The sequence below is a fragment of the Bos grunniens genome, chromosome 1, assembly GCF_055505025.1.
Source record: "Bos grunniens cultivar Pamir isolate PY7600 chromosome 1, Bosgru_T2T1.0, whole genome shotgun sequence".
NCBI lineage: Eukaryota > Metazoa > Chordata > Mammalia > Artiodactyla > Bovidae > Bos > Bos grunniens.
Window position 1 is genome coordinate 77,929,711 of NC_141165.1, and position 72,089 is coordinate 78,001,799.

Consider the following 72,089-nt stretch of genomic DNA (forward strand, 5'->3'; position numbering starts at 1 on the left):
CATAAGAAGCCACAGAAGAATGCCCTGGATCCCGCACTGCCTAAACCATCCAAACCTCACTTGTTCTCTGTAAAACAAGCCCCTAGTGCCTAGATTTGAGGAAGGTTAAAGACAAGGGAGCCCTAGAATCATTTCATCAACTTTCTCTCCTATGAAAAGAAGACACTGAGAAGAAGGTCCCACAGTTAGTGGCAGAGATGGCCACACAGGTCTCCTCTCACAAGCCCATGGTACCCCTCCAAGCTGCTCTTGCACATGACAATCAGATCAGATGCAAAGGACAACAACGTGTTTTGCCCCATTGTATTGGTAGTTGTTATAATTATAATTAATAACAATTTGTGCCCCACATACCTCTCTAGGGCTGAAAAGTCCCATCAGTAACTATATCTTCAAGGGCCTGGTGAAATGTGACGATTTTACCAGGGTAAAACACACGAATACCTAAGTGCACATCAGCAGGTGTGTTCATCACAGTAGCTAAGGATAAATGTCACCTAGTGGGGGACAAAATCCTGAAGGCCCCAGAACACAGGACAGGCAAGTTGTGATGGACAGAAGGTGGCTGGGAAGGAGGGGGCCTGATATGTTCCCTTTGCAGGAAGAAAAGCTCAGGTGAAGTCTTATGAGGCCGAAGGCTTAGTCCAAACCTCAATTGGCTAGAGGAGGAATTGGATAGAGGATGCAAGCCCAGCCCAGAGAGGCTGAAGGGCCTGCCAAGGCCTCCCCGAGGGCTGGCAGAACCAGGTTCCACTCTCAAGGTGATTCATTAGCAGCCAGACCCTATGGGGTAGACATGTCCATGTGTGGAGTCCTCAATGAAGAGTTTGTTCATTACAACGGGATCCATTGCTACACTGCGGCTTTCTATCTGAAAGCTCAAATCTCACCTCTTCATGAGTTAAGATCTTTAGCTTTCAGACTGCCTGGATCCCTCACATTCCACTGAGCTGGCTCTGTTCTGCTTCTCCCACACTTCCCATTCCTCAGCTGCTCCTTTGTTCAGCCAGGGTTGGTAACTCATCCCTACCTTCATTCAACAAATACCACTGAGCACCTCCTATGGATCAGGCACATTGTTTATCACTAGGGGTGCAGTGGTGGAGCCCTATGCACCCAGAGCTGATGGTCCAGGGGAGGTTGATGGAATCTTCCAAACTCCATAGAAACAAAGTCATGAACAAAGATGGGCTTGGTCCAGAATCGGAAGCTGAGCAAAGCCATCTACTGCTCCTGGAAGGTGGCCTTCATCACAAGTTATCTTAAATAAGACTGTATGTAGTCCATCCAGAGAGCCCACCCCTCTCTATAAAGACAAGGGCAGTACAGCGTTATGTCTCAAAATGTGAGAGGTAGCTAGATACCTGGGTTCCCAGGTAGCTCAGCTGGTAAAGAATCAACCTGCAATGCAGGAGACCCTGGTTTGATTCCTAATGGAGAAGTTCCCCTGGAGAAGGGATAGGCTACCCACTCCAGTATTCCTGGGCTTCCCTAGTAGCTCAGACAGTAAAGAATCTGCCTGCAATGTGGGAGACCTGGGTTTGATCCCTGGGTTGTGAAGATTTCCCTGAAGGAGGGCATGGCAACCCACTGTTGTATTCTTGCTCAGAGAATGCTGGACAGAGGAGGGCTACAGTCCATGGGGTCTCAAAGAGTCGGACATGACAGAGCAACTAAGCACACAGCTAGATGCCCTAGGAGCAATTTCCAGCTCACTTCTTAGTGTATGACCCTGGATGAGTTCCTTCACCTCTCTGAGTCTCTTCTTCCTTCTTTGGCTTATAAAAGCAATTATAGTGTGTCACTCATGGCAACACTATAAGAATTAGAAAGAGGAACACATGTCGAGCTCTGAGAACAGTTCTCAGCATGCCAAGGACTCAAGAAATTCTATCTGTTTGCTTGTTTTTGAAATATTTATATATTGATTTTAATTTGGGGAGTGGGTCTTAGTTGTGTCACTCGGGATCTTTCATAGCCCATGGAGGGCTTAGTTGCCCCTCCGCACATGGGCTTATTTCTTTAACCAGGGATCAAACCCGCATCCCCTGCTTTGGAAGGCAGATTCTTAACCCTTGGACCTCCGGGGAAGTCCCTACTCGCTGAGAGTTTTTATAGGTAAACTGAGGCTAAGATGGGATGTGACTCATCTATGGCCTCTCACCTAGCTAGGGGCAGATGCAGGGCTGGAACTCAGATGTCTCAACACCAGGCCAGTGCTCTTTCCATTCTACCTAGTACCTCCCCACGGGAATATCCACAATGTGAATTTCGTGATAATCCCATTTGAATGTTTAAACAAACTGGGAAATTGAGATTGTATTACCATACAGAAGCTTTCTCATTTGGGCCACTAGAAAGGTCATATTTCTTCCACTCAAGTAACCCCGTGGCCAGCAACCAATAACCTGCCTTATTAAACCGAAGCCTCTGGTCTACCTCCCTGGCGAGCACTCAGGGCCAAGTGTTTCCTTCCGGCCTTATCTCACTGAATCACTGTACCCCTGCAGCCCTAATCTCTAGTTACTTCCTCATCGCACTTATTTGCCTAGATTGAGTGCTGTTTTCACAATTCCATTGGCTAGAGCTTTGCGAAGAGGTGCAGAATCTCTGAGTCCCTGACGTGAAGATTTGGGGCCCTGCAATAGGCCAGCCGATCCACTGAGCACAGCCGGGGTGGTGGCCAGCCAATGGCCAGAACTCGGTGAAATGCACACATGGGTATTTGTGTCACACCAAAGCATATTTAACAGCTCACTGAAAACTCACAGCCTGAGCCCTAACCACTTACTGATTCCACTGAATCACAAAGTGTTAGAGCTCGGTGCAACTTTAGAAATGATTTGCTCTGATCTCCCTCTTTTGTAGGAGTGCTAGAGGCTGAGTGGAAATCAGAATAAAGAGCAACAGAGTTCAGGGCTTCAGAGTTCAGACCCTGTAGTTGTTGGAACTGCTCGGGCTCAATCCTGACTTTGTGAATTACTGTGAGGCCCTGGTCAAGTTGCTTCGTGTCTCTGCACCTCACTTTCTTCATCAGTCAGACAGGGTAGAGGTTCGTAACTTATGGAATGTTATGAGAACTGAGTAAGTTAATAACTCATGACGTGCTTAGAACAGTGCCTGCCACATCAGCAACGCAGGTCTGTAAAACAAACTGGGAAGACAGGTGACTGAGTGACAGTGAGTCACAGGCCACTCTGGGCACACATAGGTTGGATTAACTTACGTCTGCTTGCCTGTATGCTAAGTCGCTTCAGTCGTGTCTGACTCTCTGTGACAGCATGAACTATAGTCCACTCGGCTCCTCTGTCCAAGGGATTCTCCAGGCAAGAATATTGGAGAGGGTTGCCACGCCCTCCTCCCGACCCAGGGATCAAACTCGAATCTCTTACATCTCTTGCACTGGCGAGTAGGTTCTTTACCATTAGCGCCACCTGGGAAGCCCCATTTGTGTCTAGTTCCCCTGTCTCTCATTGTCATGTCAACTGCTTTCCTTACTGGGATGATGAGGCCTGGAAATCCCACTCCGAGCTGCTGTTTGAGATTCCACAGCAGCTGTTTGGAAGGAAGAGCATGACCACCAGTGGCCACATTGGCCTGGCTGAGGCAAAACACTCTGCAGCTTTCATTCTCATATTGACCTGGGTCAAGCCATTGCAGGAGGCTCCTTGGAGTGAAATGGAGTCTGCGCTCTGGCTTCTGTTAGAAGATGCAGGAACCTCCCCTTCTTCCTACCTCCCCCCTCCCCCGACCCTGTTACTCTCTGATCCACCTCCACTTTGATCTCTTGAAACTGGCTGAGGACTCACAGAACACACTCTTTTGTTCCACCCAGGTGTTCTCTTTTGGACCCTGATTCTATCAAAAGAGCCCTGTGATTCATTTGGTTCTGCTGCTTGGGGTTTTGAGAGTGGGGAGAAGAGAGTGAGGGAAAAGGTATTATATATACAAATTGAATGTGTACATGCGTGTGTGCTCAGTCACTTCAGCCGTGTCCAATTCTTTGTGACCCCATGGACTGTAGCCCTCCAGGCTCCTCTGTCCATGGGATTTTTAAGGCAAGAATACTGGAGTGGGTTGCCATGCCCTCATCCAGGAGATCTTCCTGACCCACGCATCCAACCCGCATCTCCTGCATTGCAAATGGATTCTTTTACTGCTGAGCCACGGGGGAAGCCCTTGAACTTGTACAAAAGGTTATAATTCAGGGGAGGCACGGCTCACTGAAGATGAGGAAAGAGGACCAGCCACCTCACTGGTGCCTGACGTAAGACTTGAGTGACAGGAAGGCGCCCCAGACTCCTGTGGATCCTCAGCAGAGTAAGCTGTCCCCATATCCTTCTCTGGGTGCTGTGCCATTGATGCTGAGAGCAGGGGGATGGGTGGAGAGGAGCTCAGGCTCAGGTTGCTCCTCTCCTCACCCCTCACCCCCTTCTCTGATCTCCACCACCCTAACTCAATCCCTCATCACTCTCTTCCCTCAGCTCAGCCCCCTCTTCTCCAGTCCTACTGCTGCCTCCCCTGCTGCTGCTGCTGCTGCTAAGTCGCTTCAGTCGTGTCCGACTCTGTGCGACCCCATAGACGGCAGCCCAGCAGGCCCTGCCGTCCCTGGGATTCTCCAGGCAAGAACACTGGAGTGGGTTGCCATTTCCTCCCTGCTAAATTGCAGCCAGCTTCTCTTTAAACCATGTCCTGCTGAAACACCCCCGGCCTCCCGGCAGCTGCTAGAACAAAGTAGACTCACTCCTCACTGACCCTCAAGTCCCACTGATCTTAACTCCCACAGCTCCCCATCAAATTATGCTCTGCTTTTCCACCCCAAGCAGTCATTCTTTATCCTCCACTAGGAAGACCTCATCACTATACCTCCGTGGAAACCATGGGCTCCAATCATTTACCTGCAACGGTGGCCTTGGGAAGTTACTTAACCTCTCTGAACCTCATGTTCTTCATTTACAAAGTGATGCTAAGAGCGAAGGGCTTTCATGAAGAGGAACTAAAATAATACTTAGCACAGTGCCTAGAACACAGGAAGAATAGAATAAAAGTTAACTATAATCATAGCCATGGTCATAATGATGTTAATGATTGGTCTATCTTAAGTCATTTCTGCCACACAGCCTTCTATGATTTCCTAACTGAGTACTAGTTCTTTTTCTTTTGAAATGTCCCTGTCTGATGGCTGTCCCGATGTTCTACATAGTTTTACAGAGATTTTTCCAATTATACTGTTTCCCTCCTTGAAAGCAGAAACTGATCTTCTTCTGAATTCTTGGTTTCATCTAAAAATGGATTCTAGCCTTTCATAGGTGTTCAGTAAAGTTTCTGTTATTTGAATCTTCCTCTGGACCCTAGATGCAAGGCCAGAGGAAGTTAATGGTGATTCCGAGCTGCTTGGGAGCAATGGGTCCCTCTTTAGAAATGAGAGAGAGCCACTCACCGTGGGACTCTGCCTGCAGGGACATGCAGCACAGCCTGGGCAACCAAAGGGACCAGCAGGTCAGCTTGGTGAACTCTGCCCTCATGCCCCAACATCCTACTTCCCAAAGCCTGGACCAGCGTTGTTCCTGGTTACCAGAAAGAACTGGGGAAGCGTGGATGCGAGAGAAATTGCTGCATTTGTCCCTGAGACACTGCTTGGGAAATGGGAGAAAGAGGTCCTATTTTCTAAGACTTGGGGAAGGAGAATGCTAGTGGTGGGGGTGGGGGTGGGGGGAATGACCTATGTCTTATGCTCTTCTTCCAAGCTCAAAGGGAAGATGCTGTCCTTGTATATGGAATTGGCTAGGAAAATTTTCCTAGTTACAAGGAGCTCCTCAGCTCACTGTGGGTGAATGCGGAGGGGTCCCAGCTTTCTGGTTCATTGGAATTGCAAGCCTTAACTGGCAAGCACAGTTACCTCTGCCCCAAGCTGACCTCATTTGAAATTCCCCGTATTGACGTCATGGCCAGAGCTAAAACCTGATCACAGAGCTCAGCGGCTCTGGGCTGTAGGTCATTTCACTCTCAGTAGCTGTTTCTTCTGAATCCCAGTGTGCAGAGACAGGCTGACTGTCCCCCACCCACTTGGAGTCTAGACTTGGAGGGCACCCCAGGGATCATGATACCTCGTCTAACTCTAGCCCCTAGAGGAAGGCTCATCCCACCGGACAGTGATGGAGCCAAGAATGGAATGCAGAGCTCTGGCCCTGAGTCCAGGGCACTTTCCACTCACCCGAAAAGCCCCCAAAGACTGTTCAATCCGAGGACATAACCCGCAGAGAAAGGAGGAGATTGTGAAATGCTTCCACTAGAAGCCCAGGGCTGGCTGAGAGCCTAGAAAGTTCTCCAACCCTCCTAACCTAGTCACAATTCAGCAGTTTTCATCCCACTCGTCCATGTTAACTCTCTCTTCTAAGAGGGCAAGGCCTGCCTTCCAACAAGCAGCTCTGAAAACAGCCATGCTGACTTCTGCTTGTATCTTCCCGGACACCTCTGCAGGCAAGACCTTTCCATTGAGCAACCACCTTGTGCAAACCAGCTCTTCTTTGCCCTCCATGATTACTCGGCAACTCTGCACAACAGTAACCCAAATGTTTGTTTTTATTTCAAACTTAAGATTGAAAGGCTAGCTGTGTGTTTTCTTTCTTTCCCTTGAGGAAGTTACCAGGGACCTGGGGGACTTCTCATCTTCAGCTCTTGATTGCTAGCTCCACACATCCCCATCTTTTGCTGACCCCCAGTCTGTGCCAGGTGATCCAGGACATGCCATGGAGGAAAAGATATCTCTCCAGAGGGAAGATGTTCCCCCCAAATGGAGCCTCTCACTCAACCTCCCCCTAACCTCCCAACTCCAGGGTCACCAACCAACTCTTGTCTCTACTGCCTCCTGCCAGCCTGGATCATTACCCCCCAGTTTTCTAGTTTAACAAAGCATTTTAACCTCTTGGTATATGATGTCCAAGGCCTCCCTGACATTGGGGCAGTATTTCACATTTGAGAGAAGACAGTCCCATGCAATTATGCATATATCTGGACGTGATCTGTCCAAGTTTACATAGACAGCAACATCATCAGCCTCCTGATTCTAAGTCCAGTGTTCCTTATGATCTCTCTTCTCCCAGCTACTCCCTTATTATACATCTTGCATATTTGGCTAAAAGGAGTTTTCTAGATTACCATTGTTCTCTGACTACTCTCACATTCACAAAGCTTCAGAGATTCCTCCTGCCTCCAGGATAAAATTCCAGTGATTTGGCTGATCTTTCAAAGCCCTCCACAGTGTGACTTCAGAGTGTTTCCTCAACATTATTTCCATTGCTTCTGCTGGGTGGGTCTAATTGAATTTTCAATACTATCTTCTGCACTTTTTAAACATTTGGACCTTTGTCCTGTGCCTTCTTCAGACTTCCTCCCCATACTTCACCCCAGATCTAGCCTTCCAAATGCTGTTTCCTTCAGGGCTACCTCCTGCTAGAAGTCTCCTCGGGTGGCCTCAGCCCACAGTGAACTCTCCCCTGTGGCACTCCCCAGCCTTCATCAGCCACCATATCAGCAGCAGCCCATATCTCTCCATAATAGATGTGAATGTGCTTTGTGAGTTTAAATGCTAAATCTGTATTCTGCTGCTGCTGCTGCTGCTAAGTCGCTTCAGTTGTGTCCGACTCTGTGCGACCCCATAAATGGCAGCCCACCAGGCTCCCCTGTCCCTGGGATTCTCCAGGCAAGAACACTGGAGTGGGTTGCCATTTCCCTCTCCAATGCATGAAAGTGAAAAGTGAAAGTGAAGTCGCTCAGTCGTGTCCAAGGGATGGTTAATTTCCAAAGCTTGGGCCACCCACTCCTGCCCAGTGTCTTTCCTCTCTTAAAATCCATGAGGCCATTTGGATCAACAGAGAAGCGAATGCTCCCTTTTTTACCTATGCTGTTGACCAGTGGCCTTTGATGCTGGAAAAGTCCCATGATCCTTGAGCTATTATTAGGGATGGTTACATTGGCAGAGGGAGGCTATAAACAGCCAGCAGGGCCATCATTAACCTTTGGGTTTCCCATTTCAGGAACCAGTTTCAAAATAAACCATTCCTCTGAAGAGAGCGCGTGTCTGCAGTTGCTCATGACCCACTGAAAGGAAAGGGAATTGCACTTTGAGAGATTGGGGAATTTGTCTTCCATGCGTTCGCTCAGCTCAGCCCGTAATCATGAAACGTGGCTCCAAACTGCGGACTTGAATCTTGAAGTTCAGCCAAGTTGGGTGGACTTCCGAGTGCCTCCATGGCTGGCTCCTCTGAGCCTCAGTGCCCTGCTCCAAGAAAACGGCCACGACACACAGTGAGGGGACAGAATCTCAGGGGAGAGTAAGGGGGTCAGGAAGGGAGGAGTCTGGGGCTGAGGGTTTCTGCAGTTCTTGCTCCCAAGTCCATGCCTGCCTCGGAGCTCCCCATGGGGATTTAGACCTCCCACATTTTCATTTGAAGTGCCCCTGGGGGTTCCAGGTTCCCATGACCCAGCAGGCTACAGTGAACTATCCCCTCATCGCCCCCTTCCCCTACCACCATTGGTAACCTCGCTTCATTTACCACCCCCCACCACCTCTAAAGCAGCCAAGATATTTTAAAAACCCTTGTTTTGATCTCCTTTGCATATCAGTTACACTATTTCTGAGCGTGTTTATTTTTATTTTTTTTTTCCGGTGGTGAGCCCGTTGCTTTGAGCCGTCTGCTCGCACGTTTCCACTTCCCCTCGCTTTCCTGTGCACTGCTGTGGCCTCTAGGCATGTGGCTCAGGCTACAGTGAATGGTTCTCATGGGTCTGTGGCCTTTGAAGGAGCACGGAGGCAGGTTCTTCTGCCAGTGGTGCTCCACTGCTCCTGGCATCTGCAGAGGAGAGATGAAATTTCAGTTATGTTTCCTCTGCCTCATCTCCCAACAAAACCAATTCTGTTGCTCAGGCTAAGAGATGGGGCTCAGATTGGGAAAGGGCTCTGGATTGGGCATGAGAGAGACCAGAGTGTTCATTCCAACTTTGACACTGACCTTGAAAAAATCTTCTACCTTCTTTGGGTTGGCCTTAAATTTTCTAAACTTCCTTCTGGCTCTAAATTCTAGGATTCTAACCAATATGGGGATGCTACCCTGTCACCGAGCAAGATAGTTTCTAGTCTGAGGATCAGCTTCGGAGATGGTTCTGAGATGGACGTGTTGGAGATGCAGAAATGACTGTGATACTCCCATCTGAGGGAGTAAATTTGTGGGACAGAACATCTCTTGCTGATACAATCTTGTAAAATGTATGTGCGATGACTTGTGAAATGTCCAAGCTAAAGCTTTCAAGTGAGTCATGATGTATGTCTAAATCGACATGCTTTCCAACATTTTCCATATTATGGCATCCTTAGAAAGTGATAGTATTAATACTTATACAGCATAGTAGGCAAACGAATAATTGTGTACTTGTTATGTTGGCAACCAACCCACTGATTCTGATTACTCCAAGGACTAAGGAGACAATATTTGGGTCCACGGGGGCCCAGATTGGGAAGCTTTGGTTGAGAGGATTAAGACAACTCCAGAAAAACAACAGTGTTCAGGCCAATGAAAAAACAAAATGCTGGAGAATGTAGAATAGGTAAGAAAGAGAATCCTGAACACAGACCATGGGGTTCAGATAGAGAATCCACCATTTGCCAACTCTCAGGAAACACTGAAGTTCAGCTTCTCCTGTCCTGGAAATAGTCTTGTCACCACTGTAGGACTAAATAAGGTATTGCACCTCAGCACATTCTAAGCTCTCAATCAATGTTAGCTATTATTGTTATGGCTAGTGTAAGACAGGAAATTAAATGTCATTTTGTTCAATCCTCCCATATGAGAGAAAAGGAAACTGACTTAATCAAAGTTGCATAGCTAGTTAGTTGCTGAGATGGGATTGAAACACAAGTCTTCTGACATCAGTTCTATGTTTTCATATAATTAAAAAAATGGTAGCTCATCCTGTACTGAAAACCATCCAAATACCTAAGTACTGGGGGTGGGTTCTCCTTCCCTGAAGATGTTTGGAAGATGGGACGATTCATATTTGTTTTAAGCTGGTTTATCAGTGACTCTGCCTCAGGTACAGGCAGGAATGAAATCACCTCCTGACATCTGCCTTATATTCCAAGTAGGTAGCCATGGGCCAGCTTCCAGGTTCCAGAAAGCGTGGGAATAGGCGCAGGGGCTACACATCTGGCATCTCAAATGCCAAAAGCACCAAGCCATCATTCTAGAAACCCCATTTTACATCTGAACATACTGAATAGCTGGCTCATTTGGAGTCACAGTTCCTGTTCAACTCCAAAACAAAGGTTAGAATCTGGAGCTCAGACTTACTGCTAGAGCCTTTCCACAGAGCTGTGCAAAAAGAGGGAGAATTTTAGACTCATTGTCTGCATTTGCTGACCATGTCGCCTAAGGCTAAAAACATACTAAAGCACGCATGTTCAATCGTGTCCAACTCTTTGCAACGCCATGAACTGTAGCCTGCCAGGCTCCTCTCTCCACGTGATCTTCAATTACTCATTTAAATGTGTGTGTGTGTGTGTGTTTTAACCAGCCACAAATGATTAATGAAATATTAATGAAATATAATAACCAATAATAAAGTGTGCATTAAAATAAATTCTAATGTCTTGGAGATAAACCATAGAATACCCAGGCCCATGTGGTCCGATGGCACATGTGAAGTGAAAGTGTTAGTCGCTCAGTTGTGTCCAACTCTTTGTGACCCCATGGACAGTGGTCTGCCAGGTTCTTCCGTCCATGGAATTCTCCAGACAAGAATATTGGAGTGGGTTGCCATTCCCTTCTCCAGGGAATCTTCCTGACCCAGGGATTGAACTTGGGTCTCCCAAGCTTCAGGCAGATTCTTTACTGTCTGAGTCACCAGGGAAGTCCAATGGCACATGCTGCTGCTGCTGCTGCTGCTAAGTCACTTCAGTCGTGTCCGACTCTGTGCGACCTCAGAGACGGCAGCCCACCAGGCTCCCCCGTCCCTGGGATTCTCCAGGCAAGAACACTGGAGTGGGTTGCCATTTCCTTCTGCAATGCATGAAAGTGAAAAGTGAAAATGAAGTCGCTCAGTCGTGTCCAACACTTAGCGACCCCACGGACTGCAGCCCACCAGGCTCCTCCATCCATGGGATTTTCCAGGCAAGAGGACTGGAGTGGGTTGCCACTGCCTTCTCCACCAATGGCACATATATCTATTTAAATTTGAATTAATTAAAACTAAATATAATAAAAAAGTATCTAGCCTCCCAGGGCCACTAGCCACCTTTCAAGTGCCCAATGACTCCATGTAGCTGATGGCTACTTATTAGACATTGCAGATGTGGAATATTTCCATGATTGTAGAAAGTTCTATTGAATGCTGCTGTCTACACAGGTAACCAGGTCCTATAGTTCTACACATTTGTAATAATTCAGCCAAGATTGTGGCTCTGAGCTTTGTGTTAGCAAAGCCAAAAAAAAAAAAAAAGGCAAGTCAGTGTCCCATTACCAGTTCCTCAGGAGAAACAGACTTTTTAGCCCTTAGGCCTAAAAGAATTCGTCTGATGGGCCTTCATAGAAAGATCACTGAGTGACACGCTTAAATCATGTTTTTTAAACCACAAGGGATAGAGTAGGCACAAATTTCAATATTAATTTTTATACTGACTCACTTATAATAGTTGAGGGTGTAATTCACCCAGATTCAACCTAAATGAAAACACTTGTTTAGGGGTGGGGAAGTGGGGAGGAAACTTATTTTCTTGGTCCTGGAGGGGACCACCTTAGCAACACGGCTCAGGTGAATTGGCTCCCAGGGAATGACAAGATTTGTGCTGAGGCCTGAATGATAAGTTGAAGCAGTCACTGAAAGTGGGCAAGAAGAGCATCTAGCAGAAGGGGAAAGCAAGTGCAAAGGTCCTCAGGTCGGGAAGCGTTGGCAAGTCTGAGGGAGAAAAAACACCGTGAACATTGTGGATAAGGCTGAGATTGAAAGGAGATGATGCTAAATGTAATTTTGTTGACAAAGGTCCATCCAGTCAAAGCTATGGTTCTTCCAGTAGTCATGTACAGGTGTGAAAGCTGGACCGTAAAGAAGGCTGAGAGCTGAAGAACTAATGCTTTTGAACTCCGGTGCTGGAGAAGACTGTTGGGAGTCCCTTGGACAACAATGAGATCAAACCCGTCAATCCTAAAGAAAACCAACCCTGAATATTCATTGGAAGGACCAAGGCCGAAGCTGAAGCTCCAATACTTTGGCCACCTGAGGCAAAGAGCCAACTTACTGGAAAACACCCTGATGCTAGGAAAGATTGAGGGCAAAAGGAGAAGGGAGCAACAGAGAATGAGACAGCTGGATAGCATCACTGACTCAACTGGACATGAGTTTGAGCAAACTCAGGGAAACAGTGAAGGACAGGGAAGCCTGCAGCTCATGGGGTCACAGAGAGTTCGACACAAATTGGCAACTGAACAATAAGACAGAAGTCAGGGGCTGGACCTGTATGGTTTTACAGGTCATAGTAAGAGGAGTTGGCAGAGAGGTGACATAATTTGTGATTCTCGAAACATCATTCTTGTGACTGCACAGAAAATTACTAGGGGCACAAGAGTCTAGGGAAAGAATATGATGGTAGTTGGAATAAGATTGTTGCTGTGGAGATAATGAAAAATAGTCTGAGTTGACACCTATTTTAGACGTAAAGGTCAATGTAACTTGCTAATGGATTAAACATGGGGTTTGAAGGAAGTCAGGAAAATGACTAGAATGATTCAAGAATTTACCCTGAAAAAATAGCAGCTAGAAGGCTCAAACCACTTCCCATGACAGGGAAGACTTGAGAAGGAGGAATAGGAGGAGGAGAGAGGGATAAATCAATTGTTTGGTTTGGGTCATGGTTTGTGTGAAACACCTATTAGATATACAATTAGAGTTATCAAGTCTGGAACTCAAGGGAGTAGTCAGGTGGAGAGAGAAACTTGAAGTCATCTGCATATAGATAGTATATTAAGGCTTTGGGGCTCATGGAGCTTATCTAGGATGAGTAGAGAGAGAATTGAAACAAGAACCTCTGAGCACTCCAAAATTTGATACAGAGGAGAAAGAGCCAGACAAGGAGACAAAAAGGTAAGGGCAAATGAGATGAGTGTGGAATCCCAGAAAGCTAGAGAAGAAAACGTTCAAAATCAGAAGGATCAACCATGCTGCATTCTATCGAATAATCCAGTTAGTTGAATATATTTTGGCTTTGGGTGCATCCCATCGGTGACCTTGATAAGGGCTGTTAAGTATAGGGTCAGAAGAAATTTGGAGCATTGTTGAGGAAAGAATGGGAGCTCATCAGAGGAGATAGGAAATACAGATTTTACTTTTTTTAAGTTTTTTTGTGAAGGCATCAGAGAAACGGGATGGCAGCTATGGGGATATGTAGGGTCAAGGGAGAGTTGCAGTTTTTTAATTGTTGTTATGAAAACATATTTGTTTGCTAATAGAATGGATGTAACAAAATAAGAGAAAATAATGTTCAGGAAAGAAGTACATGAAAGGAGATAACATCCAGAGGACACATGGAAGAAGTGAACTTAAGAGGCTGTGACACTCCCTCCTCTTAATAAGAAGGAGACAGTGTATGTGGGTCCAGATGCAGGTGAATTAAGCAGTTGGTAGTGGAAAGATACAGTGATTTCCTCTGATAGCAAAGCAGGAATGTCATCATCCTGAGGTCCAGAGAGGGTGCAGCCCAGTGGAGATTTCAGAGGGAGATAAAGGTATGAAAAAATCAATCCAGAGCCTGATAAAGTAAATTTGCTAAAAGTGTTAGAGGGCACACTGGCAGGATCCACTGAGGGTTGTGGTCATAAATTTAAAGTGACCACATGATCCGCAGTGTTCTTAACAGCATCTGTTGCTTAGTTGCAAGCAAAGGAGGACCAAGAAGATAATCACATTTCACCAGGATGGGGGTTTTGCCCAATGAAGGGGAAAGCAGCAAGGGAATTTAGGGTGTTGGAAAGAGAGCGGTCATGATACAGAGCAGAGGGAGTTACAGTTGGAATAGGGGTGAAGGCTACTCAATAAACACATCAGTGAACTCTACATGTATCCAGACCATCTGCCTGGACCTCTCAGTATGTCAAGAAATTTCCTTCCCCAGGAAAAGGGAGTTCATTACTGGCTTCCTTTGGTTTTTGCCACATCTAGAATCCCCCCTTCAAGGTTATGCAACCAATTAGAAACTGAGTGTTGGGTATCAAACTAGGAGATGGAGGGAAGAGTCAAACCTGAGCACAGAAGGGGATGTTTTTCCTAGTAACTCACAGTCTGCAGCCAAGTCTCACCACTTGGCTTAGACCTAGATGAAGGCATGGGGCAGGAAAACATCCCACACATGCAGAGAAAAGACTTGGATTTCCATCGGTGTCTGTTGCACTCACAAGGTGAAAAAGTTCCTTCACACCCTGAGCCTTTGTTCCCTTAAACCTCTGGCCCTACCTAAGTTACAGATCATTACACAGACCTGATGAAATGATGAGTATAAAATCATCTCAGTTGCCAGAAAGTGCAGAGATGTGTGATTATAGTCATGCCTCTGTACATGGGTCTGCAAATATAGGTCACCATGGCTAGTAAGCCACTTGCCTTAAAATTGGAAACTGATGAAATGCTAACAATGAAAGGCAAGTACATTTCAAAACAGAAGCAATGGGAAGCAACTGTCTCTCTTTTTTGTGCAACATCCTATGAACTCGTGGCTCTCACAGCCCAGGATGTTGCTGCAGTTGTCAGCCCAGCGTGCTTCGAACAGCACAAGACTAATCCCTGAGTCACCCCGTAATCCTTAGTAACTTTATCTTTCAATACCTCAGTCATCTTCTCTGTAAAGTGGGAAGACTCGTACCAGCTCCTACTCAACTTCTAGGGACTCCAGAAGGATTCGACTTTTTTTTTTTTTTTAAGAAAAATTAATAACTGGAAAGTACTCCGAGTTGCTTTGAAAACAGGTTGGGACAAATGTGAAGTGTCACTATCATTAAGTGTGAGGCAATACTTCCCACCCCCACCATGTCCCAGGGTGACAATGTGAGCTGTGTGACAGGCTATTTTTAAATTATCATCTCTGGAAGCATATGGTCCTGCTCAGTGCCAGAAAGAGAACTGACCTGCTTCTGTTTGTTTACTTGTTGGTTTTGATCTGATGGAGCATTTTCTATGTTCTGTTAAGATGATCCTTTATACCCTAAACTTTTCAGCAAATACTGGTTTTTCTGCAACATAGCCTACAAGAGACCATGTCAATATAACTTGCTTAGACAACAGTAAAGGCCATAAGAGAACAGTAGTGTGTTTATACAAATCTTCCTTCTGTGTCAGTGAAGACATTTGAGGGTTTGCCTGGTTGATGTTGGTGATGATGGTGGCAATGGTGATGGTAATGATTTATTTTGTTTTATGTTTTATTAATTAAAAACTGCTACTGACTAAAGCTGTTTTCTGCTCCAAATATACAGCCCTGGTGGCTCAGATGGTAAAGAAATATACAGCAGCAGCTTTTTAAAAGCTTCCTGTTTGCTGCCCCCTCTAATTGACCTGACTTCACCCTCTACTTGGCAGGACTCCTGAATTGAGTTAAACTTCTTGGATTTGATTTCTGATACTAAATCCCTGGAAAGATATCCAGCCACTCAGGTGAAAAAGCAAAGAGATGAAAACACCTATTTTGTGGGACCTGACTTTTGTACAAGGCAGATAAAACACCCCAGTCGAAGTAAGGAAAGAAGGATAAGAAGGATCCTAATTTTCTCTTTCTTTTTTTATTTATTTATTTTTTCTGTAAAGTCCAGAGTCAAAGTCTCTTTTCTTGGGGTCAAGTGATAACCAAAAATAGAAGTAATGAGATTTTGTGGCACTTCAATTATTTAATTTAAAAGGTAATTTATAAGTGTTAGAGACAAGGAAAACTTAGAAGGTAGGCCCTGCTTCTGCAATTAAATGACTGAATCAAGAAGATGTGAAAGGAATGTAAAAAGTTCTGGATGCCTCTGGGGACAAATAAGAGAATCAATTATGGAAATCCACAAAAGTTCAAGGTTTAAAAATTGTGAAGCACAGATACAACTAACTACAGGTCTTCCTCAAGCACTAGTGAATGCTCTTCACTAGAGAAGTTTAAGAAGAGAACGGATGCGTATTTCCTGGAGATATTGGAGCAGAAGTTCTGAAATTGGCCACAGGTGTGAACAGGTGAACTTTATGATTTTGGCCATCTCCTAAATCTATGTTTCTTTGGATCAGCCAGTAACTTCAAATCCTATTTTTATGCAGAGAGAAATAGACACTGTGAGACCAATTTGGGTTTTCTGGAATCTTCCAGTGTTCACATAGAGATGCTCCCTATTTCTTGCTCCTCCTTGACCAATTTAACTCAAAACACAAAGTTGAGACACGAACAAAGGAGGAAAGTTTAATAAGGTGACTTTGTTCTCCTGTTACAAGCAGAACTCTTTCACTTACATGTAATTCCTGCTCTTACCGTTTCCGTTGGTCTGGTCCAAACCACAGCATCCTGAGTCTGGACTCCCCCACCATCCCCTTTCTCTCCTGTATCTCCCCACAAGTCCATCTTTCATATGTGAGTCCTCCTATATCATTATCATGGCTTATTATTGACCTAAAAACTGTCCTGACTTTCTCTTTCCAATAACTCTCTCAAATCCTTAAATCCATAACTGAAGCTTGATGGTAACTCTAATGCCAAGTGGATTGATCTATCAAGAAAGTCCTCCACTACTTGACTCCATTATGCCACACCCTGATGTAGAGATTTTCTGTCTTCTTTGTCTACTTCATCACCCAACTCAAGCCTTACCTCCTCCAGGAATCATTCCCAACATCTTCAGCCTGGCTGATGATCTCAGCTTCTCTGAGCTCCTACAAATCTTAGAGTCTTTACCCATCATTTAAGCAGTTAATAAAGCCTTGAGGCGTTTTGCATATTTCATTTGGATACCCAAATGAATTGTCTTGTTTCCTAATACAGGGTTATAGGTTCCTGGAGTGTAGGGATCATCTCTTACGTTTCTCTTGTTATCCTCCTGGTGCCTAGCACATTGTTGGACACAGAGTAGTAGCAACAATCCTTTACTCTCACAGCAGCCTTTAGGGTTGAAACAGCACTTCCATGTGTCATTCAAATGATTCCTGGAACAACTAGCAAGGTCCACAAGGCAGACAATGAGTAGCACCCTACAAGTGAGGAAACTGAGGTCCAGCAAGCCGCACATCCCATGGGGATTCTAACCCTATGCTCTCCCAATAATAGCTATTAGGAGAGTAAACAAATGAACAGACCTTGCAGCTCAAATATTTGTAGGTAGCCAAAGGGAAGTGACCATGTGTTTGACCACTGCCTGTTCTGTTGATGTAGGGTGACCTCCATAGTAGGCTAAAGAATCCACTTTGTATGGGCAGACTCTGAGAGACAGATGGCCCCTGCCCCTCTGACTTCATCTGGTAATGAGAAGAGATTCCATGGAGAAGCCCGAGTCTTTGGAATGTGTTTGTGTGGGAGCCTAGATGGAAATCAGTAACCTCAGGGCAAACCTCTGAACCTGCCCATCCTGAGGCTGCTAGGACTCTGACCAAGGCAGGTAGAAGGGACCAGTCTGGAAGAGGCCTTAGGCACCAAACGGTCCTCAGTGGCCTTCACTTCATTAATTGGTAAATTCATCCTCTCACATTTAAAGACATTTTAAAAGCCTTTGGAAATGTGTTCCTGTTCCTACAGAAATTACCTGTGAATTTTCTAGTGAAAAGTCTGCCAGCTTTGTTCAGCCAAGTTTCTTTCCCCCTCTTTTCTTTGACCGTGAAATCAGCTTTGGTGCCAGCGCTCAGATCTAGCAGGTGTTTGACGCATCATGTGCTGTGATAAGAGTTTGTTACAGAAGTTCATTCAAGCTAGTCACCATAGCTTTTGAGGCATCATTGCCACTGATCATAAAACTATCCTTGAAAACCAGAAGCCCAAGATATCCAACCAGAATGTATTCTTTTCTTTCTACTTTCATGTTCTCTGTGTCCTCTCCACATCTGGTGTAATAGAGAGAGGAGTAGGAGAAGTCAGGGGATGGGGACTTGAATCCTGATGCTGCCCCAGCTAGCCATGTGACCCTGGTGAAGTCATTTCTCAGCTCTGAGCCTTGTGGCTCTTTTTTACAATGAAGAGGTGAGAGCGGGAGACTGCCAAGTTCTCTGTAAGTCCTGATATGTCCTGAAGAGAAGACAAAGACATGCTTGCCTTTCCTCACCCAGAATGTACTTTACATAAGTGAATTTACTTCCTTTTTTTACTGGTTTGTTCCTCTAGTCAGGGATGAGGGGAGCGATGCTGCCCACATGAGCTTGGAGAGGGAGGGGGCTATGTGGGTGTATGGGTGGGGAGGGGCTATGCTGGTAAGTAAAGGAGGTGCTGCTGCTGCTGCTGCTAAGTCGCTTCAGTAGTGTCCGACTCTATGCGACCCCATAGACGGCAGCCCACCAGGCTCTCCTGTCCCTGGGATTCTCCAGGCAAGAACAATGGAATGGGTTGCCATTTCCTTCTCCAGTGCATGAAAGTGAAAAGTGAAAGTGTAGTTGCTCAGTCATGTCCGACTCTTAGCGACCCCATGGACTGCAGCCCACCAGGCTCCTCCGTCTGTGGGATTTTCCATGCAAGAGTACTGCAGTGCAAACACCACTAATTACTTCAACTACAAAACACTTACTTCTGTGATGATATTAAAGGACCTTCCAGGTATTTAGAGTATGAACACCTACAGGAGAATGATGAAGAAATTTTCAGTTCCATAATTGTTCCTGAAAAGGCATTCAGAAATTCTAATTCTGCAAATTAGATTACTTTAGGGGGAAAAAGGTGAGAAAAAATTTTCATATCAAGAAGAAAAAATATCCCCTTGCTATTCTTTGCCCCCAAACCTCTAAACCAGCCCATGGAGAATCAGACTGTAGGTCTTTTATGCATTAGAGTTTGTACCCAAAAAGTTTGCATACACTTTATCACTTGATCTTTGAAACAACCCTCTGAAAGGAGGCCTTTGTCATTGTCTTCATTTCACAGGTGAGGAAACTAAAGCTCTAACAGGTTTAGCAACTTGTTAGTGTACGCAAACCATAGGTGGCCAAGTTGAGAGTGAACCAGCTGGTCTGGAACTCTCGGTGCTAGGTGCTCTTCCACAGTATCCCAAGAGGAGTTCTTATTGGCCTCAAACAAAGAGGTGAATGGGCTTCCCTGGTGGTTCAGCTGGTAAAGAATCTGCCTGCAATACAAGAGACCAGGATTTGAGCCCTGGGTCGGGAAGATCCCCTGGAGAAGGGAAAGACTACCCGCTCCAGTATTTTTACCTGAAAAAAAGGCTGTGGACAATAGTCCATGGGCTTCCAAGGTTGCGCTAGTGGTAAAGAACCCGCCTGCCAGTGCAGGAGACATGAGACATAGGTTCGATGTGAGACACAGGTCAGGAAGCTCCCCTGGAGGAGGGCATGGCAACCCACTCCAGTATTTTTGCCTGGAGAATCCCACGGACAGAGCAGCCTGGCGGGCTACAGTCCATGGGGTCGCAAAGAATAGGACATGACTGAAGCGACTTAGCACACACACAGCAGTCCATAGGGTCACAAGAGAGTCAGACACAACTGAGCGACTAACAATGTTCACTTTTTCAAGGAGATGAACAGTTATCTACAAGACTGGATCCGGGGTTATCTCTCTACAGGTCTAAAGGACCCCTGTACAATCACAGACTGAGAGAGAAGTATAGTCCCACCTACCCCCACCACACCCTCCTCCTCCATATATCACCCTGGCCTTTTTCTTCAGCTGAGTACTTCCCTGGTACTCTGACCTACTGGGATAAGTTGGTGGCAAAATCAGTCCTGAAATCCTTCAATTTCATCTTATATTCTTCAAGATACCTGGTATTAAAAATCAAGTGATTCCACAGAACACACACTAAAGAGAAGACCAAGACTTATTTTTTTTTCAGCCACTAAATAGTCCTGCTGGCCAGAGTTGGACAGAGTTGACTTTTATCTCAGTTTCTCCCTGGTCTTATATTCACCAACCTCACTAATATAACGTAGAAGGGCCACGGCAGACAGAAATGTGACTGCCCGTGAGTCATTAATTCTTGACCTTCAGCATGTTTTGAAAATGTGTTGTGAAATGCTTACCAATCAATAATTCCATCACTGGGCAGTCGAGAAGCTGGGAGTTGTGCAAGAGGGGAAGTGGGGCATTAATGCTGGTCACTCAGGAGGCTCCAAATTTCTGCTGAGAGCAGGACCTAAAGACACAAAGTCTCCAGAATAGTTTTTAAAGGAATCAAAGAGAGGATCAAGGCTAAGGGGGAGGGAAAGTAGACTTCTGCCCTTGCATGAGACCAGTAAAGTGGGGCAAGCTGTTATTTGCAGAAACTCCCAAGCTAGCCTGTTTGTCCTTTTCTGCCAAAGGCTAAGAGACATGTTACACCCCAGACTGCATCTAGGCAAACCTTCTCCATGACCAAGACCACAGCCTGAGCTACAGGTATTGCAAGTGTCCTGGATGAAGGAGGGCGCCTGGTACCAGGGGAAGGAGCACAGAACAAGGATTCAAGCCCCTGTCTGCACTCATTAGGCCTGTGACATTGCGAGTGGTCACATCCTTTGTGGGATCTTCAGGACCTTCCTTTCTACTGAAAGGAGAAGGCATCTGCCCCACAGATCGCAGAAAGCTCTGAGGTAACGAGGGGGTATGCAAACAATCTGCAAACTGTACAAATATGAAGGACTATTGGTAGAAGCCCATACACCTTGGTTTTGCAAGCTCAGCTGAAAAGAATCTCATGTTTAAGGAATGGCATAGTCCATGAATGGGGTACGACTTGTGGTTAGAATGGAAAACTGAAGATTGTCCCACACAGACGACAGAGAAGAATTTTCAAATTCTTAGTGTGTGCCAGTCACTGTTAGCTGGAAACAGTGGTGTGATGGTAAATGTTTAACAACTGGTTCTCTGGGATGACAAAGCCCAGAATTGTAGCATTTGCTGATTTCCGTGGGGTAAATTCTAGCGCCAGGCTGATTTCAAGCTACCGATGTGATATTACTAAACCATGAAGTGAGGAAAAGATGCCCACAACTGGCGCTCCCTACTGAATGCAAGCCAGTTCCATCATACTACAGAAACTTTGCTCAATGCTGAGGTTGGTATAATGGACTTCGGAACACTTCTTAATACACAAGGTTCAAGTTTTAATATCTAGTCACAGTGTCTGTTCCTCCAGTAATTCAAAGATGAACATTTTTATTTAAATTTGTACTTAGCATTTTTATAGAAAATCTCAATTGTGGATTTCTTTATGGACATTGATGAGCCCTAAAATACCGTTCTATCATCCTAAGTAATGTTCCTCTTCTTCAACTTGCAAATCTGATAATAGATCAGTAAGCAAGGTAAAACAGAACACAGCATCAAGATGGAGTCAGGAAACTTGAGACCAAGGGTTAGCAATCCCATCTGTGTGAACTTTTATAAGTCACCTGCCTTCTCTGAGTCTCAGTTTCTACATCTGTAAAATGGGAACAGCCCTGGTTTACTTGCCTCATAGGGCTACCGTGAGATCAAAGGCAATCACACCAGTGCGAGTGTTTTGAGAACAGCAAAATCCTACTGGGCTTTGAGTGATTATGATTAACTTCCAAAAATGGATTACTGGTCATGGCTATTCGTAAGAATTATCAACCAACACCACACTGGAAAAGCCCTGCACAGGAGCTCAAATCCCTTCCCTGGAGTAGAGCTCCTCCCAGGCGGGATCGGTGTGACATGAAGAGAGCAGCCCCCAGGACTGTGGGGTGGTTAAGCTCTGCTGTGCTGGGCCCAGGGACATTGGAAATTACTTGTGCCCACAGACCTTCACACCAAATGACCCATGGAGGTTAAAAACAAGATTGAGCCCAGGCTCTGTCAGTCTAGAGCTGGGACAGGGTCAGCGAGGAGCTAGGCAATGGAGCTTACTTGATAGATTTCCCCAGCCAACCTGGAGACCATCTCTGAGGGGATGAGGGGGCCTGGGGAAATCTGCATTTTATACAAGTGCCCCTGTTAATACAGATGCATATGACAAAAATGGTACATGATGCAAAACTCAATGGAGTGGAGCAAGGAAAGGGCTCAATCCATGCTGTGCCAGGGCATAGATGGAAAGTAATACTTCTTGAGGGAAACCCAGGAAGACACCATCATAATCCATGACCTGGCCAAGGCTTCTTTCTTCTCTTAATAGAATAGTATTAATAGTACCCATCCACCCACATATAGGATGATCAAGACGTATAGATTTGTCTGGTTGGCACACAGGATATCAGTCACCGAGGTCTCTGCAAACAAGACCATTCATTGTCAGCCACCAGCTGCTACCAAAGGCTGGCACAGAAAGATGCCTTCAAGGGAGGTTTCCCTAAAGCACTCTCTCTCTACCCACTCCTCTAGATATCTTAAAGAAAAAGTTCTGTGGATCCCTGTATTGCTAGTGAACACATCCTAAACTTGACCTCACTGGGGCATGTCAAACAGTGTTCTATCTTTTCTTCCACCCATTTGGTCAACAAATACTTATCAGGCTCCAATTATGTCAGACACACATATAGAGCTGGAGACTAAGGATGAATGAGATTCCATTTCTGTCTTTTGTTGTTTTTCAGTTGTTAAGTCATGTAGACTCTTTTCAATCCCATGGACAGTAGCACACCAGGCTTTCTGTCCTTCACTATCTCTTGTCCTTTTAGTCGGTGATGCTATCCAACCGTCTCATCCTCTATTGCCTTCAATCTTTTGCCCATCTCTTGCCTTTAATCTTTCCTAGCATCAGGGTCTTTTTCAATGATTCAGGTCTTTGCATCAGGTAGCCAAAGGATTGGAGCTTCAACTTAAGCATCTTATGGTCTAATTTTTACATCTGTACACGACTACTGGAAAAACCATAGCTTTAACTATATGGACCTTTGTCAGCAAACTGAAAGTGAAAGGCACTCAGTCGCATCTGACTCTTAGTGACCCCATGGACTATATAGTTCATGGAATTCTCCAGGCCAGAATTCTGGAGTGGGTAGTCTTTCCCTTCTCCAGGGGATCTTCCCAACCCAGGGATTGAACCCAGGTTTCCTGCATTGCAGGCAGATTCTTTACCAGCTGAGCCACAATGGAAGCCCAAGAATACTGGAGTGGGTAGCCTATCCCTCCTCCAGCGGATCTTCCCAACCCTGGAATCGAACAGAGGTCTCCAGCCCTGCAGGAGGATTCTTTACCAACTGAGCTATCAGGGAAGCCCCAGTAAAGTGATGTCTCTGCTTTTTAACACATTGTCTAGGTTTGTCATAGCTTTCCTTCCAAGGAGTGATATCTTTTAATTTCATGGTTCCCATCACCATCTGTAGTGATTTTGGAGCCCAAGAAAACAAACTCCACCACTGTTGCTCCAAAAAGAGTTAATGTTCTTGGAGAACTCAGAAACAAAGCCAATGGTTACAGCACCATGTGTTAAGTATAACTGAGATATGCTAGGTCCTGGGGTCTCCAGAGCAGTGAGCACCTAACTATGGTGGGGGTTGAGAGGGGATGAGAAGTGCTTTCCAGAATGGAGGATGCCAGGTTTGCAAAATAGGAGGGATCTCTAGGCAGAAGGAATAGGTGGTGCAAAGCACAGAGTCAGGAGCGTGATGTATGCTAAGGGAACAAGTAGACTGTGATAGAGAATTTGTAAGAGGTGTGCTGGCAGATGAGGCTGGAAACTCTCACCTGCCAAGCATGGAGTATAGATCTCATGGTGAAGGCCATGCATAGCCTTTGGAAAACCTGCAGAAGGATTCAGTTTGTACTTTTATAGATCCATTTCTAGAGAAGCAGTGTTCAAAACAGGTTGAAATCATAAGAAAGCAAATTAAAAAGCCATTGCAGTAGCCCAGGTGAGACCTAAACTAGTGGTGATGGATTTAAACAAATCCAGAGGGTGGATTTAAACGAAATCAAGAGAGAGTCTCTAGGATGGATCGGGTGCAGGCTGGAGGTTAGGGTTAGAGTCATCTAAACAAATGATAGGAGTGATGGGAACCATGAAATTAAAAGATGCTTGCTCCTTGGAAGGAAAGCTATGATAGACCTAGGCAGCATGTTAAGAAGCAGAGACATCACTTTGCAGACAAAGGTCCATATAGTTAAAGCTATGGTTTTTCCAGTAGTCATGTACGGATGTAAGAATTAGGCCATAAGATGCTTAAGCTGAAGCTCCAATCCTTAGATTTCTATGGCAAGGACAGCTTGTGTATGTGCTGCTTTAACTGAATTAATGAACCCAGGAGAATGAACTAATTTCAGAAAGAAGTTCAGTTTGGTATATGTTCAGTTTGAGGTGACTTTGGAATATCTAGGGGAAGAAATTTAGGCATAGTTAATATGAGTCTCTGAACTCAAAAGGGGGAACAAGAGGGAGATATAAGAACTTTCCTGCATTAGACGTAAAACTCTTGCTAAAGAGATTCATTACCTTTGAGGATTACTCGGTATGAAATTTGGTTTCAACATTAGTACCAGAAAAAAATTCAAACAATCAAGACACTCCCTTCAATCAGAAAAAGAACATAACGTAAGTCATCTTGTTTACTTTTTGCCTGGCTTGCCAGGAAGCTCAGAGATATATTTAACGTTCAATTGCAGTAATGTACTGAGAAAGCCTTATAATTAACATATTTGTCTTCTTGCTATTTTTATGGCTTTGATTTTTTATTTACAATTTAATATCTTCAGTGCATATCCCATATCATAAGGTGCCTCTACCTCTCTTAGGAAATAAAAAGCATGTATGCTTTCCTTTGATATTATTAAGATAAGTTTGCACCCTACTCACTTCAAGTGTTTTTTAGGTTCCCAAGGAGTTTTCCTTCACAATTTATAAGAATAACTATTTTTCCCCCAGGTAAAAGAAAGGAAACAAACAAACCCTCTTCTGAAAGGAATTAGTCCTCAGGGATCAGTTAGCGCTAAAGGGACCAGAGCCTATAGGTTGTTATAGAAAGCTAGAGCCATTGACTCAGAAAGAGCATACAAAAGGTATGTGAGAAATAAAATCTGAGCAGAGGAGTTCCAGCCCAGCCCATCTCGTTACTTCTCAGCCAAGTGAAACTAGTCCCAGGATGAGGCAGGGCTACAACATAAATAGCACCACAGAGGGTTTGGGTAAATTCCATCCAGGTTATTAAGAACTACCTTTTAACCTTTGAGGAACAAGAATGTCATAACAATAGCAGTTGTTACCATTTTAAAATGCCCTTACATCATTACCTAACTTAATCCTCTCCAGTGTTCTGACAAGAACTGTGGTTATTCATACTTTATGTTATGTATTCTCTTGCATAATGCATCTTGCAACCACTTTTAGGAAAAGAACACTGGTCTGAGCGCCCATCCCTCCAGTAAGACCATTTGTAGTTATGGAAGTGGAATGAGGCTGCCTGATTTTCATCTAGCACTTTGAGTTTCCAGAACACTGTCACCTCCATATAATATGTGACCCTCACAATTACCCCCTGATGTAAGCTGGGAAGGATGTATCATCTCCATTTCACAGATACAACTAGCAAGTTATACCCGCCTTGAGCTCCATTTGAGATAAAGGGAGGACACTAAGACCCCACACCCCTAAGATGTCCCCTCGCCCTGCCCTACATCTGAGTCTTCTCAGGCTTTCAGGGGGAGGCCCTCCTTCAGGTTGCGACAACTCCTTCTCTGGCAAAGTAAGATGCTAACAATAGAAACCTCCAGTGGACAGTCCTAGCTCATCTGACTTCCCTTCTCACTAATGAACACAGCCTCTTGGTGCCACAAAATCAGAAGTTGGTTAGGATCCCTTCTTTCCTTCTGGAATTCACCTGCATCTGGTTTCACCAAATAATAAGCCTCAGGGCAACCAGTCAAGAAAACAGCCATGTAAACAATCTTTAAAGCAGTCCATGAAATTTAGAACAGTGGGATTCTAAATGGCTTTCCCTAGGCCAGACTCAGAAGTTCTTAATCATGCAGGTCCTGAAGTCACTTCACCTGTCTGAGTCTTAGCTCCATCTGCAAAATGGGTCAATAATAACCTTTGTCCTGCCTCTCTTCATAGGCAGGATAAGATCAAAATTGTGTATTATTAGCTTCTTATAAGTACTTCCATGGTGGCTCAGTGGTAAAGAATCCGCCTACAGAGCAAGAGACACAGGAGACACGGGTTTGATCCCTGGGTCAGGAAGATCCCCTAAAGGAAGAAATGGCAACCCACTCCAGTATTCTTTCCAGGAAAATCCCATGGATAGAGGAACCTGGTGGGCTACAATCCATAGCATTGCAAAGAGTTAGACACGAATGAAGCGACTGAGTACCCAGCATCTTATGAAGATGAGAGCCACTCAATACTATTCAAGCAGGGAATTTCAAACCTTTAACTCAAGAGGCAGAGATGGTGTAGGAAAACTGTTGGTCCATGGGTCAGAAGCTACTGGAACTGACATATGCAGCCTGCATCCATGGGAAGAGAGATGCTGCGGTGACATGCACAGTCACGCAAGGACCCCTCCCAGCACCCAGGCTGACAAAAGTCATCAGAAGATATAGTCAGAAATTCCTTTCAAAGAATCTCTTAGTTCAACAGTTTTATTCCCCAGGGAAGATAAAATGTACATACTTCCTGTAATCAATCACAAGCCTCTTGAAGCTTCAGTCAGAGAATTTGCACAATTCTAATTTGTAAAGGTGACAGACTAGAGGTGGAAAGTATCTATGGGGCCCTTTAATACATGTAAATTAGAACAGTACCCTGGTCTTTACTGAATTATAATGAACTCTCAGTTTTCTTCTAGACCAGAAGGTTCAAATTATAGATGATAGAGCCAGAAAACTTCTTGGAGGCCCTCTACCTTATTTATCCTCCCCGCTCCCATTTTACAGAGCAGGAAACTAAGACTCAGACACACGTGACCTGCTTACAGTCATGCCACAAGGTGGAATCAGATGAAAGCACATGCCGTACCCTTGCTGTACTTAATCCAGCATGTGTTTACTGAGAATCTACTGGATTCTTGGTGGGGAAATATAGAGGAAAAAGCCAGAAAAGCCACCTTCAAGAAAGCCAGACTCCACAAAGGAAGATAAACAAGTAAGCAGAAGTTTCTGGCATAAGTGGTATGCGCCATATTAATAAGGATACAAAATGCCATGTGGATGCAGACTTCAGAAAGGTCAGCTCCACCCGGGGTTGTCAGGGAAGACTCCACCTGTGTGTGTATGCTGTGCTCAGTTGTGTTCAACTCTTTGAGACCCCATGGACTGTGGCCCACCAGGCTCCTCTGTCCATGGGATTTCCCAGGCAAGAATATTGGAGTGGCTTGCCGTTTCCTTCTCCAGGGGATCTTCCCAACCCAGGGATTGAACCCAGGTCTCCTGCATTGCAGACAGATTCTTTACTGCTGAGCCATAAGGGAAGCCCAAGACTCTGCCTAGGAGTTCGCATTTGAAGGTACTAAGCACACAGAGTGGAAAAGCATTCCAGGCAAAAGGAACAGAGAGAGCTAAGGCAAGGGGATGAAGAGAGAACACAGCATGCGCTGAGAGTTTCATACACACTGTTGCAAAGAGCAGGAGGGTTTGTACCAGCTGCTTCAGGATAATCTCGGACAATGTCAACAGTCTCAGGTGCTATCCTCCACCTCATTCGGCACGCTCCCTGGGGCAGAGGCCTGTGTCCACCTAATGGGCCAGTATGACACCTGGCTCAGTGCTGATGGCATTGTGGGGCTTAATAAATTCCCTTTGAAGATGAGAGGACTGTACAGGAGAAAAGAATTTGCCACTCTAGTGAGTCAGCCGGAACGGCAGGCGTGTCCTGGCTCCTCGGGCCAAGCACTAGGGCCGATGGGCCAGACATGCTGGGTCACTTCCCCCTGGGGCCACTGGATTCCACCTGGGAACATCGAGTCTTTTTTCAGCAAGTCGTTCCTAAGCCACGACACTCCTGGCTCATCCCTAGCCTTTGTAGCTTCACCAGCGTAATTGATCCCAGAGCTCAGCTTCCTCCATGCCCATTGGTTTCCTAGGGAGTGATGGGGTATCAGGTGCCCTTAGAGCACCTGTGCAGCCTGGCCTCCTGGGGCAGAGATGGAGCGACATGTGAGAGGCAGACATAAATAGTCCTGAGTTCTGTAGTCATCCTTTTGGGTGCTCTGAGCTTCCTGTCCTGAGCTAAGGTTTTCTCCTGGGGTTAGCTGAGGCATGGAGAGATAAACAAAGCTTGAAAATGACTCTCCCCACTGGAAAGCTAAAGGCACTTTCAAGACACTGCTTTCTCCTACCTTCTGATGAATGCGTCCCAGACTTGCCACCATCACACCCTGGTGAAGGCTCTCCAAGGTGTGTAGGTGGAGAGGAGAGACCCCTGAGGACGAAACTTCTTTCAGGTGTCCTCCCACATATGCTGGGGCTGCACAATGTCCGGAGAGCCAGACGAATCTTGCCAGGATTCACCATGGCAGGAGAACCTGTCACCCCAGTGTTCATCACTGAGCAGCCCAAACAAGCCTTAGTGACTAAGGTTTTTTTTCCACTTACACCTGGTTCTTTTGCTTTCACCACAGAATTATATTAGCAAATGAGATCCTTGAGTAAGCAAAACAGGTCCTTCACAGATTCTTTTGTAAGAACACATTCCTGAGCCTACGACAGATATTTAGAGTCAAGGAACATTTACTCACACAGGCCTTTCAAAATTCACCTCCAAGCTGTTTTCACCATGTCATTGCCATGATCTGAAAAATTGAGTGTGTCCAGAAGCAGGCAGCCAGTGGCTTGCAACAACTGAGAACCGGGCAGCAAAAAAAAAAAAAAATTAAAGCAAGTCACAGATGCACATTCAACATATGTAACTGACAAAGAATTAATACCCTGAATATAGCAGAGAAATCCTATACATCCATAAGAAGAATTAAAAGCAATCGAGATACATTGGCAGACTGTATGAACATGCAAAGTGTGGAAAGAGAAATGATTCTCGGCATATGGTAAAATGCTTAACTTCACTAATAAAGAAATGCAGATTTAAAAATTAAGAGATGCCATCTCATATCCATCAGATTAGCTAAAATTCTTAAAGTCTGACAATATGAAGTGAAGGAATAGAAATTTTAAAGCCCATTATTAAGAAAATGGGCTTAATAAATTGTAACACATTTAAGAAAAAGAAAAGCAATGTAGAAGTTAAATTGAATAAACTATGTACCAATATCAATATATTTAAAATAATAATACTGAATGAAAAAAGCAATTTGCAGAATAAGTCAGTATTATTACATCATTCATGTAAAGAAAACATGAATCAATACTATATATTGTCTTGGACACATGTTTATGGAATAAACGTACCCAACATGAATAGGACAAAGGCATCCCACCTTTGGATGGTGGTTGTTTGGGGGGGTCAAGGAAAAGGGCTGGGAAAAGGTAAGTTAGAAAGAGGCTCAGTTGTTTTGGGTAATGTTTGTTTCTTTTAAAAGCTGAAGCATGCCTTCAAAGTCAGGGAGGTGGGAAGATGAACATAAAGGTCAGGATAGGTTAGGTTTTGCTACAGTAACAAAAGTCTGAATCAGACACTTTAGACAACAGAGATTTGGCTTTTTTTGCTCATTCATGGTAGGTTGGCAAAGGGGCTCTGACTATTGTTGTCATTCATGGACCAAGGCAGACAGAGCAGCCACCACCCTCTTGCTGACAGCCATGTCAAGGAAAAGAAAGAACAATTACATGCTCCGGACTAGAAGTGACATGGTCACCTCTTCTCACAACTAGTTAGCCAGAACTAATTGTACAATCCTCCCTGGCTCAAGGGGACCACTGCTAAGTTACTTCAGTCATGTCCGACTCTGTGCAACCCCATAGACGGCAGCCCACCAGGCTCCCCCGTCCCTGGGATTCTCCAGGCAAGAACACTGGAGTGGGTTGCCATTTCCTTCTCCAATGCATGAAAGTGAAAAGTGAAAGTGAAGTCGCTCAGTCGTGTCTGACCCTCAGCGACCCCATGGACTGCAGCCCCTCAGGCTCCTCCGTCCATGGGATTTTCCAGGCAAGAGTACTGGAGTGGGGTGCCATTGTCTTAAAGTACACAATTCCACTATAAGCTCAGAAGTGGATAAAATTAGAAACATTTGGGTAATGGGCTTCCCAAATGGCCCTAGTGACAAAGAATCTACCTACCAGTGCAGGAGATGCAGGTTCAATCCCTGGGTCAGAAAGATTACCCTAGAGAAGGGCATGGCAACCCACTCCAACATTCTTGCTTGGAAAATCCCATGGATAGAGGAGCCTGGCAGGCTATAGTCCATAGGGTGGCAAAGAGTTGAACACCGACTGAAGTGATTTAGCACACACATGCACTCAAGAAAGTTTATTGAAATGTTATAGTTTTCATCATCCTCTTTTTAAGTGTTTGAATTATGTTTTATATTTCACAAAATAGAAGAAAAAAACAAAAAGGCCCTGGTTTGGAAATCAGGAGACTTGGTCTTCCATTTGAGAAATGGAAGGTCTGTTCCTGGGCCTGTTGCCACGACTGTAATACCCACACTGGTGTTCTACAACCATTGCTTCCCCACTGAAATGACACAAAGCAGATTGACCTTCCTTGCTATTGTTTAGTTCCTTGGAAGCTGAGTTGGCAGTAAGAAGCCTGATATAAAGAGAGGTGGTGCATGGAACATGGATTGTAAAGCCCAAAGACTTAACCAAGTCCTAAGAGACAACTAAATCCCAGGTCGACCACTCACATTTCCTGTCACCTTAGGAAAGTTACCATACCTCTGGGGCCTATTTTCCTCATCTGCAAAATGGGCACAACAATAACACGACATCTCTGAATAGTTGTGATAAACAAATGAGGTATGTAAAGTGATTTGTAACTGTAACGTGCTGCACAGACGCTCACTATTATTACTGACCTAAATTTTGCTGCAAGGGAAGCCTCAGGCCAGATTTACATTTCTGGCCGACAATGACTCATCCGACTTCCCTCAGCAGAGCCACCTGGTTGACAAAATAGGCCCAGGCATCATCCTGTGGTCCAACCGCTTGAAGAATCTATTGATTTCCTCTTGTGAAAGTGAGTCTGCAAACAGGGATGAAACATTATTGCAGATTCCCAAGGGAGAGTAAGCGGGGAGGGTGTGATTCCTCAGAGCACAACCCGGAGAGGGTGAGGTCCTGGGCTGGGATTGAATCTGGGTCCCTGGGACTCATCAAATATTGGAGCTGGAAGATTATAGAAGGGAGAGAACAGCTCTTCCAATCCCCTCTTTTTCCAAATGAAGAAACTGAGGTCAAAGAGAGGCAAAAATGATGGTCCTTTTCAACCATCAATAGGTAATCACAAGACCTGGCATGCACCCTGGGGTCTTCTATTCATTTAGAGTGTAACCAGGGCAAGCCCCTACCAAATACCTCAGTTGCCTCAAGTGCAAAATAAGGGGATTGAACCTGACCCCCATAGTTATCTCTTGTCTGTTGTTTTGAAAACACCCAATTCTATCAAGATTGACATGCAGCAGAATCCCCTAAACATGAACTCTCTGGTCCAGGCTCCTGACTCTGCAGGTCTGACTCTCAGGAGTCATCGTCCCCTCTCCCCACATACTGTGAATGCCACCTGTTTGCCTTCCTCTCTGTCTGGCCCAGAGGCTGTTTCTTGATGTCCTGCCTGTTTTCTCTGAGCCCTTGGAGGCTTAATGCTCCTGACTCTGCCCTTACTCAACAAATATCCCCATCTGCCAGTGTTACTGGCTCTGGGTTTGAAGCCAGGAAAACCTTCCTTAGGCAGCAGAGAACACAAGACATAACTCAGGCAGAAGCTCCCAAACACCTGAGTCTGGCCTCAACGTCACTCCCAGAGGATGCTTTGCACGGCAATATAGCAGCTGATGACACTTCCCTAGAGATCACAGGAAGCTATACAGCCAGATGCGAGGGCAAGTCTGACCCGCTGGCTGCAGGTGCATCCTGCTGTGAAAAGGACACAAACTCCACGCGCGACCTCCCACACCATAGTGCCTGGGGCCTTGCCCCTGAGGTTGCCGTAGGCCCCTCCCCACAGATGCTAATCATGCCACTAGCAGTTCCCAAGAGCAGAGAAAAGACTAACGTCTCCATCTGCAGTAATAAGAGGCAGCCCTTACACCTGGCAGGTGCTTCACCTGCAAGGCACTTATCAGCCTAAGAAGCCCCTTCAGATTCATTGGCTCACTTGGTTTTTATGAAGAACTGAGAGCTGGCCAGTTAAAGGTTGATTCTTAAATGTTCTAGATGAGGAACTTCATGTGACACTCTGAAAGGTTAGAGGATTAAGGTCAGATCTTCTGATCTCTATTCTTTTGTCCATAGTATAATGAAAGTACTATCATCATATTACAAACTGTATTAATGACCAAGCCAGAGGGCCAGGATTTCAATTGGTTTCAAATACAGAGGCCATCATCAGCTCACTTCTTCCCTTCAACAGTTCAGGAGAAGAAACCACTTCTGAAACCAAAACAGCTTTTATATTGTGATTTGTGTCGTACCTGGTTTCTTGAATCCAAGTCTTGAATATCTTTCCACCCCTTGTCCGCTTTCACCCTCTAACTGGATTTTTGAGTCAGTGCAATTGAGGAAAGAAGGACAGAAAACAAACATTCACCTGAATCTTGCTTGCTGTACCAGTCGTGTGTGTGTGTGTGTGTGTGTGTGTGTGTGTGAGACAACCTGAAAATGTCTCCTTGCTGCTGCTGCTGCTAAGTCGCTTCAGTCGTGTCTGACTCTGTACAACCCCATAGACAGCAGCCCCCTGTTCCTGGGATTCTCCAGGCACGAATACTGGAGTGGGTTGCCATCGCCTTCTCCAAATGCCTCCTTAAAGGGATGTATAAGGCTGGTTATCGCAGCAATTCCTTCCCAACTGTTTCCTACTTCCCTCAGTGATCTTTGCTGCACATCTGAAGCTAACATAACACTGTTAATCAACTGTACTCCAACATAAAATAAAATTTTTAAGAAAATTTAAAAAATCCTTAGTGGTTCCTCATTGCTTGAAGTGATCCTCAGACCAGCAGCATCAGCATCACTTCAGAGTTTTTTTCCAAATGCAGAATTTCAGGCCCCACTCATTACTGCTTCAGAATTTGATTTTAATAAGATCCCCATGTGTCTGCACAGGAGGCTTGAGAAATACTGACATAAAGAATCTGACCCAGATTGCTGACCCTGGTAAAGTCCAAGTCACCCTGGCTGCTTAAAGACACGCTCACCAATACCCACATCCTCACATTTCCCATCTCACCTTTGCTCCTGTAACTCTCTTCCCCTGGTTTTTCCCTGAACCGGGTAATCCCCCACGCTTTGAAGTGTGGCTCAAAACCCACCTCCTCCAAGAACCCAAGCCAGATATTCCCATTAAGAATGATCTTTCCTTCCTCTAAATCGCAATGCCACAGAACTCGTACTTTCTATCTTGGATTATAATTGTTATGAGCTTGACTTATAGCTCTCTCCAAATATGAGCTCTTCAAGGTCAGGGTTTAGATCTGACTCATTTCTGTATTTCCCCAAATGATCCAATACTTTGTGAAGTTCCTACTACAATCTGCTTCCTCAATACATTTGTCTTTATTGTTTCTAACAGATGTATCCAGAAAGATTAAGAAATTCAGATTATTATTCTTATGATCTTAGACAACCATGACCAAACCTGAGCACAGTCTAAACTTGGAAATGTTCACCGAAAATATTCAGTCACTGTCATGAAGCTTATACACAGGTATTGCCCCCACTGTCCTGCCATATACACACTATGGGCATCCCATTTGTTCTTTACTGTTAGAAATGCAACTGGCCAGACATTACTAAGAGAAGAGGGGAAATGATTGCGATACACATGATGTGCCAATTCCAGACTGATTTAGCATCTTACCAACAAAAGGAGAATGGAACACAGTACCCAGATTCCAACATCTCCATCAGGACCTACATTTGGGGCAAGCAAAGGTCCCCTGGCCCTCGTTCAGTCACTTAATGGAGAAGATTCCAAAGACAGAATGCCACTGGGGTTCTTCCAATTATAGAGTCATCTGATTAGAATTACAGTAAATGCATAGCTCAGTTTGCATTATCCTGATGTGACCTGCGAACCAAGCCACCCTTGTCAGAGCATGTGAGGGGACTGAAGTCTGCAAGTCCGCTGCCTCATCACATTGGGGCACTCACACCTGGAAAGGGGGGCACACACAAGTTAGGACCCTCCATTTCTGGAGACCCTAGAGCCCTGGGACTGGAATTTGTCATTTAATGTTGAAAGAAAAACCCAAATACCACACACTCCAGACATTAAAGCAGCCTAGAATTTTTGGACAAAAAGAGATTTGTCTTGGGGATAATTTTAGAATTAATTGTTTCAGTTATTCTCAGCCTGTCAGCATTGAACCTGTCAATGAAGCACAAGTTTGTTCAACCACAGAGTGGGATCATGGCTTTGGGGTCATGGCTAAATGGAATTTCTATAGTCTGGCTATAGAAAAACATGGCAGGAATTCTACAGAATCACAGACTCATCCGTCCCCTCCCACCTCTTGCACTTATAGTATGAGGTTTGGGAATCACTGGGGTGTTGGACCAAACCTGACTGTTGTGTTATTATTGTTTCTGATTTAACTACCAGACTGTTAAGCATTACTGCCCCAAACCCAGCTGGAGGGTGGTACCACACTTTGAAGCCACCAAGTCAAAGTGCTACTGGATGAAATTCTGCTCTACTGGACCATGAAATAGGTTTTCCAAGGGACAGAGAATGACAGACAGGCAAGCCATAGCTAGAACTGTCTCACCAGAGTGGTAACGCTCACAGTGGAGCAAAAAGAAGCACCGCCGTGTGATGGAAAACTGTCCACATCCTCAGTAGAGCTAGGTCAGATCACAAGCCAGAGGGCACTTCAGAGACCAGCTCTGGAACCTCTGTTTCCTCATCTACAAGACCAAATGCGTAGGTGCATAATGAGAGACACACAGTTATCATTATTGTTTTTTCTTAAGGTAGCAGTTGAATTCTCCTGCCACAACCTGGTAGCTGGGTGACTTTCTAGATCTCTTTCTTTGTTCAGACCTACCTACCTCACAGGGTTATCATGAGAGTCCAAAGAAAATGGTGTGAGTTGGGGGTTGGTATGAGTTGGAGGTTACTCTGATTCAATTCCGAGGATGAAATCTATTGTCTTATTTTGTATAAATCTTATAACCTCAGATATGCAGATGACACCACCCTTATGGCAGAAAATGAAGAACTGAAGAGCCTCTTGATGAAAGTGAAGAAAGTGAAGTGAAGTCGCTCAGTCGTGTCTGACTCTTTGAGACCCCATGGACTGTAGCCTACCGGGCTCTTCCGTCCATGGGATTTTCCAGGCAAGAGTACTGGAGTGGGTTGCCATTTCCTTCTCCAGAGGATCTTCCCGACCCAGGGATCGAAACTGGGTCTCCAACTCTGTAGGCAAGATGCTTTACCCATCTGAGCCACAAGGTGAAGGAGCAGAGTGAAAAAGCTGGCTTAAACTCAACATTCAGAAAACTAAGGTCTGGTCCCATCACTTCATGGCAAATAGATGAGGAAACAATGGAAATAGTGACAGACTTTATTTTCTTGGGTTCCAAAATCACTGCAGATGGTTACCAAAGCCATGAAATTAAAAAGACGCCTGCTCCTTGGAAGAAAAGCTATGACCAACCTAGACAGCATATTAAAAAGCAGAGACATTACTTTGCCAACAAAGGTCCATTTGGTCAAAGCTATAGTTTTTCCAGTAGTTATGTATAGATGTGAGAGTTGGACTATAAAGAAAGCTGAGTGCTGAAGAATTGATGTTTTCACTTCAATGTAGTACTGGAGAAGACTCTTGAGAGTCTTAGACTGCAAGGAGACCAAACCAGTCCATCCTAAAGGAAAAACAGTCCTGAATATTCACTGTAAGGACTGATGCTGCAGCTGAAACTCCAATACTTTGGCCACCTGATGGGAAGAACTGACTCATTGGAAAAGACTGATGCTAGGAAAGATTGAAGGCAGGAGAAGATGGGGATGACAGAGGATGAGATGGTTGGGTGGCATCACCAACTCAAGGTACATGGGTTTGAGCAAGCTCCGGGAGTTGGTGATGGACAGGGAAGCCTGGCGTAGTGCAGTATACGGGGTCTCAAAGAATCGGACACAACTGAGTGACTGAACTAAACTGAACTCAGTACTGAAGAGAGGACAAAGCTCCTCCCTAACAGTCTTTTTTATAGCACTGGGGCATTTTACCTCTTTCCTTTCCTGGTCTGCACCAACTCTGGGAAGCAGAGTTGTATTAAAATCAGGGGAGGGAATTCTCTTGTGGTTCAGTATAGTTAGGACACCAAGCTTCCACTAAAGTGGGCCTGGGTTTGATCCCTGGCTGGGGAACTAAGATCCTACAAGTCCCATGGCACAGACAAAAAAAGAAAAAAAGAAATCAGTGAATATACAGGAAGCAAATCATAGAATATGTGTATGTGTATAATATATATATATATGAATAATTGTATGTATGGTATTATATTTTATGTGTGTATATGTATGTACTTACATATATGTATATATAAACACATAGAACTGTAAATTTTATTTTAATTTATCAAATTTCACAAGCAAACTTTTAACTGTCAGGGAAATTCGTTCTCAGTTAGCTAGAAATAGAGCGTTGGAGGTAGGAGTAAAGAAGAAAGCTCTAATTATTGTTGTTGATACCAGACCAATCTACCCATCTCACACAGCTATACCTGATCACGCCATCCATCACCTTGAACTTGACCTGCCCTGCCCGGAGCAGTCACTGTGTTGCCTGTATTAAAAATGAAAGTGAATTTGGTATCAGTTCAGATTTACAGGGCCCTCATCAACAGAAAAACTTGAAATAATGTGGAAGTCATCCATAAAATGCTGCTACTGAAAATGGGTGGGAAAAAAAAAACCAAACTTATTTGCTGCTTGGGATTAGGTGATAGGGCAGCAGCAAGCAAGAAAGGGGGCCCTTCCAGGTAGCAAACATGGGCAGATGGCACTCCAAAACCCAGATTTGAGTTCAGATTCAACAAAATCCAGGGTCTTCCTGGAGGGCTTCAATTCCTAGAGACACAGCAGGTCAGAGCCCTTGGACCAACCACCTCATTTTGGAGTTGGAGAAATTTCCCTCTGATCTGGCAAGTGACTGTGTTCAAGGTCACACATTGAATATGTGGCAGAACCAAGGCTAGAGGTCAAATGCCCACTGACATTCTGAGGACCATCCCCACCCTTCACACTCTCAAGGATGAGAATATATTGAATAACATGGACACACTTTCTCATTAGTCCCTGAAGTTTGCAGGATCTCAGTGTTCTTAGGCTCTTGAATAACAACCGGAAAACTGCCAGGACTTTCACTCTCAGAAAGTGGCAGCTCAGTGCTGTGGAAATCTGGATTCTCCCCCCAGCTCAGACACTAATCCTTGTGTCTAATGTGCTTTGGCTCCAAACTGAAGCCCCTTTGTAGCCCAGGAAGGAAAAACGTGCTAGAAATGGAGGGAGATAAAAGCAGCGTTCTCTTCTCAGGAGATTTCTAAGGAGCACAGAGGGGATGTCAGTGCCCTGCATCTCTTCACATCCCACCTCCTTACTCAGAGCTGGTAGATGTAGAAATAAAGGCTCACATTTGTCTACTAGAAGCTGACATCATGAAGTCCTGGGCTGTGTATATGTGTGGGCAGGTATGTTTAATTAACACTCTGAGCTCTTTTCTGACTTTTTATATCAGCTCCAAATTGTTAATCCTTGAGGAAATGTCTCTAGACAACTCGTATTTTGTCATTTCTTATTATCAGTATTCTGAAAAGCACACAGGTGAGTTCTTTTACACTCTACAAATGAAGGACCCAAAGGTCCTAGTCACAGAGCAAAGCCAAGGACTATCATCAATACTAGACACAGCTGCTGTTTCCCAGGATAAGCACTGGGCATGGCTTCAATAACTGGACTCACGGACCCCGATGATGTGCCAACAGCTTCTAGACCACCCTGCATTATTATTTCCTAGGATGCTTGCTATATCATCTGTCTCCTCTTTGTCAATGCCTTGCTACTGGGATAATATTCTCTGCCCCCTACCCCTGTCTCCACCATCCATTCAATACACACACACACAGAATCTAATTACTTCTATATATTTTTTTCAAATTCAGCTTAAGTGTTATTTCTTCAAAGCCGTCTTTCCTTACCACCACGTTCCCCTAAAACACACCCTCCCATTCTGTGGTCTGTCACATCATCTTCCTTTCCTTCTGAACACTCTCTGAGTTTGCAACATCCATTGAATTATGACCTTCTGATATGGGTCCTTAACCTCCTTGATGGCAGGGACTGTCCCTGTTTTTTATTTTCTGTTGTCCCCTAAACCCTGGCACCTGATATCAAGGGAGCAGTAAAGGGAGTAATGCAAGGAAGAGCTGGTGGGTGGTCAGCAGAAGAACACACAAATACTCAGATCTTCAGTAGTTCTCTCTTAATGGTGGGACTTTGAAACCTTAGGTCAACAGTCCAACAACTCTCTGACATCTCTAAGCTGTGCTACTCTCCTTTACACCTGCCATTTCCTGTACTTCAGCCTGTACTTCCTGTACCTCAGCCCTGGCTTCCTTCCCTACGTACGTTGTCTATACAAGCCTCAGTCTTGATGGCAGTCAGAAAGTCACTCCGGAAAAAGACTCACAGACTTAGAAAACAAACGTAAAGTTGCCTAGGGGAAGGGATACTTACAGAGTTTGGGATTGACATGTACACCCTGCTTATTCAAAATGGATAACCAACAAGGACCTATTACATGGCACATGGAACTCTGCTCAATGTTATGTCCCAGCTTGGATAGGAGGGAGGTTTGGGGGAAAATGGATACATGTATATGTATGGCTGAGTTTCTTCGCTGTTCACCGGAAACTGTCACAACACTGTTATATTGGCTATGCTGCTGTTAAGTTACCTCAGTCGTGTCCGACTCTGTGTGACCCCATAGATGGCAGCCCACCAGGCTCCCCCGTCCCTGGGATTCTCCAGGCAAGAACACTGGAGTGGGTTGCCATTTCCTTCTCCAACGCATGAAAGTGAAAAGTGAAAGTGAAGTCGCTCAGTCGTGTCCAACTCTTAGCGACCCCATGGACTGCAGCCTACCAGGCTCCTCCGTCCATGGGATTTTCCAGGCAAAAATACTTGGAGTGGGGTGCCATCGCCTTCCTCAGTACAAAATAAAAAGTTTAAAGTTTGAAAAAAAAAAGAAAAGTAACTCCGAGAAATCTTCCTTGAAATCCTCATAGAATATGCAACACCCCTTCCTCTGCTTTCCCACGGCTTCCTGAGGTCAGTGTTACAGTTGCCTGTGCTGAGCCCCTGCCTCCTCCATCTCCACAGCCCCCGTGAGGGCTCTGCTCATCAGTGGTGCTCAGATAATCTTGAGTGAGTCAATCAAAGGTTCAAAGTTTTTCAGCATTGACGTGGTGAGCTTCTCAAGAGCAAGATGCTTCTATTAACCTCTCTGGTGCTACGCTTTGCACCCAGAAGGTATTCAACCATGAGTTGACTGGAATGCCATCCTCCCCCAGACATGATAGAGCAATCACAGAGGAATGTAGTGGAAAGAGTGTGGATTTGGAAATCATTCTGATATACTTGCTAGTGTGACCTTGGGAAAATGGCTTAATGTCACGATCCTCATGTTCCCCATCTGAGAAGAACACCACTTGCCTAAGGCCACTGTGATGGCAGTTGGATGTTAACGGATCTGGCATGTGCCTGGCACCCCAGAGGTGCTCTGCCCACATCAACTCATATTTCTCTTTTCCTCTCTGGGAGTCACAGAGACTGGTCAGTCTTACCTCCCCCTCGGCCGCCCAGGAAGCAAACAATGGTAAAGGGATTGGAACCCGGAGTCTGAGACCCATTCCCTCATTCCAGTCTGGCCAGCAGATGGCAACACCCATGCCGGGTGACTCCTGCCAAACTCTTTCCGTCCTGACGGAGGGGAAGGTGACAAGAATAGGCTCAAAGGATGACTCAGCTCCAGTGACTAAGGTGAGGAGGTGGCAGTAGTGGGAAGGGTATGGGGGTTGAAGAGGAAATGAGTGAATACACTATCTGATGAAGGGTGCTCCAAGATACAGGGACTTGACCCTGGTAAATTCCTGGCTCTGACACAGTGCAGACAGGCGGGGCCTGAGCTCCCTCCGTTCCATGACCCCCTCACCTCGCCTCACCATGAACCAACTCCCACCAGCTCAGAGGGACCTTCCAGAGCAGATGCTGGATGTCCTTCTGCCCTCTGGAGGCTTTTAGCCCAAGGACTGAGACACATCTGAATACCACTTTTGATAAACTGGTTTTAAAAAGTATCCCTTATCACCTTATCATTGTGAACGGGTTCTAATCCTGACAGCTGCCCGACTGCCAATCTTGGCCTTGCTCAGGGTCCAGACTGTTTTTTCCACCTATATCATCACTTTAACATCCCCGTACATGGCACATGCAAGAAGTTTAAAACTGAAAATGCCCCACCCACCCACCTCCCTCAGCTCTTCTTCTCATTGGCTGTACTAGCGTCTACCAATCACCCAATCTCGACCCCGCCTGGGCCCCTCCTCTACCCATACTCCCCATCACTCCATGGATCCAGGTTAATTTCAGTTCTTGAATATCTCACTCCATTTCCTCCTCTCCTTCCCCACTTACACCTGACTCTTCTGAGTGCGCAGAGTGGCCTTCTGATAATAATGGCCTTCTGATATTATTTACTACGACTCTTTCAAGCATGTTCTAACTGACCCCTGTCTCTCATCAGTCTTTTCCAGACTGTCCACAGAATGCTATGTCCAAACTGCACTTCTAACGTTCTCACCCTATGTAACATCCTTCAGTGCTTTCCCAATTCCTACAAGAAACAGCCCAGACTGCTCAGTCTGGTGAACAAAGCCCTTCATGATCCAGGACCTGGCCACCTTCTGGTTTTGCCTGCTGATCCTACCCCTACAAAGCTTATGCAAGGAGACATCCCCTAGGGGAGCCAATCCTCAGAATCCTGGTATCAAAGATCTCTTTCCTCCTCTGGGTCTTTGAACATGTTGTTCTTTCTCACAGGTAAGCATTTCTCTGCCTTTGGCAACACTGTTTATCTTTCTAGATTCAGCTAAAATGTCATCTCTGTTGACTGGCCCTTTCAAATGCTCAGAAATGCGCTGGTACCTCCTTCTCTGAGCCCTCTCTCAAAATATGGTCACTCTCACTAAGCACCATTGTGACTTCTTGTTTATTCACGTCTCTGTCCCACAGACTGGAAGATTCTTGGAGGCAGGTCCTTCCACAGAATGCCTACTTAACAGGTGTTTTCTTGAATAAATGAGATGTTAAGACAGGTGTGCATGCATGCTTAGTTGCTCAGTTGTGTCTGACTCTTCGCAACTTCATGGACAGTAGCCCACCAGGTTCCTCTGTCCGTGGAATTCTCCTGGCAAGAATACTGAAGTGTGTTGCCATGCCCTCCTCCAGAGATCTTCTCAACCCAGGGATCAAACTCAAGTCTCCTGCATTTCAAGCAGACTCTATGGTTGAGCAATGGGGGAAGCCCTAAAGATAAGCATGAGGTAATAAACACAGTCACTTTTATCCTCTGATCCTCAGTGTTCCCGTCCATAAAATAGGCATCTGATCCAAGTACCTTACAACTCTATAAGGCTCAGATTTTATACTGCACCATCCTTCAAAGACACAGCTCACACTCCCAGCCCACTCATTAGTAGGAGATATTGCTGAGTTATTTTTCCCAAGGAAGGAGTGGGACTGTGGGCCCACCCACACTGCAAAGTGACTGGTCTCAGAATCTCTGATTGAAGTCACAGAACTGCTCAAAGCCAGTGCTCTATAGGGGGACCCAGAAACCCAGGACCCACCCTACCATAGGCTGGGACTCTGACCATGTCCCCAGTAAGTCATGGGCATTGTCCACCCACGTGGGTGCTCGTTTGTGGGCACTCACACAGCCATTGCCACAGTCCTCAGACAGGCACTGATGATGACACATCGGTGCAAAGGAAGTCACCCACACAATCTCACCTCCCCCGGGTATTATCTCCATGGTCACCTCACCTCCCAGCACCACCCCGACACTCACAGCTTCACCGGGTTTGGGGTTGTCTGTCTGAGAATCTGGACCTCTACTCCTGGAACCTCAGCATCTTTCAGAAGGTAACAGGTGAACCCGTGTTCTGATGGCTCTCCTCCTCTGACCCCCATTATCAGTTGCCCCTTACCGAACAGCTTCTGTCAACCTGCTGGGATGAGCAAACTTGGGCTCTCCTCGCAGCTTTCTCTGGGAAAAGTATTTATTCTCCCTGAGCCTCAATTTCCTCATCTATAAAATGGCTCTGCTCAGCTTTTTTACATAGGTGTTACCAAGATGCAATGAGCTAATAGGTGTGAATGTGTCTTGTAAATTATAGGCACAATACCAATGTGTAGGATTCACAGGAGTAATAACATTAGTAGACACTAGGTTCTGTCTCTAAGGAAAATGTAAAGGGAGAATCCAAATCCAAATATTTATTGAGTACACCCTGTGTGCCAGACACAGTACAGGGGATTGTTGCCAATCTTAACCATAACTCTTCTATAACCGAATTCAGTAGTGCTATAGTTTAATATTTATATGTCTGGAGTCTAAAGTTCCATGTTTCAAGGTACATATATATGCATGTGTTTGTGTGTGTGTATATATATATATTTGTGCATTTTACATATATGGGAATAGACATATTATTTGCATATGTACAGGTGTGTGTGTGTGCGTGTGTGTGCTTGAGAGAACAGACTATTTGCACAGGAGTCAGGAATGAAGTGTAACGAAAGAGTCAGGAGTTTTGGAACAAGACATACACACCTAGGTTCAGATCCTGACAATGTTTCTATGATTTAGGAGCTTTTTGACTTGAAACAGGTGTTAAATTCACCAAAGCCTTCATATTTTCTCCATAATTTCTCCATATTAACCACAGAAGTAATAAAAGCTCTCTCTGAGTTCTGTTGTGCAAATTAAACTGTGCACACAAAATACTGAGCTTTTCTACACAGGGAGGGCTCCAAGGATGCCACCTCCTGGATTCTGTGCTGCGAGTTCCTCTCACGCGCTCTGTGACCAGGAGCAAGCCACACAGGTCCCTGCCACGTATTTTCTACAGAATGAGAGGACTGGACTCTATTCCCGGATTCCTTCCAGCCCCAGGACACCAGGGTCATATATCGAATATCTACTTTGTGCCTGTTCGTGGATGTCAGTCATGAGCTCAGCCCAGGCAAAGGCCCCAGGCCTGGTGTTCGCTCCATTCCCAGAGCGTTTCCTTTCTCCGAACGTGCCATTTGCTGGCCCTCCTATTTTCAAAACAGGGCCCATTGATGGCTCTGAAAAGGAATGTCCAGTGCAGCTGCGGGGCCACTTGAGCCCTCCGAGCAAGCGCTCTCAGGCCCGCTCCGTCTGTGAGCTCTGTGTTTTCAGAGCCTGTTGTTGCCAAGCTGTCTGGAATCCTCAACACCTGCACGTCAGCTTCCTGGGCCCTTTCCCTCCCCTCCCCCGCCGCACCCTCGTCTCCCATTTGCATCTGAAATGCAGCTGCTGGGGCCCTGCGGAGGGGAGCCCGGTGGACAGGACATCGCCTTGTTTGGTCTCCCTCCCCTGAGTCAAACTGAATCTGAGCCACCTCTGTGAGAGGACTCTTGTTGCCCCTTCATTATGTTTAAATGAGCCTCCTCTGTGGGAGAAATTTTTTTTTAATAAAATAAAATAAAACCACCACAAAGGACCAAAGCAGATGACATCTGTTCTTTTGATGAAAGCTTTTTCTGTCCTGAATTAGACTTTAAAAAAAAAAAGAAGAGAAAAAAAGCATGGGGCTGGGCTTCATTTGTACCATTTCTCCCCTAAAAAACAAACAAAATGAGTCTCGTTTGGGGCAAAGGAGTGTGGAACAGGTAACCAGGAGGGAAGGAGAGAAAAGGAACCCTTCCTTCTTCCTGGGGTTTCTGCCCCGTCACACCAGGAATATTCAGACACCATTCTGTTAAGTACTTTCAAATGTATATTCTCTGCGCTCATTTTATGGGCAAAATATTTAACAACTCTTTAGCCGTTATCCCAACCTTCCCCAGCCATTTCTTTTGATTGAATACCGCAGGTGGGTCTGATGCAGGTGGTACCTGGAATATGACATAAGAAACAATGACCTACATGCTGATAACCCCCAAATCTTTATCTCCATCTCTGCTCTTGTCTGCACCCTGAGCTCCTCAACCCAGCTCCCAGGCTGAACTTCACCTCTTCTCTGCCAGCACCTGTTTCTTGCTCTGGATTATTATCTCACTAAACCTACCCACTCGGATTCCTGGGTGTCCTCCTCTACACTCCCTCCTCCCCTAGCACCCTGCAGCCAACCGACTGCTGAGTCCTGTCCATGTTCCCCCTAAACATGTCTTGGTCCCTCCTCATGTCTCCTTCTCCATTGTCACTGCCTGAATCCTGGCCGTCTTCATCACTTGCTTGACTTGTCTGTATATCCCCCACCTGGTGGCCAGCATTGCTGCTGATGATCATTCTTTGAGCAAAACACTTGATGGTTCTAGGATAAAACTGAACTCCCCGAGCTTGGCTTCCTGGAACGCTCCTGAGCAGGCCCCCGCCTGCTTTTCTGACTCACCCTATTGTCTGCCCTCTGCTCCAGCCCAAGTAAACATCCATCAGTCTCTACCTTGATTCATGCTGTTTCACCAGGCGCCTTCGCATACGCTGGTTCCTCTACCTTTCTGACTCTCTGCACGTAGATTTCCTCTACTTTCTTTTCTGGTCTCAGTTTAAATGTCACTCCTCCAGGAAGCCTTCCCTGACCACCCCCTCTGGCCCTCCTCCCCAACCATGACCTCCGCCAGACTAGAGTCCATGCTTCTGCTCTGTTTTCCTAGGGACTGTGTGCTACCTGCACCCCCCTCTCCCAGAGCTCTTGCTCAGTTCATTGTTATTACTTATTTAATATTCTGTCTTCTCCACTCAGAAGTCGACAGAGTGGGCAGATGCAGCAGAGTGGGCATCTCCTTTTATTTGCTATAATACTGACATGACACAAGTCTTTCAACTGATAAACTTCAAAGCTCCTGCTCCTTTGCTCAAAAGACCTCTTTCAGCAATAGGGGGAGGGGAGAGGAGAGGTCATATGTTTTTGAAATAGAATTCTTCCTCTGGAACTTTAGGTATATTTCTAAGTAGCACCACAAATCTGGACTAGGAAAGTTGTCTACAGCTTCAATCTTACTTTGAGGCCCCAGTCATGCACAACCATCTTTGGTGCAAGATGAAGGTAAGTCTCCTTTATGTGCAAAATTAAGCTGATAAACAGAGCTCCTCACCTCCATGTTGAAGTCCTGGAGACCTTTTGCCCCTGGAATTTTTCTCCTCCATCTGCCTCATCATCCCTGAGGTTTGCCAGACTCCTTCCACAGCATAGAACATGGTAGAGTAAGAGGGAGTTGGGGAGGAAAGGGCACCAACTAGCTTTGATTGATGACCAGATCCTGGACACGCTTTAGTGTCTCACATAATCTCCCCAGCAGGTCTGTGAGGTAGGTACCAACTTCCTCCATTTCCTATGGAAACCATGGCATAGACAGGTAAGGTGACCAGCTGAGCTCACACGGCTGTGAATGGAAGAGGTGGCCCATGAACTCAGATCCGCCCACTCAAATGGGCCAACTCTTTGATTCCAGGCTGGCACTTTAAAAAAGTGGCGGGGGGGAGTCCCTGAAGAGGAGTCTGACACAGAACTGGAAGCTCTTTCCCAGCCCAAGCACCTTAGCAGAATCCTGCTTAATCTTACTTCAGGAAACACAAAGGCAGAAGGGCCAAAATCCAGTTATACTGGAAAGCATATGGCATTGGAGAGAAGAAGCTAGAAACCAAGAGGTTCTCTCATCCCTTTCAAATGTCGCCTGCCTAGTCATGTCTCCCAGGCAGGCATCATATGGTCCAGGGCATGTCCCTGGTCTTCTACAAGCATCTTGCCACATCTCTCATCCACTTAGCTTCTTGTGGACAGTCAGAGACTCTATGATTTTAAGGGAACTGATTTTTTAAAGAACCCTCTCTGAATGAGAACCCAACTACTTTTCTCTGGGCCAACATAACAAGCTGAGGGTTCTATTTTGACAGTGGGATTTGCTAGCATTTGAGTGGCATCTTCTCTGTTTCTTTTTCTGCTCATCTCACATTCTTTCTAGGATTTTCACCCTTGGGAAGTGGAAATGGAGCCTGATTGCAAAATCAGACAGTGGGATGGTTCTACTAAAGACTGCTTTGTTCACTAGATTGCTAGTTATGAATGAGTGGGGGAAACTGAATTTGCTTACCATTAGAACCCCTCCGCACACTGGAATTCTAGAGGCTAAAATCTAGCACACACACAGAGCTGAGATGGAAAATCCAATGTGAGGTCAATGCTCAGAACTTATTCATCTCCTAAACTCAACCCACTTCTCCACTTTCTTAACAAATAGGTAGACCAACTGTAATGATAGTCTCCTACCATTCTAGGCTGAAGGAATCACGTGGAATTTGGAGCAGCCAAAGATCAGGGAGAAGTGAAAACAGTTGATGAATAATCAATTCATATTTATTGAGCATTAACTATCAAATATTGTAAAAAATACTGCTACATCTGTGATTTGCATGTGTACTTAGTCACTTCAGTCATGTCTGACTCTTCACGACCCCATGGAGCATAGTCCTCCAGGCTCCTCTGTTCATGGGATTTTCCTGGTGAGAATACTGGAATGGGTTGTCATGCCCTTCTCCAGAGGATCTTCCTGACCCAGGAACCTACATCTCCTTCATTTTCTGCATTGAAGGCGAATTTTTTTTTTTTTTACCATGGAGTCCATTTTATTTCATCTTAAATAATGCTGTGAGTTTGGTATTTTTAACTCCCGTTTTATAGATACATCAAATTCAGAGATATTCACTGGCTCTCCAGAAGGCACATAGTTCCCTTTGAGTCTTTTTATTCTCAACCTCTTGCAGGTTTCTGTCTCCTTCCTAGAAGAAATTGGGGAACCAAAAAGAAAACAGAATCAGGGGGTCTACAGGAACATAGTTGGATAAACTCTCAGCTCTGGCATTCCAGGGCAGGAAGGGATGAAGGGAAGAGAGGCCAATAGAAAATTACGGGGACTGGATTTGGAGCCTTTTGAGAAGAGAAGGGGAGAACAGTGGCATTTTTGTGCTTAGTATCTTCTCCAAGTTTTTGAGCATCTCTTTTAAAGTCTCCAAACTTATTTAGACCAGGGGTCCCCAACCTCTGGGATCTGTTGGTCCCCAACCTCTGGGAGCCTGTTGATCTGAAGTGGAGCTGGTATAACAATAATAGAAATAAACTGCACAATAGATGTAATGGATTTGAATCATCCTGAAACTATTCCCCCACACAGTCCGTGGGAAAACTGTCTTCCTTGAAACTGGTCCCTCGTACCAAAAAGGTTGGGGACCGCTGATTTATATGAGAAACTTCTAAAGAAGGAAGGAGTGGTGAAAAGTGAGTCTTGAACTGTTGGATACCACATTTCCCATTATTTTCCTGGCCTGTTAAAGGCAGAGACAATGACCAAAAGGGCTAAGGGAAAGGAGATCCAGCAACAGAGTGGTTACAGACACAGGATGAAGGAGAAGGGCTGTGTCTAATCCCTGCCACATGAGCGAGTGAACTTTGAACAGAGAGAGAAAAACAAAAAACAAAACTCTCAGTCTCACATTCCTTCCATGTGCAACCAACATCCTAATATCTCAAATAAAGTTCAGTGTAAAACAAATATAAAATGAATTTGATTTTTTCATTTTGCTAGCTCTAGAATAAAGATGGCTATTGTGGCACAGTGGTAAAGAATCTGGCTGCTAATGCAGAAGACTCAAGTTTGATCCCTGGTCTGGGAAGATCCCCTTGGAGAAGGAAATGGCAATCCAGTACTTTTGCCTGGAGAACCCCATGGAGCCTGGTGGGCTACAGTTCACGGGGCTGCAAAGAGTCAGACATGACTTAATGACTGAGCTTTGAGCTCTTGATTCCTATTTTATGGCTAAGAAATTTTAATATTTATGATAGTCAATGGGTTGCCCATTCTTTCTTTCTTAACTATTAATTAAGCTTCTATGATTGGCCCAGAACTGGACATAGTGGCAAACAAACCAGATATAAAGCTTATAGGCTAATGAGAAAGCAGATAATAAAATTAAAATTCAGCACAGAAATAAATATAATTACAAACTATTATAGAGTAATGCGAGGGGAAGTCTTCCCTGGTGGCTCAGTGGTAAAGAATCGCCTGCAATGCAGGAGACGCTAGTTCAGTCCTTGGGTCAAGAAGATCCCCTGGAGGAGGGCATGGTAACCCACTCAAGTATTCTTGTGTGGAGAATCCCATGGACAGAAGAGCCTGGCGGGCTACAGTTCATATGGTTGCAAAAAGTCAGGCATGACTGAAGCAACTTAGAATTCACGAACGCAAGGAAAACACATAGGGAAACATGAGGGAAGCCCTGTCTAAAGAGGTGGCACTCTTCTGTGAGCCAGGACAGGAACCAAGGGGCAAGCAGGCAGCAGAAACCACCTGTGCAAAGTCCCTGAGGCTGGAAGGTAAGCAGCCAGTGTCACAAGGAGGGTAGAGAGAAAAGGTCAGAGGGCAAGGCAGGGGGCACTTTATGTCAGAGGGCTTTCTAAGCCATAGTGAGAACTTTGAATTTTATTCTAAGCAGTGGAATGGGAACCCATTGAAGGATTTTAGACATGAAAGAGACATGATCTGGTGAATATATTTTTCAATTACACCACTAAATTGTGGAAAATGGAGTGGATGGATGAGGATGGGGGAAATAAAGCTGATGAATTGAACCCAGTGAAACATAAATCCTAGTCCTTGACTTCAACCATAAAGTCTCTATGAAAAAGCCATCATTCATGATTTATAATTTTTAAAAATATATGCCATTTTATTAAACAGAATCAAAAATCCTCAAATTTCTTATCAACTAAAATGACCTGAAGTCCTAGGGGTTGCTTCAGGGTAATGCCTTGTTCAGCTGGCTTTCATGACCTCTTCTTTCTACTTTCCAGGTTTTCCAAGAACAAGGGTTGAGAAGAGCAGTCATAATTGGGGAATAAATAAATAGGTCATTTGCATCTGATTTTCCTACCCAGCCTCAACCTCATTACACAGCAGCAGCAGCAAATGTCAGCGGCAGGAAGCACACAACAAGAAGAATTAACCACAGTTCTTTTTTTTTTGGCCCAAACTTACACACACACTGTCACACACACATACAGTTGGTTTGAAGTTGGGGGAGGGTAGGTAGCCAGCTTTCTCACATTTTTAACCAATAGAATCTCACGCCAGTCATCAAAACAACAGGCTTTCAGGCAGTTGACCTTTTGTGATGAAGGGTTTTGTGGGGAGAGGAGAGAGAAAGGAAAGAGGAAACTTGGGCTTTATTATCCTGATGGTTGAATGCTGAATCAGTCTTATGTTACAGACACATTAATTTGATTAAGATACAATCCATGGGTCATTCAGGCATATAAAATACTCTTGCTTAATTGCAAAATTAACAATGAAATAAGATAAATCATTACCAAACTGGAGATTATTCGGGGACTCAGATTTTTTTCACCCCTGCTCAGTTCATTTTCTCCATCCAAAGTTGTTTTTGACACTTAGAAGAGAAAAGCGAGCTAAAGCAACAGTACACTGCACCCTAGCATTCGGCCCTCGAGGCATCAGTGGGCTCTCGGTCACTCAGAATAGACACTGCTGGAGGACCCACCTCACAAGAGATTTCAAGTCTCTTAGCCTCGAAAATGTTCATAACCATCTCAGATGCACAGTCCAGCTTGAAACCTAAAGGCCAGGATCCTGGCTTCCATTTTTACTGTTAATACATCACTCCTTTCCCGCCACTTTGCTTCTTTATAGTAGCAACCTATTTTTCAGGCCCTGGGAAACCTTAGGTCAAACATCTCCTATATTCCAGGCACTGTGTGAAGTGATGTAAACATAAAAGCACAGACCAGCTTCCAGATCTCAATAAGCTGGGCCTCGAGTTGGTCCCTGGCTTCTCTTCCTTCTGTGACTCCCTGAGAAATGCCTGGCTGTGGTCCAGTGCGCGTTGTTGTGCTGTAGTGGAGGCAGGCAAAGACCCGGAAAAGGAATTTAATCAGGAAACGTGCAGAGAGGAGGTACAATTTGAATTGGCCTTAAACTGAATTAGGAGAAGCTGGTCATTCGGAGAAAGGGAAGGGAGGGCATTCCCAGCAGAGGGAACAGAACGAATTAAGGTGGGGAAGCTTGGGTGCCCCTGAGGCATGTGGTCATTACTGTGGTGTGGCAAGTAGCAGCCAGGTGTTTTTCCTATCTTGGGAGAAAGTGTTAGTAGCCAAACATATGCTCCAAATCTGGGAACGTTAAGCACTTACCCCATATCAGTTCAGTTCAGTCACTCGGTCGTATCTGATTCTGCGACCCAATGGACTGCAACATGCCAGGCCTCCCTGTCCGTCTCCAACTCCTGGAGTTGACTCAAACTCATGTATAATACCCTATATAATCCAGAAAGAATTCTGGATCAGAATTCAGGAGACCCATTGTTCCTGTGTCTAATACATTGTGTGAGTTTAAGCTAGTTATTTCTCCAGGCTGTGCCTCAATTGGCTCAGCCTCAAAATGGGAATAAAAATCCTTTACCCATCTACTTCTTAGGGTGCCTTTGAAGTTAAGCGGGAAACTAAATATGAGAATTTAACTTCAAAGCCTCCTATCCTCTGTAATAAGAATGTAAAGCACTTATATCAAATTGAAGAAGTTATTAGTCTTACTGCTGGTGGGCACTGTCACGACACGATTCAGGGACCAGCAAGCTAACCAGTGGCTGAAGTGAAGGGACCACGACTAAGGCTTGTACAGATTTTATATTTCATCACATTTAAAACATGTGTTCATGCAGTCTTTTATCGGTTTAACAGATAAATAAAACTGGCTCCTAAAGAACATTCAAAGTGAAAAGTAGAATCGAGCATCTAAGCTCCTTATTCTGTGCCCTTGCAAATGACCCTATCACTATACCAGGACTTCCCAGGTGGCTCCGTGGTAAATAATCTGCCTGTCAATGCAGAAGACTCGGGTTCAATCCCTGGGTCAGGCAGATCCCCTGGAGAAGGAAATGACAACCCACTCCAGTATCCTCACCTGGAAAATCACGTGGACAGAGGAGCCTGGTGGCCTACAGTCCATAGGGTCTGACTACAGTCCAAAGAGTCAGACTAAATGACTTAGAGATTAAACATGTACACCCATGGTGGATTCATGTCAATGTATGGCAAAACCAATACAATATTGTAAAGTAAAAAAAAATAATAATAATAAAATAATTAGTTACAAAAAAATAAAAATATACCAATTGTTTTAAAAAATAAAATAAATAAATTTATATAAAAACAACAACAATAAAAAAAGAGATTAAACAACAACAACAATCACTGTACCAACATGTTCAACCTCTGAGAATTTCTGAAAGCCACTGTTTAACGAAAAACAGCTACCGTGTGATTCAGAAAATGAGAGTTTGAAAGAGCCTCCAAGAGCCCTTTCAGCCCCAGTTCTTCTTGACCATCTTGTACACAGTGCTAAAGCCAGACCCCGACCCCGAGAGCCATCTCTGAGTTGCCAGGTGCCTGCATCTGGGCAATTCTGCACGTGGCTCACAGAGACTGGGGTTTACGTTATGACTGTGAACGTGGACTACACACCCAATAGAGGCGTGGTGAGATGAGTCAGGGACGTTTCTAGAAGACAGTTCCACTGGAACCCCAAACAGTTTGGAGAAAACCAAGGAGTGAAACAAGCAACTTGCCAGTGTGTTAAAGGGAAGACTTAGCGTGTGATACGTAAGAGCACAAGATGATGGAAATAAGAAAATGCAAAAGCAGCTCACCCTCTGCCTGCACCTTTCCCTTAAGGGACTTGAAACGTATGATGGGCAAGGATGTCCCTTGTCATCATCGGCAAGTTGTTTCATCTTCCAAAATTGAAAAGCTGCCCCTTCCCTCTTTTTAAAAGAATGTTGAGCAGATAGAGTGAGAATTGGTTAGAAAATGGCCACATCTATGGTGATCACTGCCTCGTGATGGAGCCAGTGCAGCCTTGGCGTTTGGCCCATTACTCCCAGATAGCAGTGACATCTCTGGGTTCTCCTACTGTTACATGGAGAAGAAAAGACAGGTCCACACTGCAAACCCAGAGACCCAGGAGGAGATGCCAGCTCTGCTGTGTGCCCTGGAGCAAAATGATTTACTTTTCCAGTTTTGGATCTTTTGGGATCATTATCCTCAGACTGTAGACATGACCTCTAACACCCCTTCCAGTTCTAATACCTTGTAAAGCTAGGATTCCTCCAACCATGCTGTATTAACTTAGTAAGGACCAAGAACCATGAAAAAGGAAAACCTTGCCTTGGCCTCTGCTTCCTCACTTCTACAATGAGGATACTGTCACCAACTGTAGGGTGGCTGGAAAGATTAGACAAAGATGCAAGTCTGCAAACAGTGCCTGACGCTCAGTAGGCGCCCCATCAGTGGAGACTCTTAAATCAAAACCTAAAGATTTCCAGCCTCCGCCTCTGCCAGACTAATCTTTGCAGTCCTAGGCATCTCCATGGTTTGAGCACATGGCCCCTGACTTGCTGCTGCCCACTATGAGCTCTAAGTCCAAACATTAGAACAAAGTTTTAGAATCTTCCATCCCATCCAGGAGCCACATGGGGAGTCTGTGAACTTTTCTGTGTCCTTTGACTGGATCTCCTTGCCTGTGAGCATCTGTTAGCTCCAGGTGTCTGTGGATGAGCCCAAGGGCAGCCTTTTTGAAGACCAACTACTTGCTCCACTGTATTGAGCCCACAGACGCTTCCTCGCTTCCTCCACCCCCTGTGACTGCCAGGGAGGGAGTGCAGGCGAACAGGAGCCTGAAACAGAGAGCATATGTCCTCTGTGTCTACTTTACCAAGCTGAGATCCTTTCAGGGTGATAAGACTGGAGATGGAGAAGGATAAGTCTTCATCACAACAGCGATGTTGATGCTAGTACCATGCAGGCTGAAAGCCTGAAAGCCATGGAAATATGTCCCACTGGCTCAGAGTCCCCATCCCCTGCAGAACCTGAAAAGAAAAAAAAATCAGAAAATTCCACTTCCTTTTTCCTATTTAATGAGGTCGAACATTCTTAAGGAATGAAAAGCAGAGCTCAAGCCTAGCTTTTAATTAGCTTCAGGAGCCCTTATTTCAGACTAGCCTCATTCCCAAAGCTATTCTCTCTCTGCTCTGAATGAGATGGAAATTCAATTGCATTTGCCTTGTTGAGGAGTCATAATAAGATGCTCCCTCCCCCTCAAGGTCACATGGGGAAAGACACTCAGAAGCCAGACAGACACTGCACTTTTTGACCCCAGCAGGACACCAAAACTTGAGAAAGGCATTTTTGTAAGTTACTATGTGAGCTTGGGCTAGTATCTCCCCATGTTCCATGGAAAAAAGATATGGACTTTAGAGTCAAAGGAATCGGGATCAAATCCTGCCTCTTCTGCTTAGTGTCAATTCAAGGTAACTAAACACCTGAGGCTTCTGTTCTCTCATTTGTGATGCAGAAATTGATGTCCACCTTGTAGAATGACTGGAGGGACAAAATGAGCAATACATAAGCCCTAGACATCATCTGTCCTCAGTAAACATTGTTCTTTTTCCCGCTCATCAGTAAGACAGAGTGAATCACCCCCACCTTACCTATTTCATTAGATTACAACGGCGACCCAAAGGGATTGTATATTCAGAGGCTAGGAGGTTAGGTCTCTTAGTTGGAGGTCAGAGTTCACATCCAGATCCTGCTGCCTCCTGCCTGTGCCACCTTGGGCAAGTTCCAGAGCCTGGCTGTTTCCTCATAGTAAAAACAGGGATGTTATCAGCAGCCTCTCCATGGGATTACTGTAAGGACTAACTGAGGTGGTATCCAAAAAGCCCTTGCCTAGTGCTTGGCACGTAGCAAGTGCACAATAAATATTAGCTAATAATAGCACCGGCGGCATCTGAGAGTGTGCTGTAAAATTTAAAAATCCTCTAAGACAGCCATCTCAAATCCTTTTGGGAAGGAATGTGCCTGTGTTACCGGTGCTTATGTAAATGTAAGTGGTTATTATTTATGTAGGAGAACATTACTGAGTATGATGCAGGAAGAGGGAGACAACAATATAGAGAAAGAAAAAATTTACGATGGGCTTCAAAGGGGAAAGAAGAGAAAATAACTTCTTGCCTGGCACTGGAGAAACAGCCCCATATATTACCTCCAAGCTGCCTGGGCTCAAAGATCACGTCAATAGTGTCTTCTCTAAAGAAAGAGGGAAAAAAAAAAAAGGAAAGCAATGGAAAAGAAAGGGGAAGAAAACGTCATTCTATTTCCTCTAAAATTAATCCTCAGGCTGTATCTATCCAACAGAATCCTACTAAACACCCATCCCAGGGGAGATGCCCGAACACTGGTGACTCTGCCCTTAGGGAATCTGGGACTAATGAGGATCTTAGAACAAGTACATAAATAACTAATTAAAGGTAGAGAGTGATGTGTCATGAATCATTATCTTCATCATTATTGGAAGTCATTTTTATGGAATTGCATATATTTACTATATCATCCTTTTTTTCCAAAAAGAATTTTGAATGACTTATAACATTACAGAAGTTAGACACTGAGGTATAAAAAGATAGAACTAGATATTTATATTGAAGCCATAAGAAATGCCAAAAGCTAATACAGTTGTTAGATCTAGCATTAGATTTAACTCTGAGCTTACTGGAAGTCAGGACAAAATGGGAAACACATTGTTATAGTTTACTACTTCTCAAATACTAACACTCTCTTAAGCGATATACAGAAAAGTAGGCAAGGTCTAATCCACTAACCTTGCATTTTCTATTCATTTGACAAATGCAAAACGCATGCCTGGCTGTGGAATTTTGAGACATTCAGGTCGGCGTGAACCATTATCAGCCTTTAGGACTATTCTTTTTCTTAAAAAAAAAATCCATATGCGTTATTAAACTATTTTGTTTATCATTTCTGTTAAAGCTGTTTCTCAGCTAGAACACAAGCTGTCTCACTTCTTGTATTTTTAAGAAAGAATAAATAAATACTCTTCAAAACACAGAGCGATCTTTATGTCATGATGCTAGACCTGTTAATCTTATTTTCGATAGTGCCCGGAGGGCTTTGATCTGTCACAGGCCTCTCTTGGGTTAATTGCTGCTCTTCTCAACTCATCCCCACGCAGACAGGTAGGTGGGAGTGAGGAGAATTAGCCAATTGTACAGAAAAATCAAAGACGTTTGCTTGCAAGGGTACCTACTTCTGAGAATTACCATGAATTTTGCATGCCACTGACTAAGAAAGGAAGGAAGGAAGTGACATCTTGAAGATCCTGGGCTGGGGCGAGCTGCGGTGAAAAAAGACCATCTGTTATTCTTCTTCTGGTTGGTTTCTGGCCTGTTGTGATGTCTTTTGTGAATCTTTGAGAATTTGAACTTTAAAACCAGTTTTAAAAGAAGGTGTGGTTGCCTTCTTTTTTTTTTTTTTTAAACATAATCCTTAGAAGTCTCACGAGTTTGATTAATGAGGCAGAATTTTTTAAAATAAAAAATAGAACAAAAGACAAGCAGTAAAGAAGGGGAAGGAATGTTGCTGTAAGAGAAAAAAAAAAGAGGATTGCAAGAGAAGAGACACAAGAAGGGTCAGAAGGCGAAGGCATCTGAACACTTCTTGACTCAGGCCCTGCTGGGGTGGAGGTGGGGTGTCCTGGAAAGAGGGCACCCAGACTCTGCCCAGCTGAGAGAGAGCCCTGATCAAGGAGGGGGCTGGACAGGGAGCCCGCTGCCACGTGCCGGCCAGTCCCACACACATCTGTTTGATTTGGCTCTGCTCACTGACCAGCTGCTGGCACTGAATCAGAAAGGGCAGGTGGGAGTGTTGGGGGAGCAGAGAGGAGGGGGAGATCGGATTATGCACAGTTGTTCCAAAAAGGGGGAAAGGGAGGAGGCGGGAGGAATGAGGCTGGGAGGGGCCTGGGGGCAGGCAGGGGCAGGAAGGCCACAGCTGTGATGGTGGGCACTGGAATTAGTCACTGTCTGCAGCAGGTGAAGGCGCTGAGTCAGCAGCCCGGGATGTGGCCTCCAAAGACATCCAGGCCCTGGGCCAGCTTTGGACAAAGTGTCGGGAGTGCTTTCCCGCTGTCCCCTTTGACTGTCCCGCTAAGAGGCAGCCGGGCCAGACCTCCAGCCCAGCCACCATACTGCTGCCTTCTTCTTCCTACCAGAGCAAACCTTGTTTTCTACCTCAGACAATTTCTTTGTCTTTCTAAGCTTATCAAGACATACTTCTTCTAAAGCTTTTAAGATCTTCCCAACCGTCCAGAGAGAAAACTGGAAAGAATCACCTTGTGTACCTAACAGAGGCCCCGGGAAGTGTAAGCGACATTCTTGAAGTCACCTGCCTCAGCCAGTGGACGGACAATTTGGGAAATGCTGACTCTTCCACCTCAGCACCATTTGCTCTGCCAAAATTTGCTCTGGTCCACATTCTCAACCACGTGCCAAGAGGCTGAGGTGCTGAGTGGAGAGTATGTGGGGGAGAGCTACATTATTACGTCATCCCGGTGTGAAGTCTTGCACAAGAACAAGTTCTTTGTTCACCATTTGTTCGACATCATGTGCTGGGGAACCAAGCTGGTTCTCTCATGTAGCTCACCCTATGGGCGATCTCTTTCTAAACGTTTCTAGCCAGTCAGTGTCCATTTCCCAAAGGGAAGTCATTCAAGTCACATCTGCAGGGTTGAAAATCTCACACATTCATCACCTTTGTTTCTGAAAAAGTCCTCACTGCTGGCGTCCCATATGACAGAAGAGGCAGGACACTACCTTGCAGCTGAGATTGGTGCCTCGGTCTGCTCACTGGGATAGCAAGATCTGGTCACATCAGGGACATTCTCATTACCCAGAGGATCAAAAACAGCACGATATGGAATTCCAAATATTCAATCTAAAAGAAAAGCTATCTCCTACGGTCTGCCCTAATTACATACGTTTGGGCTCTAAAGAGTGCCTGAGGTTCAAATCGCAACCCCCAACACTTATTAGCAAAGTAACCTGTCCTGCCTATTACTTAAAATGAGGATAGTACTAGAACCTACCTCATAGGGCACTTGTAGCAAATGGAAGTGTCCATGGAATGGTACAGCCTTTGGCCATTAGTACCCAAGAGTGAGAAAGGGGATTAGTCCTCCATAGGTAGGACATCCACATCACAGAACCCCACCATCGATCTCCTATGGGTTTTTCTTTCAATACTACCCAAATTTTCCATCTTGTGCCACCACAATTCAACACACACACAAATACTGAGAGTGAAAAGATATTATTAAAGTCTCCTACTCAGGAAAGAAAGTTCAGAACATAAACTATCTTCAGATAAGAATTACCAGTGAAGTTAAATCTGATTTTTCAACAGCTTATTCCCACCCAGGCTTCCCTTTCGAGCCAGCCCCACATGGAGTCCCTGGAGGCCTTTCAAGCTCTTCCCAGAACTAGGTCTTCTTGATCCGCCACCTGGAGAGTGGGCTTCTTCCCTCTCCTCCTGGATCTCATCCTTAGGCTTTCATTTCTCTCCAATTCCCAGATCCTTTGCTGCATTCCTCTTCAATACCCCACTCACTGGATCTGCATCCGCACAGGGACCATGCAGCTCATCCAACCTCTGTGCCTTACATAATGCATAGGTATGTAACAGGCTCAACTCTGTCTTTGAATCCGTTAGGGTCCTAAGTAATTAATTAATTAAGCACATATTTGCATTTTCAAGTCAGCTTCCATAGATTGTAGTATAGTTTTAAAGGTCTGTAGACATTCTATAATTGGAGAAGGAAATGGCAACCCACTCCAGTGTTCTTCCCTGGAGAATCCCAGGGACAGGGGAGCCTGGTGGGCTGCCGTCTATGAGGTTGCACAGAGTCGGACATGACTGAAGCGACTTAGCAGCAGCAGCAGACGACGACAACATCCTATTGATATAAAACACAAGTACCCATAGTCATCCTGCATAGGATCCTTCTTCAGAAGTTCCAGCTGCCACAGGAAGGACTTAGTGATGGATACCCCGATCAGATGACATTCAGAGAGTTCCCAACTTAATAATCATCAATCCCACTTGAGGGTTGAGGGCCTTTTCTGTGACCCAGCGGCAAGTTCATCCCTCTCTGCTCTTGCACTCTAGGTCCAATGACTCATCCCTGATCTCATAACCCACCAATGCCCTCATTCCTACAAAATTCTCAGCCATGCTTGGAATCAGAATCGGCTACCAGCAGCCACATGTCCTGACTGGCATATTTAAGAACAGGTTTTGCTCCCAGCCTCCCCTGGCCTGAGGCTGTACTGGAAACTAACCAGATTTTGAATTTCCACTCCACCATGTCTCACAGGACCAGCCGTTTTATATTTCTGGGCCTCAGTTTCCTCATTTGTAAAATGGGAATAAAAATACCCTGACAGAGATGCTGTGAGAATTAGTGACAATGCAGAGAATTTTATCCACAGTTTTGCTCAGTGAACAGTAGCTGTTTTCTTCGGATGACCACCTATTACTGCTGGCTTGGTGCCGACTGTCCCCTGGCCTGTCACCTCCTGCCTGTTCTCATGTACTGCCAGGATTGCTGGCACCCACACCTACCTAACTGCCTTCTCCAATCCCTGGGTTCTACCATTCTGCTCCTCTGAGCGAGTTCCACCATGTCTTTTCTAACTGCTGGCAGGGGGTATGCTGGGTTGGCTCCTGCCGAGGCACAAAGCTGATTCCTAACATCTCTTCCCAGCTCCACGGTCAGTGACCATGTCAGTAGTTCGAGGTCGGCCACAGGGAGGCTGTCTACACAGTTGAAATTAACCATTACTACAACAGGGCTGTATCCCCTGAGAGTGTCTTATTCACTAGCTCTCAGACACACCGCGGCGGACTCTTCATTCTTTCTGTACCTTCTCTGAAACTGATCACCTAACCTGAACTCTCAGATATGGTCCTTTTACCAGAAGACCTCAGAAGTTTTCCTCCACACACATACTGCCCTTAAGTCTCAGTGAGAATGCAGCTAAACCTGTGCCAAAGTCTACAGAACAACTCTCCACTTAGGAATGGAAACATGACACCAGGAAACAAAAAAGTCTAACGAATATACATTAACCTCAGGATTAACCCTGCTGCTAATGAGATCTGCTCAGCACAGCCAAAGCATTTTCTTCCTGCCAGCTCCCTCTGGGTGATGCAGGCCCCCAGGGCCCCGAGACCTTCACCTGAGCTCTGTAATGGAAGTCTTCCAGGCTCTACAGGACGGTGCCCTTCACGCCACCCCATGAATGCGTTGGACTTGGAAACGCTGTTGTCTCTTAGCAAGAAGGGTGTGGAAGAAGAAGAATTTTTATAGGTGTCAAAAGAAAGGCCTGCCTTTCCTTCTTCTCTGTGAGGACTCTAAACCACAGGAGTTTGCTAAGGCCTTGGCATTTTGAGGGCTTGGATTCTGTCCCAGTTGCATATCTCAAGGGACCTGCTCCTTGGTGGTGTTCGATTCATATCAGCTGTTCCAAGGGCCACATCTGGAGATTGTCATGGTTATTTGTTACTTAGTTCTGGGCACACTTACCTTTGGGCTTCCCTGATGACTCAGGTGGTAAAGAATTTGCCTGCAATGCAGGAGACCCGGGTTCAATTCCTGGGTGAGGAGAAAGGAAGATTCCTTGGAGAAAGGAATGGCTACCCATTCCAATATTCTTGTCTGGAGAATTCCATGGACAGAGGAGCCTGGCAGGCTACAGTCCATGGGGTCTCAAAGAGCTGGACATGACTGAATGACTCACACTTTCACTTTTCACACTTATTTTTATATCCCCTGAAAAAAGACTCATTAAGCAAATAAAATAGGTGTATGAGCATGTGTGTGGTGGGGTGGAAGGAGGGACATTTTTCTTTGCAAGGAAGTATATTCTCATGAATTTTAGAGGACAAACCATCACCTGCTTTTGTGGAATCCTATTTATCTTTGGTGATGATTGTGGGTCTCTTTTGAGTGGTGGTTTTGTTCCTACTTGTACTTGAATGGATTTTCATGGCCCAAGTGGGAAAACACCCCATTCATTTGCCCATTAAACCTAAAATCCCCTTTCCTCCCTCCAGAATCCATAAATTCTATCCATTTTCGCTTCTTCACAATTCCAGACCACCTACAGAATGCAAAACATTGCCCACTACTCCGCTCCCTCCTGAGTACCTTCCCCTTGACTTGCTGCTTCTCAAATAGGTACACAAACTGTTCATGCCAACACTTTTAAGAAAGTCCACAAGGACACGAGTGTCCCAGGTGACTCAGTGCTAAAGAATCTGCCTGCCTCTGCAGGAGATGCAGGAGACGCACATTTGACCTCTGGGTCAAAAAGATCCCCTGGAGGAAGAAATGGCAACCCACTCCAATCTTCTTGCCTGGAGAATCTCATGAACAGAGAAGCCTGGCAGGCTACAGTCCATAGGATCGCAAAGAGCCAGACACAGCTGAGCGCGGATGCACACGCAGGCACGGGGACACCAGCAGAGAGAGACAAACATAGAAGAGGGACACGATTTCAGAATTCCCTCCTACGTTCTCACCCGGTCTCTGGCTCACACTGTGGGGAAACTGTGAGCCCAGGATGCTAACAAGTCTTCTTCATCTCATCTCCTTCTCCTCCCCTCTTGCCTCCGGGCGACATCTTCAGGGACATCAGATGACTACTCCTGCGCGTCTAGGCTATGCAGATGTCATGACCTTTGTGAGGCACTTCACAGCCTGCAAATGACTTTCTCTAACTTGGGTGACCTTTAGAACCTCCCTGGGACCTAGGTGATGGTGTGACTGCCACCGTTTTCATGGGCCAACGAGACAGTGCAGAAGGAGTGCCTGCTAGGTGCCTGGTCAGAGCCCCCTACAGTTCTCTCCCCTCAGTTCAGTTCAGTCTCCCAGTCATGTCTGACTCTTTGCAACCCCAAGGACTGTACCACGCCAGGCCTCCCTGTCCAACACCAACTCCCGGAGTTTACTCAAACTCATGTCCATTCAGTCATGTCCGATGGTGATGCCATCCAACCATCTCATCCTCTGCTGTCTCCTTCTTCCACCTTCAATCTTGCCAAGCATCAGGGTGTTTTCCAATGAATCAGCTCTTTGTTCAGTTCAGTTCAGTCCCTCAGTCATGTCCAACTCTTTGCGACCCCATGAATTGCAGCACGCCAGGCCTCCCTGTCCATCACCAACTCCCAGAGTTCACTCAAACTCATGTCCATTGAGTTGGTGATGCCATCAAGCCATCTCATCCTCTGTCGTCCCCTTCTCCTCCTGCCCCCAATCCCTCCCAGCATCCGAGTCTTTTCCAATGAGTCAACTCTTTGCATGAGGTGGCCAAAGTACTGAGGTTTCAGCTTTAGCATCAGTCCTTCCAAAGAAATCCCAGGGCTGATCTCCTTTAGAATGGACTGGTTGGATCTCCTTGCAGTCCAGTCCAAAAGCATCAGTTCTTCAGTGCTCAGCTTTCTTTATGGTCCAACTCTCACATCCATACATGACTACTGGAAAAATCATAGCCTTGACTAGATGGACCTTTGTTGGCAAAGTAATGTCTCTGCTTTTTAATATGGTGTCTAGGTTGATCATAACTTTTCTTCCCAGGAATAAGCATCTTTTAATTTCATGGCTGCAATCACCATCTGCAGTAATTTTGGAGCCCCCAAAAATAAAGTCTGACACTGTTTCTGCTGTTTCCCCATCTATTTGCCATGAAGTGATGGGACTGGACGCCATGATCTTAGTTTTCTGAATGCTGGGTTTTAAGCCAATTTTTTCACTCTCCACTTTCACTTTCATCAAGAGGCTCTTTAGTTCTTCTTCGTTTTCTGCCATAAGGGTGGTGTCATCTGCATATCTGAGGTTATTGATATTTCTCCCGGCAATCTTGATTCCAGCTTATGCTTCCTCCAGCCGAGCGTTTCTCATGATATACTCTGCATATAAGTTAAATAAGCACGGTGACAATATACAGCCTTGATGTACTCCTTTTCCTATTTGGAACCAGTCTGTTGTTCCATGTCCAGTTCTAACTGTTGCTTCCTGACCTGCATACAGGTTTCTCAAGAGGCAGGTCAGGTGGTCTGGTATTCCCATCTCTTTCAGAATTTTCCACAGTTTGTTGTGATCCACACAGTCAAAGGCTTTGGCATAGTCAATAAAGCAGAAATAGATGTTTTTCTTGAACTCTCTTGCTTTTTCAATGATCCAGCAGATGTTGGCAATTTGATCTCTGGTTGCTCTGCCTTTTCTAAAACCAGCTTGAACATCTAGAAGTTCATAGTTCACATATTGTTGAATCCTGGCTTGGAGAATTTTGAGCATTACTTTACTAGCTCTCAACAGCTATGACCCACCCCCACCAGCTCCAACACTCACTGGACCCCAGTAACCTTGTGTTCCTTGTTAGTTGCTCTGTCGTGTCCACCTCTTTGAGACCCCATGGACTGTAGCCCACCAGGCTCCTCTGTCCTTCCCCCACCCTCAATTTGCCTTACCAAGAAGGAAAAGCAGGAATTATGCACTGATTATACATGACCTTTAGAAAGAATTTGATTCAAAAGATTATTTTCAAGGAAAGGATCTCAAATTGCATTTTAATTTAATTTTATGAGGAAAATCTATACACATTTTCTATTTTCCACCCCAGTGGCAACGGCTTCTTGGCTGATGACCAGATGCTTCCTTCCATTTTGACATGGTAAAATCAGGGTGCCTCAGCAGGACATCCAGATGAACTCTTGCTGTTCTTCCAAAATCCAGGTTTGAGCTCAGTCTGGATCAAGAAGAAAAAGTGCCATTATTCCCCAATTGGCTTTTTAGTACTTGCTTTATCTTTCCACACTTTCTCTTCCTGCCTTTCTCTCAAATTACCAAAGGCACAAACACTCCAAGTCACAAAACCTAAGACTTTCTTAATTTCTCTTCCTCCTTTCTAGTCCAAGCTAACCGAGGATCATTTAGTTTCCTCAGACACAGAATACCTACTCTCTAATCCGTGTAGTAATAATACAGAATTTGTTTTAGAATATTTATAAATTTAAACTTTTCACAGATTCTTAGTGTTCTTTAGAATTAGATGGCTCTTCTCTCCATTTAAGACAGATATCTCCAACACCTTCAGCATGCTGACATCAGATTATAGCATGGAGAGGGGCTGCTCCATGCAAAGCTTAAGAGGTCATCTTATTAATCAATTGGATAGAAGACTAATTTATTCATTCAACACATACTTACTAATCACTTAACCTGAACTCCTACAGTGCCCAAGATCCTGTAGCATGTACTTGTTATGCTACTTGAGATACTATAGTATGTACATCTTTCAATTAGACTATGAGGTCCTTCAGAAGACTCTGGCCTCAGCTTGCTGCTCCCTATCTTATGACATTGAGTGACTAACCTCACTTCTCTGGGCCTCAGTTTCCCCTTTGTGGTAGGTGGTTAAACAGAGCATTCTAAGTCCACAGATTCACTTTCTTTTCCTTCAATTTAGCAAATATGGGTTAAGCACAGAACATAAGATCTACTAAAAGAGCTCAAAGAAGGAGGGATCAAGAACTATTTAAAAGAAACCAGGTCATTGTTGAAGCTGGGAGATGGGTACACAGAATGTCACTACGCAGCTCTGTCCACTTACCTGCATATTAGAAAATATCCTCCTAAGAAGAATAAAAACAAAGACAAAGAAAGCTAGCAGGTGTCACATTGCAGGTCACCATTGAGCGGGATGGAAGCATGGGTAGGATTTCAGTGAGCCGACACTGGGTCAGGGGCCATTCCAGGCAGGGCACATCCTGAGCCAAAGCATTGAGACTGGAAAATACATGGTGTTTGCAAAGGATCCGGAGTAGTCATGTGTGGCCACAGCTCAGCATGTGAGGAGGGAGGGTGGGGGGGAGCCGAACTGGAAAGGTATCCTGGGGTCAGAGCTGAAGGGTCTAGAGAGGCATGGTGCTAACCTCACTGGCAAGGGAAAGTGACTTCATTGCTTAAGCACAAATTGGCTCTGTCCCTTGTCCATCAGTCCGGTGTAGGCCTGGGAGAAGGGCCCGTGGCAGAAATTGGCAGAGGAGGGTGCTGGCAGCACCGCCAGGCTTGTTTCTTCACCAGGAAACAAAGTTTCCTGTAACTCAGACCCATGAATCAGCATTTCCTCTGTCAATAATACACAGCAAGAAATGCAACAGCACAGGGCTTAGGGTAATGGAAGAAAGGAAGGAATATTCCATGACACAGCTAGGCTCTGCTCTCCTTTCCTCTCATAAAACATTCCTGATAAGCTCCCAAATAACACTTGGGTTTCATAAGATAAGTTCCTCAAACAGCCTCACAGTATCATGTGAAGATTAAGTCCTCCAGAATACCCAGCTCTCTTGTCATAGTATGTGCTTCTATCGCCATTAGGATAAGGAAGATCACATTCTGAATTCTTTCATTATGTGATAACTAAACATTAATATAACTCTTCTATCCCTGTAGAAGTTTGAGTGTGTGTGTGATTTGCCTTTTAGTTTTTGCTCTTGTCCAATAATCTATTTGATTCTCATGATAATCCTGTAAGGTACAAAGGGAATATTATACCTATTTTATAAGAGCAGATACCAAGGCAGGGAAATGAAAAGCTTCTTCCCCATCGAATCTGTTTTAAAGATGCCAGAACTGTCACCAACTCTTCAGTCTCCAGTCCAAGGTTCTTTTCAAGGTTGCAGATGTTTAATAAGTAAATAAATAAATAAACTAATTTGTTTTAAATATATTGATGCTTTTGAATTGTGATGCTAGAGAAGACTCTTGAGAGTCCCTTGGACTACAAGGAGATCAAACCAGTTAATCTTAAAGGAAATCAACTCTGAATATTCATTGGAAGGACTGATGCTGAAGCTGAAGCTCCACAACTCTGGCCACCTGATGTGAACAGCTGGCTCATTTGAAAAGACCCTGATGCTGGGAAAGATTGAGGGCAGGAGGAGAAGGGGAAACAGAGGATAAGATGGTTGGATGGTATCACTGACTCAATGGACGTGAGTTAAAGCAAACTTCAGGAGATGGTGAAGTACAGGGAAACCTGTTGTGCTACAGTCCATGGGGTCGCAAAGAGTTGGATACGATGTAGTGACTGAACAAGAACAAAGTATTAATTAATGATGTATTTAATTTAAAATATATATATATATGCATATGTTTTCTGAGCACCAGAAAGAATTTCATTCTCTCCCTTATTCATTGACCAGAAATTTATGGACCACACTCTCTTGGAGGTATGTTCAGTAGTGATCAAAACAAACAAAAGCTCTGCCTTCCTAAAACTTCCATTCTAATTGAGGCACTCAGAAAGTAACTGAGCTAAAAGCAAAATACAGAATATGTTAGAGAGTTATACAAGCTTTGAAGAAAGAAAGTAAAAGATAAAAAAGTGTTGATTGGTGTTTGGTAACCATCTCCTTGAAATGTTGTGTTCAAGTCAAGACCTGAGGAGGTGAACAAATAAGCCATGGAGATATATGGAGTTGGGGGTTCAGTTCAGTTGCTTTGAAAGTGAAAGTGAAGTCATGTCTGACTCTTTGCGACCCCATGGACAGTAGCCTACCAGGCTCATTCGTCCATGGGGTTTTCCGGGCAAGAATACTGGAGTGGGTTGCCATTTCCTTCAGGAGATCTTCCCGACCCAGGGATTGAACCCAGGTCTTCCGCATTGTAGGCAGACGCTTTACTATCTGAGCCACCTTTAGTTGTGTCCGATTCTTTGCAACCCTATGGACCATAGCCTGCCAGGCCTCTCTGTCTATGGGATTCTCCAGGCAAGAAGACTAGGGTGGGTTGCCATGACCTCCTCCAGGAGATCTTCCCAACCCAGGGATCGAATCTGTGTCTCTTATAAAGTCTCCTGCATTGGCAGGCAGGTTCTTTACCATGAGCACCACCTGGGAAGCCTGAAGTCGGGGGTAGGGGTTCAACAACAAAAAAAAGAAAGCAAGTGCCAGCACTCTGACACAGTACCTTCCTAGCACACACAAGGGACAGTAAGGAGTCAGCCGTGGCTGCACTGGAGGGCCAGAGCGGAGGCAGGAGGGAGTGGAGGCTGGAGACACACCATGGAGGCCATTATAAAGACTTGGCATAGACTTGGAGAACCTGCTATAATTCACTCAAAACCAAAACCACACAAAGAAGACCAAACTAAAATAAAACTAGACGAGTAAACCATAGAATGAAACAACAAGAACAACAAAAGCATGTAAAGGGGATTAAGGTTAGGAAGAGAGAAAAAGGAACAGTGAGAGGCACGAGCAAAAAAGAGAAAGGAAAAAAGGACCATATTCTGTTCCCTTGTTTTGCCTCTCTCTCTCCCCTCCTCTCCTCCCCTCCACCTCTCTCTGTGTGTCTCTTTCCTCCTTTCCTCTCCCCCACCTCTCTCTCTCTCAGATCTGGAATTCTGATCCAAGATCCAAACCAGCTGCCCTGGCCTCTTCCTGAGGGTGCTGTACAACAGCAAAGTCAGGCAGAATAGCAGTTTATTGCCACAAGCCTGAGCCCTGGGCCCGTGTTATTTGCCATTGAACTGGGCCGCTCCTCAGGCCTCCTCACACCCAATCTACAGGCTAAAAGCATGACAATTCCCACTGAGCCTCTTGACCTTGACTCGTCCTTGAGGGTGGCGTGTGCATGCGGGTGTGGACATGGCTGTGAAGGAGAGGGGAGAGGAAGACCTCCCAATCGCTCTAGAAGCCAATATTCCCTCACTTCTTGTTCTTTCTATTAATTTGATTGGCTTACCAATCAAATTGGTAAGCTCATATATAATTGCTCATATATAAGGCAAGCTCATATATAATTCACACCCCTTCTGCCTCCACTACCACCTCTTTACTGGCTTGGAGAATTTTAGAAAATTTCTTTGTGTGACTTCTTCAACTTTGAACACTGGGACCAATGTGAAGCCAGTTTGGCCCCTCAAAGGCTCTCATGAATGTGTCTTTGATTTGCCTCCAAAAGTCACTGAAGTAGATTCAAACAGGATAATACTCCAAGTCAGTAGTGGGCACTGAGTGGAGAAGTCCTTCACCATTCTCTTTACCAAGCAAGGGAGCAGACAATATAGATGCTGAACCCCCAGACTTATACGAACAACCTCAGTCCATCCCCTCCCCCTAAAGCAAACCCCATCACCACTATCAGCATCCAAGTTGGAGTCTCCTCTGAACCTCTCTTTAATTAAAAATTTATGTTTAGGTACTCATAGATTCATATGTAGTTATAAGAAATAATGCAGAAATAGCCTGTCTGTCCCTCCCCCTCAGTGTTAACATCTTGCAAAACTATGGTACAATATCACAATGAATATATAGATGTTAATAGGCTTCCCCATTGGCTCAGCAGTAAAGAATCCCCCTGCTAATGCAGGAGACATGGGTTCGATCCTTGGGTCTGGATGATTTCCTGAAGAAGGAAATGGCAACCCACTCCAGTCTTCTTGCCTAGAAAATCCCAGGGACAGAGGAGCCTGGCAGGCTACAGTCCACGGAGTCGCAAAGAGTTGGACACGACTGAATGACTGAACACACACACACAAACATATTGATGTTGATAAGTCAAGGAGAATATTTCCATCTCTGCCAGGATCTCTCATGTTGCACACTTATAGACAAATCCATCCCCACCCACCTCTGCCCCCCATTCTGTTCTCCATTTCTAAAATCTTGTCAGTTAGGTATAGGGAACAAATGTATGGATACCAAGGAGGAAGGTGGGGGCCTAGGATGAACTGGGAGATTGGGACTGACATATATATACACTTCTATGTATAAAATAAATTACTAATGAGAACCTGCTGTATAGCACAGAGAACTCTACTCAGTGCTCTGTGGTGACCTAAATGGGAAGGAAACCAAAAAAAGAGGGGATATATGTATACATATGGCTGATTCACTTTGCTGTACAGCAGAAACTGACACAGCAGTGTAAAGCAACTACAATAAAAAATTTTAAAAATAATAAAACAAAATCTTGTCAGTTAGGAATAGGATCACCATATGTAACTCTTTGGAATTCACTTTTTCCTATCAAGATAATTCTACCAGAAGATTCATCCAGGTTGTGTATATCAAGTTAATTCCTTTCCATTGCTGAGTAGTATTTCATGTATGAATGTACCACAGTCTATTCTCCCATTGAAGACATTTGAGTTGTTTTCAGTTTATGGAAGTTGTAAACATTTGCTATAAAGCAGTCATGGACAGAATTTTGTGTGAGTATAAATCTTTATCTCTCTGGGTTAAATGGTCAGGAGTGAGAGTGCTGGGTTGCTTGCTGCTGCTGTTGCTAAGTCGCTTCATTCGTGTCCGACTCTGTGCGACCCCATAGACGGCAGCCCACCAGGCTCCCCCGTCCCCGGGACTCTCCTTGGTCTTGTATATTTACTCTTTTTTAAAATACAACCAAACTATTTTCCAGAGAGATGATGCCACTTTACATTCCCACCAGGGATGTATGAGGGAACCAGTTTCATACATACATGCTAGCACTTTGTGTTGTTGCTAATTTTTGTTATCTCAGCCACTCTGATAGGTGTAGAGTGATAGCTCATGTGCTTTTAACTTGCATTCCCCTGATCTCTAATGATGTTGAACTATCTTTCTGTGCTTTCACTTGTCATCTGTACATATTCTTTGACAAAATGTTGCTTCTTGCCTTTGCTGATTACAAATTAGGTTGCTTGTTTTTTAACTGTTGAGTTTTGAGATATCTATATATATTCTAGGTATTAGTTCTTTGACAGATATGCGACTTGCAGATATTTTCTTCCTGGTTGGTCACTTGTCTTTTAATCTTGCTGCTGCTGCTGCTGCTGCTGCTGCTAAGTCGCTTCAGTCATGTCCGACTCTGTGCGACCCCATGGACGGCAGCCCACCAGGCTGCCCCGTCCCTGGGATTCTCCAGGCAAGAACACTGGAGTGGGTTGCCATTTCCTTCTCCAATGCCTGAAAGTGAAAAGTGAAAGTGAAGTCGCTCAGTCGTGTCCCACTCCCAGCGACTCCCATGGACTACAGGCTACCAGGCTCCTCCATCCATGGGATTTTCCAGGCAAGAGTACTGGAGTGGGGTCCCATTGCCTTCTCCGTCTTTTAATCTTACTAACTACCAAATGCTTTTTCTGCATTTGCTGATACAATCATGCAGGAGACCTGGGTTCTGTCCCTGGGTAGGGCAGATCCCCTGGAGGAGGGCATGGCAACCCACTCCAGTATTGTTGCCCAGAGAATCCCATGGACAGAGGAGCCTGGTAGACTACAGTGCATAGGGTCACAGAGAGTCGGGCACGACTAAAGCAACCTGGCATTCGTGTGGGGAGTGTTCATCTTTAGTTATCTCTATTTGTACTGTGTTTGTCATTTCAGTATTAGAATGATACTATCTTTATAAAATGAATTGAAGATGGTATTGTCCTCTTCTGTTTTCTACTAGATGTGTAAAATTGGTGTTAACTCATCTTTAAATGTTGGAAGGAAATCTTCAGTGAAACCATCTGGAACTGGAGATTTTGTTATTGAAAGTTTTTAAAATTATGAATGCAATTCCAGTTGTCTGTATTATATTGGGTAAATTGTGGTACTTTTAGAGTATTTGGTTTGTTTCATCCAAGTAGTCACATTTTTGTATATGGAGTTATTGCCTCTGTGTGATGTATAAAGTCTTCTCTATCTAACGCTAACCGACCTCTTCAGTCTCCTAATCTTTCCTTCCACAGGCTCCACGAATCTCAGTGAATTGGGAACTCAGTGAATTGGATTCTTCTCTAGGATTCCTTGAATTCTCTGTGCTTTCTCACTGACTCACCTGGCTATTGTCATTCTCTACACCTGAAATATCCCAAAATTTCAAAGTAATTTTTCCTCTCATTCAAGGGATACTTAGAACCTACAGCTTCCCTTTCTTATTTCCCTTTGAACTCTCATGGCCTGTATTATCTGTGGTGGTTCCATGGTGTGAACTGGAGAGTGCCTTGTGTAAAAGTTATTTCTGAACATGGGCTTAGTTTCCTGCTAGACTCTCAAGGATGAAACTCTGTATGATTCTTCTTGGCTTCCTCCAAGGGCCCCAGCACAGGGTATGGCACAAAATACCCACACAAAAGGCATCTAAAGAATTAACTCACATGAGTCCTCACAGGATAGATCATTCAAGAAGGTTCTTTGACTTCCCTTCTTTAAATAGTTAGGGAGCTATCTTTCAGGACCTGCTCTTGAAACAGGGGTTGATTTAGGATCTGAGGAGAGCTGGTTCCTTGAGTAATTGAAAGGAAAGCATCACTGTCAGCACCAATCCCATCTCAAGGGAGACTTACTGTGGCTTTCAGAGCCTGAAGACTCTCACAAAAATATAGGTTCAATGTGAAGAGTTGGGACACAAACAAGGATCCAAAAATCTACCAGTTTATAGAAAGAACACCTTCCACCATCCAAATTAGTAGTTCAAATTCTTAGCAGCACTGTACTAAATAGAGATGAATTAACGAAACAAGATGGGAAAATGATCTCCATTTATTCCCAGTTCAGCAGGCATCCATATCCAGTAATATCTTTGACATTGACTTTGCGTCAAGAAGCCCAGGCTGGGAATGAATATTCTCCAGGGAATCCTCCCACCATCCCCAAATAGAAGGTGAGGTAGCTGGGCAGGAACCCAGAGACAAATTTGGGCAAAGGGGAAACATTTCCACTCCTGTAACTGTCAAGAGCCACCTCCTGGTGATTTCACTGTTCCTCTCCTAGTCTAAGCATCTTTACCTCCCACCATATCTCCTACTTCATCCTTTATATGGTCTCCAGTCTGTGTGTTTACCTGCATCAATCCATCCTGAACACAAACACCAAAAAGATCTCCCTCTAACTTTAGTCTGATCATACCATCGATGTTTTCAAAGAAACCTTCATACATTCCCTATCGCACAGGAATACTGTTGACATGCTTTCACCAGGCATTCAAGGCCCTCTTCATGTTATAACTTCACTTCCCACAGTCCCAGTTACACACCAGTGGGAAAAAGCAGAATGGAAAGAATTTAGAATCAGATCTCAGTTCAAATGTAACTCAGTTTTGTAACAGTTTCATGGTCTTGGGTAATAATTTAACCCTGATAAGCTTCAATTTCCTACAAAAAAAAAATCTAAGAATAATAGTAGCTCAAAATGTTGTCATGAGAAATACATGAGGTCATGAGTGTAAAATGCACAGCACATAAAGGGACTCAATAAACGATAGCTCTTTTTACTGTGCTGAAGCACACTGAGCATCTTCCCTATTCATGAAACACCTCTGAGTCATTTCTTAGGCCTACTGGCCCTGGAAAGCTTATCAAATGCCCTTGCACGAGGAGCAGGGAGAAGGGACTGGCTGAGGAAGAAGGGGAGGGATGAGGGAGCATAAAGAAGCTCCAAGGAGAGCTATGTAAAGGAGACAAAGAAGGAACAGAAATTCAGAATGAAAGAGCAGGCTCCAGTAGTTTCAGAATCTTTCTTCCCTGAGCATCAGAACAAGCCCAAGCCTGCCTTTCCACAGTTGATAAGGACACCTCTCCCATCTCTTCATGCATGTGAATTATGTTTCTTCAATAGAGATTTATTCAAATATGAT

The 72,089-nt window shown here is 44.8% G+C and overlaps 2 long non-coding RNA genes across 2 annotated transcripts; both read right to left on the reverse strand.

Annotated features, from left to right (window-relative positions):
- Positions 1–8,633: 8,633 nt before the first annotated feature.
- Positions 8,634–31,254, reverse strand: LOC147379729 (uncharacterized). The gene is made up of 4 exons (XR_015163356.1): positions 31,054–31,254; positions 28,819–28,921; positions 20,230–20,342; positions 8,634–8,852 (listed from the first exon to the last, which is right to left on the reverse strand). It is a non-coding gene; the product is annotated as an uncharacterized LOC147379729 (long non-coding RNA).
- A 31,769-nt stretch (positions 31,255–63,023) lies between these two features.
- LOC147379730 (uncharacterized) lies at positions 63,024–64,414 on the reverse strand. Its single transcript, XR_015169042.1, has 2 exons — positions 64,096–64,414; positions 63,024–63,231 (listed from the first exon to the last, which is right to left on the reverse strand). It is a non-coding gene; the product is annotated as an uncharacterized LOC147379730 (long non-coding RNA).
- Positions 64,415–72,089: the final 7,675 nt, after the last annotated feature.